The sequence below is a fragment of the Phascolarctos cinereus genome, unplaced genomic scaffold (genome assembly GCF_003287225.1).
Source record: "Phascolarctos cinereus isolate Bilbo 61053 unplaced genomic scaffold, phaCin_HiC Scaffold_4;HRSCAF=312, whole genome shotgun sequence".
Lineage (NCBI taxonomy): Eukaryota > Metazoa > Chordata > Mammalia > Diprotodontia > Phascolarctidae > Phascolarctos > Phascolarctos cinereus.
The window spans coordinates 480,847,666-480,919,754 of NW_027555847.1; the positions used below are offsets into that span (position 1 = coordinate 480,847,666).

At 35.8% G+C, this 72,089-nt stretch overlaps 1 protein-coding gene across 1 annotated transcript; it reads left to right on the forward strand.

Annotated features, from left to right (window-relative positions):
* Nucleotides 1-8,473: 8,473 nt before the first annotated feature.
* Nucleotides 8,474-39,609, forward strand: ALKAL1 (ALK and LTK ligand 1). The gene is made up of 5 exons (XM_021005927.2): nucleotides 8,474-9,125; nucleotides 29,601-29,654; nucleotides 30,946-31,026; nucleotides 34,034-34,110; nucleotides 38,640-39,609. Exons 1-4 carry the CDS (start codon nucleotides 8,756-8,758, stop codon nucleotides 34,096-34,098), a joined length of 570 nt encoding a protein of 189 aa, XP_020861586.1. The 5' UTR covers nucleotides 8,474-8,755; the 3' UTR covers nucleotides 34,099-34,110; nucleotides 38,640-39,609.
* The last annotated feature ends 32,480 nt before the right edge of the window (nucleotides 39,610-72,089 follow it).

The following is a 72,089-nucleotide window of genomic DNA, read 5'->3' on the forward strand; positions in this document are numbered from 1 at the left end:
ACAATAAAAAATTAGAAAGAAGAAATATTACACATCTTAGAACTAGAAGACCTGGATGCTGTCACTTAGTGTCCTATCCTGTGTGACTTTGAACAAGTCATTTGACCTTACTAAGCTTGTTTCCTCATGCATAAAATGAAGAGGTTGTACAAGATGACCTCTAAAGTCCTTTCTAGAACTAAATCTATGACCCTATGAGCCTTCTAATAGACACATTTTAGGCCATCTATTCATATCTATCTTATGTTATTCTTGTCTATAACATTCCACAAGTTTGCCACAGGGATCCATCCAACATCCTGGGGACCTTTCTCACTTTCTCTTGATGTTGTGAGGATACAAATGGAACAGATGGGTTATCTATCAATTATTCCTCGCACCTGTCACACAGCAAGGCCATCTTCTGGTTTTATTTATAATATGAATGTCAAGATTAATATGCATTTTACTCAATTGTATGTTTACTCATCTGTCATGAGATAAAGATTTCATATTTATAATGCCAATAGTTAAGTTAGTCTTAGTATTATTTTCCTCTCTTCCTGATATTATATTCAGTATCACTACAGAAGTGGACCAGGGCTGCGTAGTACTAGCACTATGGCTGCTAGGTGGTTCAGTGGGATAGAGTGTGGGACTTGGAATAAGGAAGACATGAGTTCAACCCTTACTAGCTGTGTGACCTGGGGCCTCAGATTCTAATTAGTTTTGTAACTATAGGCAAGTCATAACCTCTCAGTCTCAATTTCCTCATCTGTAAAATGGGGATAATAAAAGTACCTCTCTTGCAAATGAGGATCAAGTGAAATAATATATGTAGAGTTCTTTGTGAACCCTAAAGTACCATATAAATGATAGCTATTGTTATTCTTATCCTGAGGACCATTTTGCACTTGCTTATTTGTTTCAAGGACTACCAAGACCAAAGAATTCATTACAAACTAGTCATCCTACTTATATTCTTATAGTAGTATTCACCACCAGTGAAATGAACATTTCTGTACTTAGTTTAGTCAATCAATCAATAAACATTTATTAAGCAACTTCTATGTGCTAGGCAGGGCAGCTAGGTGGCACAGTGGATGGAGTGCCAAGCCTGGAGTCAGGAAGACTCATCTTATTGAGTTCAAATCTAGCCTTGGACATGTGCTAGCTGTGTGACCTGGGCAAGTCACCTAACCCTGTTTACCCCAGTTTCCTCATCTGTAAAATGAGCTGGAGAAGGAAATGGCACACTATTCCAGTATCTTTGTCAAGAAAAACCCAAATGGGATCACAAAGAGTTGGACATGATTGAAATGACTGAACAACAAATGTACCAAATATGATACTAAGCAATAGGGATACAAAAAGAGGCAAAAGACAGTCCCTGCCCTCAAGGAGCTTACAATCTACTGGGGGAGACAACATGCAAGCAGAACACAATCTGTTACTGGGGCCATACTCTAATCTTTTCTGGCAAGGCAGCACATGCCAGAGTTAATAATCATTTGACTTAGCTTTCAATAACTTGAGATGACCTCCATACCACAAGGAAGGAATGGAACAGGTCTTTGAAGAGAACTTTCTTTCTAGAACTGAATTCAATCTCTTTGCAACTTCCATCCATTACTTCCAGTTAAGAAACTTCTTGACAAATGTGTTGACATTGTCAATGAGGTGGCACTGGGGAAATAATAATACCACTTTCTAAAGCTTTCTGGTTAGTAACGTCAAATAATATGGCAGGAACTATTCATCTAGCTTGCCAAAGAAGGTACTGGAGGGAGCCTTAATAGGATTTTGCCAGAATAAAAGGATGGCAATAGATTGTAACAATAATAATAATAATATTAGTAATAATAGCTAACATTTATATAGTGCCTACTGTGTGTCAGACACCGTGATAAGCTTTTTACAATTGCTATCTCATTTGATCCTCACAAGAACCCTGGGAGGTAGGTACTATTACTATCCCCATTTTGTAGATGAAGAAACCGAGGCAAATAGGTTAAGTAACTTGCCCAGGGTCACATAGCTACTAAATGTCTGAATCCAGATTTAAACTTGGGTTTTCCTGAGTCCAGGCCCAACACTCTACTCAATGCACCCCACTGATACAAGATTTCCTTACTTTCGTGTACCTGTAAGTTACTGTTTGTTCATGATGTTTAATTTAATAAAAACTTCCCAACAGTTTTTTCTACCTCAGCTCTGCCACCTCCATTGTCTCCTGCATGCTACTGCCAAAAATATGTTCCTTACAGATAGATTTAGTCATCTATCCATCCACCTTTTTTGTCCCTCTACTCAGAAATCTTCAGGAACATGCTGCTGACTACTGAATACGGTTCAAATTTTCTTTCTTGGCACTCAAGGTTTTTTAATTTTTTTTAACTAGTTCAACTTCTGGGGTCATTTACTATATAAAACTCCCATTTTGAAGACAATTTTGTAGATTGACTTCAAATCCAGAAAAAAATAATAATAAATTATTTTCTTCAAAATCACAATTTTATAGCATTCCTTCTAGGCTCCCCTTTTAGTTGAGTACTCTGAAAACATTTTCAAGGGACAAGAAAATTACCTGAAAGCATTAAGCTTATTTTGTTGATTTTACAAGATCAATATTTTTTAGTCATTCTACTTTGATCTCTCTCCAGTGAACAAGTTTTCTTCAGTTGTCTTTTGCTTATGCCTCTCTTCCTCCCTCCAAGTTCTCTTTGGTCTGGAATGACTCCAACCTTGCAGCCAAATGAGCACAAGGGGTCTTTATATATGGTGCACTTAACACAGTGTTCCACAAAATATTTAATAAATGTTGATCGATGGACTAATGGATCAGAGGAAGTTTTGTTTAGTAGCATTTGTGTTAGGCTTGAAAGAAAATGAGGAAGCAATTAACATCCAGAGAAAGGTAATGATTTTAGGTATGAACAAAGGCAAGAAAGTGGGAGAATGCAGAGTACTTTCGTGAGGCAGAGAATACTCCAGTTTGGTCAGGTTGGGGCATGAGTGTACAAGATTGTGGAAAACCGTGAGTGCCAAGAAGGAAAATTTGAACCGTATTCAGTAGTCAGCAGCATGTTCCTGAAGATTTCTGAGTAGAGGGACAAAAAAGGTGGATGGATAGATGACTAAATCTATCTGTAAGGAACATATTTTTGGCAGTAGCATGCAGGAGACAATGGAGGTGGCAGAGCTGAGGTAGAAAAAACTGTTGGGAAGGTTTTATTAAATTAAATTTTATTTTAAGTTCTGATTTCTCTATTTGTTCCTGTCTATCCCTCCCCAACCATTGAGAAGGAAAGAAAAAAAAAACAGAAGAAAAGTTTTTTTGTGTGTGCTCTACATGCATCTCTTTTTATTCAGAGGTGGATAGCATATTTCATCATAGGTCTTTTGGGATTGTGGTTGGTCATTATGTTGATCAGTGTTCCTTTGTCTTTCAAAGTTGTTTATCTTTATAATATTGTTATTATTGTATGAATTATTTTCCTAGTTCTGCTGACTTCACTTTGCATCATGTCATACAAATCTTCTCAGGTTTTTTTTTTCTTTTTCTTTCCTGAAACCACTCCCTTCATCATTTGTTATGGCACAATAACATATCACTTTCATATACCTTAACTTGCTCATCCATTCCCTAAATGATAGACACCTCCTCAGTTTCTAATTCTTTGACACCAAGAAAATAATATGTGTGTGTGTAAGTACACACACACACACACACATACACATATATTACAGATGGGTCATTTTCCTCTTTCTTTGATCTCATTGGGATATAAAACAAGTAACAGTCTCACCGGAGCGGAGGGTATGAACAGTTTAATAGCTTTTTGGGCACAGTTCCAAATTGCTTCCCAGGTGGCTGGACCAATTCACAGCTCCATGACCAGTGCATTATTGTTCCTGTTTTCCCACAGCCTCTCCAGCATTTGTTATTTTCATTTTCATTTTTTTTTGTCAGTTGGCAATCTGATGGGTATGAGGTGGTACCTCAGTGTTGTTTTGATTTGCTTTTTGTAATCATTAGTAATTTAGAGCAATTTTCATATGGCTAGATTTCTTCCCCTTAAAATTATCTTTTTCATATCTTCCGACCATTTATCAATTGTGGAATGGTTCTTATTCTTATAAAATTTGAATCAGTTCCATAGATCTAGATTTAAAGCTCTCTCCATATATATATATGTATATAGATCATGTATATACACATATACATAGATGTAGCTATATATAATTATATCCAGGATTACAAATAAGACCTTTTGAAAAGAACCTATTTGTATAAAGCTATTTCTGGCAGCTCTTTTTGTAGTGGCTAAGAATTGGAAATTGAGGGGAAGCCCATCAATTGGAGAATGGCTGAACTAGTTGTAGTGTATTATTATAATGGGATATTATCGTGCTATAAGAAATAACAAGGAGGATCATTTCAGAAAACCTGGAAAGACCTACATGAACTGATATAGAGTGAAGTAAACAAAGCCAGAAGAACATCGTACACAGTAACAGTAATAATGGATGATGAACAACTGTGAATAACTTAGTTATTCTCAGCAATATGATGATGCAAGACAATACCAAAGGACTCATGTTGAAAACTGCTATTAGCCTCCAGTGAAAGAACTGATGGCATCTGAATACAGACTAAAGCATACTATTTTTCATTTTCTTTCTCTCTCTCTCTCTCTTTTTTGTTTTGTTTGAGTTTTCTTCCACAAAATGACTAATATGGAAATGTTTTACATAATTGTGCAATATAACCTATATCAGATTTGCTTACCACCTCAGGGAGGAGGAAGGGGAAAGAAGTAGGAATAGAATTTGGAATTCAAAATTAAAAGAAAACACCAAATAATAAAAACTGTTTTCACATGTAATTGAGGGAAATAAACTATTAAAAAATAAAACAAAAACAAAAAAAAAGACTGAAAAAAAAGAAATGAGACTTTTTTCAGAGAAATTTCTTGTAAAAATTTCCTCCCTCCCATTTCTCACTTTTCTTCTCATTTTATCTACTTGTTTATGAAAGATCTTTTGAACTTCTTTAAGTAAATAAAACTGTCCATTAAGAATTTATCATAATGTATTTGGGGAGTAATGTGGGGAGTAACGTACTAGTGTAGCTGTTGGGAGACTAGGAAGGAGTTGATGGCATAAAGGAGTTTATGAAGGTGGAATTGATAGGATATGGCAACTGACTGGAAGTGAGAGGTGAGAAAAAGGAACATTCAAAGGCAAATCAAGATTAGAAATACAGAGGATGGTGTGTATGATGGTGCCACAGACATAAATAGTGAAGTCAGAAATACAGCCAAGCTTGAAGCAAAAGATGATGTTTGGTTTTGAAAATGTTGAATTTGAGGTAATCAGTAGAGGAACATGTGGGATATATCTGGTAGAGAGTTGCTGATATGGGTGTATAATTTATAGGAGAGACTGGGACTGCAGATCTAGATTTTGGGAATTATTTATATAGAGATAGTACATGAAGTTATGGGAATGAACAAGATTGCCATTTGAGAAAAGGTAGAGAGAAAAGAGGGCCAAGAATGGAAATTTGGAGAATACCCACATTGGGAAGAAGTAAGACAAAGTGAAGGAGATAGAGAAGGGCAACAGAAAAGCAGGAGATAGTAGCAAACCAAGAGAATTCAGTGTTTTTAAAACCAAAGGAAAAGGTTGTCCAGCAGAAAGGCGGATCAACACTATCAAAAGCTGAAAAGTGTTAAAGAAAACAAAAAGTAAAAACGAACCATTGGCTTTGGTGATTAGGATGTCACTGGTGACTTTTAAGAGAGTAGTGTCAAGCCAGTATTGTTGGTAGTATCAATGATGGGGAAAACCAAATAGCAAAGTGGATGGTGAAGAAGTATAGATGTCTGGTGTTGGTAACTTTTCCCAGGAAACTTAGTAGTGGAGAAAGGGGAAAAAAAGTAGAAGGATGGAACTGAAGAGAAGTGTTTGGGTTTTTTGTTTGTTTTGTTTTTAGGGTTGGGGAGTAGAGAAATCAGAAGGAACTCATGAGGAGAAAGATATACTGAAGATGTGCTCAATGTCATCTAGTACAGTTCAATACAATACAGTATAATAAACATTTATTAAGTGACTACTATTTCTAAGGCACTGTGCTAGATGCAGGAGATACAGAAAAAAGAGTTCTAAATTTTAATTTCCTAACATAAGAGATGAGATGGCTTCTGGGATGAAATCCTATAGGATATAGTAAGAATGGGCTGAAAGTCACAAGTAGAAAGACTATTCTTAGTAAGGAGTAGGGATTGATATCAAAGTTAAGAAATTCAGGAATGCAGAAGTGGAGCTAGGGGACCTCATATTGGTTGGTTTCAGCCATCTCAGTGAAGGGAATTAGATTTTCTGTACATGCAAAGTGGGAGTGAGATGGTAGAAGAAAAGGTAGTTGCCATGTAGCATGAGATAGGAAGTCAAGATTAAATATGAAGGCAAATGAAGGCAAATTGGAGAAAATGAACTGGGAGAATTGAGATGGATCAAGGGAACAAGGATCACAATAAGGGCAAAAAATCAATTTAGTATCAATGAAGGAATAGGGTAGGTAAAAGGATAGGAGGCTATAATATGAAAGTAGTTTGGTTACCAAACCTGAAGGAGTTTTGGAGGCACATTAACACACTTGCCCAGAGTCTCAGAACTAATGAGTGTAAGAGGCTGAATTTGAATCCAGATCCTTGCTTCAAACCTACACCCACAATTGTCTCTTCAGTTAAATACAAAACTAAAAATATATACTCCACTCATAACCAATAACAAAAAATACTATAATTATCTGATACAACAATATTTACTTATAATTGTCTTTTACACTCATTTTACTTAGAACTAGAGAATTTCATCTCATTTTTTTTCTGGTAGCACTTATAAGTTTTGAATAGGGATTTTTTTGAAGTTTAAAAATACTGCCATCCTTTGAGTTTTTGGGTAAGCATTACCAATTTACAAGGAAATTAGATTTCACAAAGAGATCTGAGGCACTCTAGTCGATGACTCTTCCCCTTAGTGCAGCCCACAGAGGGGAAAAGAAAGCAATACAAGTTTGACATGAATAGCCAGGATAACTGAAGAAAAGATTACCTAAAATGTCCTCAGCATTTGCCACCCACCCAAAGCCTACTAGTGCTCAATTGAACACGCTCATATAAAACAAAGGAGTGGACGCCAGAGGGGCACTCACTCACTCTCTCCTGAGCGGGTGTGAGAGACACACTTGCTCCAATCAGAGGGAGTCCACTGCCATAAGCAAGAACTAAAGGGCAAGAGAAGACAAAGCATTTGCATTTTGCTAGTGAAGAAGGATTTATTCATCGCATAAGGTAAACTCCCCATACTACAAAAAGCATCTCAAAGAAAGGCATTCCTTCCCCTTTACTCTAACTGGGAAGTTACTCTCTTTAGTATCCAGAAGAAGGGTAGTTTCTTGGGTGGTAAAACTTTTGCCCAGGCCAAGTTGTTGCTGGTTTTAGTAACCAGGGAAAGAATGAAACAATATTATTCTTCAGAGATTAGCTCTCAGGAAGTAGAGGGAAGGAGGAGGGAATTTCCTGAAAGGATGCGAAATCATAGTCAAGGAAAGGTTTGCATTTAAAATGTTGTCTTAAGAATGAAATTATCATTTTTTTTCCTCTGAAAAGTTGTGTTCTACACATCCCCTTTATTGAGGGTGAATGAAATTTAAAACAGACCTGGCTATTTATTTATTTAGTTAGTTTCTTACTTACTTTATTTAGAAAGGAAGGGAGGGAGTTAACAAGAAAGGAAAGAAGGAAGGTAAGAATGGAACGAAGGAAAGAAGGAAGAAAGGAAGTTTCTTTGTTTGCTAAAGTAGAGATGACCCCAGTAAAAGCAGCCTGAGCATGGAGGTGGCAGGCTTTTCTATCCCCTCAGGTTTGCCAGAGGATAGAAAAGTCCTCCGAAGTCCCCTAATTCCTCTCCCCTTTTCACCACTTTCCTCTCATAGTACTTATAGGGGAATCTCTAGAGTAATTGTGCGCTAGTGACATACGAGTACCAGAAAATGTTAAGCGCGTGGCTCTCTGGCCAGTCTGGCCTATGGTTCATCTCCCACATGCCCAAATGGCACTAGGTAGAACTTCACAAATTGCCCACGAGAGGCTTCTTTTCTTGAGATTCTGAAGTTGATTTGTGTCAGATCAGACATAGCTTGCTGGGCAATCGGGATAAACCTATCTTTTCTCTCTCCTCTCCCCTCTCCCTCCCCTCCCGCCCACCTCTGGAAAAGTTCTCCATCTTCTTGAGCGCCTCTTGGGCTTCTGCCCGCTTCCCAATGCACCGCTTTTCGGGAATTTGAGCTGCAAGGACTGAGACAGGGGATGATGGACCGGGTAGGGGTACTTTTCCGGGACAGCAAAGCAGCGCCAATGCCCTCCCCTCCGGGCGGGGGGGGGGAGGGAGAGAAGAGATCCGAGAGGATAAACGAGTAGTAAGGCTCTGGGGGGCCAGAGATATATAGAAAGTTATAGAAAGACTACTTTCTAGTCCTAAACAATACCCCAACTTTTTTTTTTGTTTTGTTTTTAACCGCTCTCCCTCCGCCTTCAACATTCTTTTTCTTTGCCGAGTTTCTTTCCCAAGGCATCTGAGTCTCTTCCTTCCCAGTCAAGGTTAGGAATTCGCCTCAGACACGTGCTGGGCATAACACCGGGAGGATCTAAATGTTGCTGTTTTCTTTCTTTTTCTCCTTACTTCTTTCTCTTCAGACGCACGGAAGATGCGGGCAGTTAGCGAGTGGCCCAAGCTGCCTACCCTCTTCCTTTTCATTCTCGCTTTGGCCTCCCAGGAGAGCCAAGGAAGCCCCCGGGGCCGCAGGGAAGCAGGGGCGCAGGGAGATAAAGAGAGGCTTCTCCATCTCCTTCCAGCGCCGGTAGCTTCCAGTAGCGCCCACGTCCCGCAGCAGCTCAGCTCGGGCAGGGTGCGCTCATCTAGACAGCGGGAGCGCGTAGTGTATGCCGCCACCTCCTCTTCCCCCTCCTCCTCCTCCGAACCTCCGAGGGACCGAGACGACCGGACGCTGCGCTACTCCGCCTCCTCCTCCATTGACCCAGCCAGCTCCTGGCTCCTCGGCGTGCCAAGGAGCGCAGGTAAGAACCAATTCCAAGACCTGTTTCTTTCCTTCGCTACCTGTTCGGCGTATCTGACCTGCATCCACCTTTTGGACATTGGAACGGACTAGGGCTTGAGAGAGCCTCCTATCTCATGCCAGAAATTCCTGTCTCATTGTGAAAAGCAAAAACATAAAATTTACACCCTCTCTGAAGCTTTCCATTCTAAAGCCTGCCCTTTGCGATTTTGGTACTTTGGTCAGGGGACTTTGAGAAGAGAGGGGAGGGAAAGGGTATATTCGGGGATCCAAGGAGGAAGAAAGGGAGTAAATTATGCTAAAACGAATGGAAGTCTCAGTCACAGAAATAACCTACATTAAACTCTTCTGCACGAATTTGGGCTTTGGCTTCATTTGAGGACAGTGAGAGGTTTACATTTCTTCCCAGCTGGCCGCACACGTTGATTTCCGTTATTATTAAAGACAGAGGGGTAGAGTGCAAAGATGGCCGGATTGAGAGTAAGCACTATATAAATCTAAATTATTTAGAGCTGGATTTGGAGTCAGAGGACCTGTGTTCAAAACAGGGCTCTGCTATTTATAAGCAGTGTGATCTTGGGCAAGTCAAAAGCTCTCTGGGCCTCTAAGATCCATCCCTTCTAGCTTGAAATCTATTTTCCTATAATCTAAATTTTCATCAGCTAATTAGCTTCTTTAGGTCTTTTAAAATATAGATGGGTCTGGAAAGAGGCACAATCCCCCAAACTACTTTGGGGAGCAAGTTGCCAGGAGGTGGACGGTGGGAGGAGAGAAAAGACTGGCAATGGAGAGAATGGGTATAGAGAGAAGTTAATGAGAGAAGGCTGAAGATAAGGGCTAGAATGAAAAGGACAGAAATTAGATGGAAGGTCTATAAAATTATAGGGGAAAGAGAAGATGGTATTTGCATATATATCATAAAGCAAGTCCACATATGTTATTCCCTTGGTCCCTGGACTTTTGAGACAAGATATTGTTTTCCTCTTCCCCCACACACCTCTTCAGCCAGTGACTAAGTACTGAGGATACAGTTTTATAGTTGAAGAAGCCAAGAAGGACAAGCAAATAACTTCAAGGGGGTTGGGGAACTAGAACTAGAATTCAGATCTTCTGATTCCAAGGCCAGTGTCCTTTCCTCTGCACTATTGCTATGTTAAGTTAGCAAAATGCCCTGGAAAACTTGAAGAACTGTTTGAAGAGATGGTTGTTAATGTTTTTTTTTAATCTTTGTTCATTGGTCTCTAGTACTAGATTGTTGCTGATTTTTTTTCTATTTTTGTAGAGCCATTTGATCATAGATTTAAAGCTGGAGGGGCCTTGGAGGTTATGTAAGCTCTGCCTCTATTGTTTGCATGCCCATAGGAAGCTCACCACCTCTCTGTTTTTGTTGTTCAGTCATTTCAATCTTGTCCCACTCTTTGTGACCCCCATTTGGGGTTTTCTTGGCAAAAATACTGGAATGGTTTGCCATTTCCTTCTCCAGATCATTTTACTGATGAAGACCTGAGGAAAACAGGGTTAAGTGACTTGTCCAGGGTCACACAGCTAGAAAGTGTCTGAAGCCATATTTGAACTCAGAAAGATGAATCTTTCTGACTCCAGGCCTGGTGCTCTATCCACTTTATCTCTTAGCTGCTTCTTCATATGATCCTTGTGTGTAAAATGGAGGGATTGGACTCAAAGTCTCTTCCAGCTCTAAATCTATGATCCCTAATCTTAAATAACAGAGTAGTGATTTGAACTCAGCTCTTTGGCTGCTAGTCCAGCACATTTTGCATTGCACTACATGCAGTGTCCTATGTACATCTCAAAGCGATGATATCCCCTGTTCACCTCCTGACTTTTAGAAACCATCCCTGGAAGGCTAGGTAATGTAGTCACAAGCCCAGACTATAAGGAAACTGTACTTGTTTCCACTTGGGCCCAGTATTTCCAGGCAGACTACTTCTTCCTCAGGGCGGTTCCTTAAAGCCATCAATCTTGCTCCATAAAATAAACATAAAATGATTCCCTGTTGCTGTGTCCTATCCATAGCAGCCCTCCTGACATAATGCTCTCATGACCAGGAATTAAGCAGAAGAATGGAAACTCAAGGTTCCTGCCAGACCCTAACTTGCTGGGGCATACCACATATATTCAGGCCCCTCTACGTCATTTTTCACATTTTGCAAATAGAGAGAATCTAGGACAGTGGAATCAGAGGTCTGTCATAGGACCTTTTCCTTTTTAGTAATGACTGTTGTCCAAGTTTGAGGTAGACCAAAGTTATGATGCTGTTTCATTCATACAGACTGATTTTAATATATTTTTAGCTCAACTGTTCAACCCAAATTATAGCTAAGAAGGAAAAATTTTCTGTTTGAGATGTAAAGATGTTTAAATTTCCCCCCTTTTCCAGGCTACCTGCCACACAGTTGCTATAAATTGACATTTCTAAGACATAAATCTTAACTATGTCACTGCCCTACTAGAAAAAAAATTCAGTGGCTCCCTATTGCTTCTTTACAATCTGAGTCCCATTTCTTTCTCTGGTCTTCCTTTATGTTGCTCCCCTATGAACATTCTCTATTTCAATCACATTGGCCCATTAGCGGTTCACCACACAGAACATCCCATCCCCATGTGTCCATATGCTTTTATAGAGACATATGTATGTAATGTAATTCTTTCTCCTCTCTGCCTTATCACATTCCTAGCTTTCTTCTAAGCACAGCTCAGGTACTGTCTCCTATAAGAGACTCTCTCCCTGTTGAAATTACTTCATATTGCTTTTGTGTGTATTTTGTGTTTGCTTACCTGTGTATATGTCTTACTCCTCTCCTAGTAGCAAGTGCCTGGAAAGGTTTTTGTCTTTGTATCTCCATTGCATAGCGTGTTCCTTCAAACTTAATAAATACTTGTTGAATTGACTGTGGGATATGACCCACATGTAAGTTATCTGACCCAAATGAATGAATTTCTTTTTTGTATCGGAAAAACTGGAAAAAACTACTATCAGACGTATTTGAAAGATCAAGAAAAATTAGAGAGATACAAAAAGATTGTAGAAATGTACAGTCCTAGTTTAAAAAAAAAGGAAGAGAAGAGAGTTGGCCAAATATAGGCAAGTAATATTAACTTTGATTCCTAGGAAAATTCTAGAAAGGGAAAAGAGATTACAAAAGGGCAGCTTGGTTTCATCAAGATCAGGTCATGCCAGCCTAACCTCATTTCCTGCTTTTTTTTTTTTTGGCGAAGCTATTGGGGTTGCCCACTAACGAGTGTTATGTGTCTGAGGCTGGATTTGAATTGAAGTCCTCCTGACTCCAGGGACGATGCTCTATCCACAGTGCCACCAAGCTGCCCCCCTCAGTTACTTTTTTGACAGAGTTACTTAAGCTGGTAGATGATAAGCATGCTATAGATATAGCTTACTTAGATTTTAGCAAAGCTTTAGATAAAAATCTTATTCTGTCTTTGTGCAGGAGATGGGGAGATATAGAGTAGATGATAATGTCATCAGATGGATTTAGAACTGGGTGAATGTCCAGTTTCAAAGAGTATTTGTTAATAGTTCAACGATGTAGGATGTCTCTAGTGGAGAACCTCAGGGATACGTGATTGGTCTTGGGCTATTTAACATTTTTATCAATGACTTGGGTAAAGGCATAGACATGCTTATCAAATTTATTGAGGACACAAAGCTGAAAGAGCCAGATAGCCTATGAAATGATAAATTTAGGATCCAGACAGCTAGGTGATGCAGTGGATAGAGCACCAGCCCCGGAGTCAGGAAGAATGGAGTTCAAATCTGTCCTCAGCCACATACTAGATGTGTGACCCTGGACAAGTTACTTAACCTTGATTGCTTCCAAAATAAATAAAATAAAATACATAGAACTCTGTGTGTGTCCATAGGGATGGAACATTGTATTCTATTGTATTGTACTTAGTATCCAAAAGGGTCTTGATAGGCTGCTAGAACATTGGACTGAATTTAAAAAAAATGAAATTTAATAGGAATATGAATGTAAGTCTTAACACTTGGGTACAAAAAAAATCAGCTTCACAAGTATAAGATGGAGGAAGCCTGGTTAGAAAACACTTGCTCTGTAAAGGAAATGGGGGGGGGTATTTAATGGACAATTTCAATATGAATCAGCAGTATAATGTGGCAGCCAAAGAAACTTGGTAGCTTTAAGAAAATTATAGCTTTCAGGAAGGTAAGGGCAGAATCCCATTGTACTCTTCCCTCATCAGACCTCTTTTGGAATATTGTGTTCACTTCTGGGCACATAATTTAATAAGGACATTGATAAACTGGAGAGTATCTCTATGGAAGACAACCAAGATGATGAAGGACCTTGAGATAATGTCATATGAAAACTGGTTGAAAGAACTGAGCATGTTTAGCTTAGAGAAGAGAAAGCCCCAGGGGGACAGTCTAACTGTCTTCAAGCATCTCAAAGGCTGTCATGTGGAAAAGGGATTAAACTTGTTTTGTTTGAGGCCAGACAGTAGAAACAGGAGTAATGAATGGAAATTTCAAAGAAGTCAGGTTAGGCTTGATGTCAACTTCCCAGCAATTAGAGTTTTCCATAAGTGGCATGAGCTGCATCAAGAGATGGGTTCCCCATACTTGGAGGTCTTTAGGCAGAGACTGGACAACCACTTCTAGACATGTTATAATGGAGATTAGTCTCTTTCAGCTTTCCAATTCTGTGATTTATTAGATGAATTGAGAGGCTGCTCTTCCTCTCTCATTAGTCTGCTGTATAAACCTATATGATTTTTTTGGGGGGTCTAGACCAATGACTTTATTGTTATAAAGACTTTCAGCTGATAAAATTCCCTCCACCAATGAGTATATAAAACCGTACTACAGTTTAAAGTCTTAGAAAAATGCCTGGAACAATTAGAGGGTAAGTGACTTGCTGAGGGTCACACAGCCAGTGTATATCAGAAACAAAACCTGAATCCATGTCTTCTGAACATGTTTCTGGCTTTCTAGCCTAGACCATAAAGCCCCTTTCGTATTCATATTCTGATTTTTAATTCTATCACTAGAATAGAATTTTAGAAATAGGGATTTTTTCTTAGAGTTTTAGATCTTATAGATTTTGTGTGGGGAGGCCAAAGAGAAGGCACTGAAAATGGTTTCTTGGTTGCTATAGGAAGAGATGAAGGAGTCACAATTTATTTTTCCCCTCACAAACCTATGGTAGTTGTGAAGAGAGCTGGAAAAGTGTGAATAAGCCATATGCTAGTATATTTTGGCATATACACAGGTATTCATTGGCATTTTAGAATTCCATAAGCATTCATACACACATATATGTATACATATATACACACACATATATACATATAGATTAACAGAATATATTTTCTAAAAATTTCCTATGTTTAGTTTACATGAAAACATATCATCTTTTAAAACCTTAATCAGATACAATATATTCTCTAAATGTAATTTAATTAGAATTATTTCAATCTCTTGTATGTTTTTGAAACTATCTGGTTTTTATTGTTTCTGAAAACACTAGCCATCACCCTTGATGTAACTAAACAAAAGCCTCAGTTTCTTCATCTGTAAAATGGCCATGCTAATGCCTGTTCTATTTGTCCCTCAGAATTGTTGTGTGGACCCAATGAAATGACATATGTAAAAATGCTTTGTCAGTTATAGGGTCTTACCGTTAGTACAGACAAGAAGGTTGCTCGGCTGAACTGAGCAGGGAAAGTGGCAACAGCTACAGTCAGTAGCTCTGAGTAGTGTATCAAACCCTCCTGCTCAGTGTTCTGCTTGCAATCAATTAAAACACCACTGCAGTTGTTTGGAGGCTAGTCCCTAGAACGCTGTCTGAGCAGGTCTTAGAGGGTTTGGAGGGAGGAAAGGGAAGGAGCCTAGAAGTTTCGTAGCTTAGCTGCAAGGGTTGGGTATTCTTAGCATTTGTGTCTGAGAGTGTATTTTCCCTGTGCTGTGACCATTCTCTGGTGAGTGCCAGGTATCTTATATGCCAGCCATGCTGATAAGATTTGGGACACAAAGAATACTAAAACGATTTTGGCTGTGATGTATCTGGGTCACAAGGTCACTGAAAACACTAATTTGACTGGACCTGTTGAATCATACCATCTCCCAGACTGCATCTATGTCAGAGTCATGGGACTTTGTATAAATGTAAGGTTTAATTATTATCATTGTTTATTAAGATTTATCATGAAATCTGGTAATATAGCTAAGAGTTGCTTACTCATGGCACTACTCTATCAAGTTCTTCTATCTGTGTGAACTCTTCTCCTTTGCTGGGTCTTCATACAGGTCACCAAACTCCTCCCACACTGGGTGGGTGTCCCTTAGGACTCTGTCCTAAACCCTCTTCTCTATTCTATTTCACTTGCTGATCTCATCAGCTTCCATAGATTCAATGATGATTTCGAGGTTGATATTTCCCAGATGTATTTTTTCAGACTTAAATTCTTTTCTAACCTCCAGACTTTCATCACCAACTGCCCATAAATCATTTAAAACTGAATGTCCTATAGACATTTTAAACTCAAGACTTAAACTTCAAAACTGAATACATTATTGATTTCCCCAAATCCTTTCCACTTCCAAACTTTCCTATTATTGTTGAGGACCATCGTTTTCCCACTCTCTCAGGCTCTCCCCTTAGGTGTCATCCTGACTCCTCATTATTTCTCACTCGCACATATCCAATCTATTGCCAAGTCCTGTTGATTTTACCTTTATATCATCTCTCATGTATGTGTCCTTTCTTTTCTCACACTGCCACCACCCTGGTGCAGGCCCTTATCATCTCATGCCTGGACTATTGCAATAACCAGCTGTGGGAGATGGGAATGTCTCTCTGCCTCAAGTGTCTCCCTGCTCCAGTTTATTTTCTATTCAGCTATCAAATTAATCTTTCTAAAGTGCAGGTCTGATCTTCCCACCCATCTTCAACAATTCAATAACCTCCTATCACCTCTGTGATCAAATATAGAATCCTTTAGCATTTAAAGTCCTTCATAACTTGACCTCCTACTACTTTCCTAGTCTTATACTTTACTGCCTCCTCATATATACAGTAATTCAGTGACATTGGACTCCTCGTTGTTTCTCAAACAAGATACTCCATCTCCCAATTCTGGGCCTTTTCCCTGGCTGTCCCCCATTCCTAGTATGTTCTGCCTCCTCAGTTCTACTTTTTGGCTTTTGTGTCTTCCTTTTAGCTCAGCCAAACTCCCACCATCTCTAAAGGGGCTTTCCCATTCCACCATACTGTTAGTACCTTCCCTCTTTTGATTGTCTCCAATTTCTCCTGTATATATTTTGTTTATGTATAGTTGTTTGCCTTTTGTTACCTGCCCTCCACCTCCTCTGACTCATTAGACTACGAGATACTTGAGAGCAGGAACAGGGATTATCTTTTGCCTTATTTTGTATTCCCATTGCTTAGCACAGTACTTGGCATGTTGCAGGTGATTAATAAATGATTATTCGTTGTGGGATGGGAACAATGGCACAATCTGGATATGATAGACAGTTGTGATATTAGTCTTAAAGAGCATTCATTAAGCATTTATCATTTTGAGGGCAGTGAGAGGCATTGTAGACAACTGGCCTTAGAATACCTAGGTTTAAGTCCCATCTCTGACACTTACTGACTCTATGGCCCTGGGAAGTCCACTTAATCTCTCAGTTCTCCTGAGCAACTCTCTGAGAACTCTAAGTTGTAGAACAGTTGCTGATATGCATTAGCAGAGGAGGTTTCCTTCCTGGGAATTACGTGATTGAAACAGAAGTCTGGTGTGTGTGTGTGCGTGCATGCATATACACATACATATACATATATGTACACACCTATACATACATGCACATACATATACATACATACATACACACAAATATACACATATATGAATATTTATATATGTGTGTGTATAGTATATGTACACTGTAGTATACATATACAGCAAATATGTGTATATGTAATACATATACGTATACGTATACATATACGTATACATATACATATACATATACATATACATATACATATACATATACATATACATATACATATACATATACATATACATATACATATACATATACATATACATATACATATACATATACATATACATATACATATACATACACACATATACACATATGCCAAGGAAGATAAAACAAACCAGTTCTTGCCAGAAAGTAACTTTCATTATTTTGGAGGAGGCAACGTATTTGACCCCAGAGCACAGAAACAATGGACAGAACTTGGAAAGAGACAAATTTATACTTGATAGGAGTTCCTCAGAAACAGAGCTCTCCAAAAGGGGAATGAGCTGCCTCTGGAGGTGGTGCATTCCCCTTCATACATTGCCAAAAACAAGGTTCAATGATGACTTGTAAAGTATGTTACAGTAGGGTTTCTTTTCCTAGTATAGATTGGACTAGAGAACTGCTTAGGTTCCTTCCATCTCTGTACTCTGTGATTCTGTGACGTGTACAAATACAAGTAAATGTGTTTTCTTGAACTTTTAAGGCAATATCTAATTTAGAAGGAAGGCTTGACATTTCAAAAGATCTTTTTTTTTCCTTAGGAGTTCACATTGCTACCCTGAGTTAGATAATTAAAAAAAATGAGGAGGAAAAGAGAGCAGTGTTCATAATAATTCACATGTTTTGGACAGAAGAATTTAATTTTTCTTAATTTCTGAGGGATGCGTTCTTTTAAAGGAATTAGAGAAAAGCTAAGTTAAAAAAAATTTAATGAATCACATTAATACCCCCCCCTTTGTTTTTGTATGGGACCAGTAAATTATATGAAATACGAGCAAGGTAACAAATTGCATGTAGAAACTTCTAGGGATAGAATTTGGCTGCAGCATTTAGCACTAAAGGTATACACTTCTGGCATTTCTTAAAGGTGAGAAAATTGGGCCAGTTTTATGAAGATGATGATGAGGTCTTCAGAGCCTATATACTTAGTTATAAAACAAATTCCAATATAGAAAAGTATGGTTTTAGAAACAAAATGAATAAATAAATCAAAAAGCATTTATTAAATGTTTACTACATGCCAGACAATGTGCTAATGGGATATAAATATAAAAGCAAAACAGTTCCTGTCCTAAAGGAGCTTATATTCTGATGAGGAGAACCGTTCATTACAGTAGATAGCACAAAAAAACCTTATTAATTTAGTCTTCACTAATTTAGAATTAATTTCTGATAATTGGATTGCTCTGAATGAAGGCTTTTACCTTAGCACAATCTATGAAAGAAAGAGCTTGCTTAATATGCAGCTGCCTTTTTGGATAAGGTCAATGATGCTATTGATTAAAAACAATTAACAGGCCAGAGGGAGAGAAGGAGAAAGGGAAGCTCCCCCAAATCCTTTTTTTTAAAACAATCTATAATTAGAGAGAGTTATTTGAATGTTATGTTAAGTTTAAGAGTTCGCTAATATCCAGAGGGCTAAGCCAAGAGTAGCAAAACAGTTATCGGGACAGTCATCCAATTAAGAAGAAACGTTTTAGTAGGACATGGTGAGGTGACAATTAGCATAAAGTTATGTAATAAAAGGAATGAATGGTATCATCATAGAGTTGGATAAAATAGGTATTTGTAGAACAAATACTTTGTCATAGCTGCATATTATATTATTCATCTGGATCATTCTGTTCCTACTACATTGCAGAAGACAATTTTGGTATGTTAAAAGCTATCTGACTTAATCTTATTTTGTAGGAAAGAATGTAAAACATATGGGAAAATGATGGACAGGGCTTTGGGCTTAAGTTTCTTTGAGAGTTATAGGGCACATAATCTTCTGAAGGGAATGTATGGGGTGTGTCCAAATGTTCTTCAGATCAGATAGAGAACTGCATATTTAGAATTAGCTGTGTCACAAAATAATTAGAAAGAGTAACAACATTATTTAAAAAAAAACCCCCTGCAGCTCAACACTGATAAAATGGAGTGGTTTGTAAAATGTGAAAGGGAGTCATGGTGGGTTAGTTCTCATTTTTCAAAAGCCTTTCAAAAAGTCCAGAAGGAAACACAGAGAGGCTGATGAACTTTGAAAGTTACATGTTTTTTTTTTTGTTCTGTTTTGTTTTGTTTTGTTTTTTGGTGAGGCGATTGGGGTTAAGTGACTTGCCCAGGGTCACACAGATAGTAAGTGAAAATTACATATTGAATTGATTATACCTTTAAAAAGAAAAGCAAGCTGTACACAATAGATAGTTGGAGATTCATGTACAATAATCTTTTTTCTTTTCTACTTTATATAGGAAAATGTCCATTTTATTCAGTGTTTAAATCTAAAATTTTAAAAAGGACAAAACAAAAATAAACATCCCTTCAATAGGAAACATACTACCATTGTCAATAAACAGTTCTTACACATCTCATTTTTTAGGTTAGTTCTGAGATTCTAAGGTAATTCTAAGGTCTAAGGTGAATACTTTTGAATACTTCTGTTTACTGTGGATAATTTTTATTTGTTCAATGCTCTAGGTCCATGATGTTACAAATGCAGGGAACTCCTGGTGTAGAAAGCCAACAAACAAATGAAGATAGATAACAAGACTGTAACTTATAATTTTAAAAAGTTGCCTAAAGTGCTATGAAATTAAGTAACATAACCTTGAACTAGGGTCATAAGCTACTGTGTTATCAGAAGTAGGACTTGAATCCAAGTTTTTGAGCCTCCAAAGCCAGCCTAGTAATCACAGCATTATACAATCTCTCTATTCAAATACATACATACATATATATATATATGCATACACATACACATACACATACGTATACATATACACATACACACATACACACACATACATATTCATACGTGTATGTGTGTACATACATATATACAAATTAACTTCAAATTGTATGACTTTTTAAAGAGATCATGGCCATCCAAAGTATCTCTTAAAAAGTCTTTTAAAATGCTAAGGCAATAAGCAAAATTAATGTAAATTAAGTGTTTAATTAATGATTATCACAACTAACATTTGTTTTAGACAAGTTATGAAGCAATTGAATTTTGTTTGAGTATGTGTGTTAAGGCCCTGTGTGTTATGTATGTATGTTATGTGTGTTATGTGTGTATGAGTGTGTGTGTGTGTATACACACACACACACACACATACACACACACATTACATACGAGCAAATTTGTCCATATCTTATAGAACTTGGAGCATAATCTTACTATTTTAAATATTCTATGGTATATGTCTACAGTCATTGGGTCTATAGTCATTATTTTTTATGTCTCGTGTCATAATAATGACATTTTGGGTCCCTGTTTATGATTAATTTTATGTCAAATTCTTGGTCAGAAGTGGCTTTGTAGAATCATAAAATTAGAACCAAAAAAGTTTAGCATGACACCCGCATTTATATTATAGATGAGGAAATTGAAGCCTAGAGAGGGTAAGTGACTTACCCTTATTCGCTCAGCTAGTAAAGTGGCAGAGCTGGGCTTTGAACCTAAGTCCTTAGACTCCAAATCCAGCATTCTTTTGACCATATCACAGTCCTTGGTTCCCCAACTATAACATTGTCCCATGGGAAAATATGACACTATTTACAACTACTTGTTTTATGATATAATTTTGAGGAATGTATTTTAGCAAAAATGTAAGTACCCCTCATACTGTTGTTTCTTTTAATGTCTTATAGTCCTTAAGGAGTGGAATATATTATTGTATTAAATTGATATTGATCTATAATATTTATCAGTAAATTTGAATTTATTGAATTTAGAAATCTTTGAGGCTATGTCCCAAACTTTCCTTTTTATTAGCAAGTTGTGTCCTTAAAGGAAAGATGGTTACATCTCTCTTCAGGGTTTTAGGGGTAACACCCTGAGGCTTTGGGGATGTGTGTGTTTTTTAATGTGATAGAGCTCATAAAATCCTGCCAGCGTGGTTCCCTACATCACTTTTTAATGATATCGATTAGTCACTCGGACTTAGTTTTTAGAAAGGGGTACTTAATAAGGTAATATAGGAAGAATAGTTGATATAAATAACTGTTCTCTTAGTACAGTACTCTATATTTAATAAATATTTATTGAATTTAACTGTTAAAATGATATTTTTGTGATTAGTGTTCTGCTCCTCATTCAAAATATGGTTCTCTAATACAATTTGCAGGTATCTCATTTGTAATTTGCAATTTGTAAATTGAGTAGTCTATTTATGTATGTTAGAGTATACTCATAAGTATTGTGATAAAGATGACTATTTCTATAATGGCCTTTACCTTGCAAAAGTTATTAGTAGGCAGACATAATATTCCAAACAAATTAGAAGATCAAATTTTCAATATGATTGTAATTATTACTGATTTGTGGTTATGGCTCTGATTTTGACATATAATATAAAGCAATTACACTTCTGTCTGATTTCATTCCAAAGGTAAGACTATTACCTCCTTATAGATGACTTACAGATCTATATATCTAGGCCCTGAAAGACATCTCAGGCTTCTGTATCGCATCAACAATTACTTATTGGACATTTCAAGCTAAGTGTCCCAGAGATAGGTCAAACTCAATATGTCTAAAGCAACGAACATTAACTTTTCTTAAATCCATGCAACTTCTAAACGTCCCTATTTTTGTCACAGGCATCATCATTCTTCTGCTCTCCTATGTTTACATCTTTGGAGTGATCATTGAAACTTCACTCCCTCTCACTCCACATAGCCAATCAATTTTTGATGTTTGCTTCAACTATTTCTCACACTTCTTTCTAACATGCTTCTTTCTACACACTTCTTTCTACACATGCTGCCACAACCTTAGTTCAGGCTTTCATCAGCTCTTTCCTAGGTTATTACACCAACCTTTAAATCATTCTCTCTGCCTCATCTTTTCCCAGTCCAGTCCATCTTCCACACTGCCAAAGTAGTTTTACTTATGCTCAGATCTGGCCATGTCATTCAATAAACACCAGTAACTCTATTATTGTGTCTAGAATAAAATATAAACTCATCTTTTTAGTTTTTCAACCCCTTCAAAACATGGCCCCAGATTATCTTTCTAACCTTGTTGTATATTATCCCCCTTCACTCCATGAACTATCAGAACTAGCTTTGTCTGTGTTCTTTATATATCACAGTCCATCTACCATCTCAGTGCCTCTATACTGACTGTCCCCCAAACACTCTTTTCTCATTTTTGCCTTAAAGATTACTGATTCTCTTTTCTCTTGTGTGAGGCAATTGGGGTGAAGTGACTTGCCCAAGGTCACATAGCTAGTAAGTGTCAAGTCTCTGGTCTGAGACCAGATTTGAACTCAGTTCCTCCTGACTCCAGGGCCGGTGCTCTATCCATTGCACCACCTAGCTGCCCCCTGATTCTCTTTTAACACAAAGCTCAAACACTGACTTCTACATGAAATCTTTCCTGATCCCCACAATTTGCAGTGCTGTCTTCCAAACTACATCGTGTTTATTCTTTGTAGTCTGTAAATACACTTATATGTGTATTTATTATCTCTTCCATTAGAATGTAAATGTTATTGAGAGTACGGGTTGTTATATTGTTTATACTTGTACAATAACTGGTACATATTAGGTACTAAATAAATGCTTTTAGATAAATTTATTAATTTTTATTGATAACTACCTAGGGGGGTATTTAAACATTGAGACTCTCTTATCTATGATGTTAGCTGTGCCCTTTGTGTCAGATAATCTTTTAGTAATTTGTGCTCTCATAATCTGTCCATGCGTTTCTGATGTTATGATAAATCATTTGTCATTGTGATTTCCATAACCCTCAAAATACATGATACTAATCAGAGAATTAGAAGGTTATACTTATAGAAGTGATTTCTATTTAGTTATATTCTTATTTATTTAAGACAAACTAAATACAACATATAAATATCACAAACAAAAACGTTTATAAATGTATATATGCATGTGAGGAGAGAGAGAGAGAAAAAAAGAGGGGAGGCAGAGAGAGACAGAGAGAGACACACGCACACAGTGCTACAATGCAATGTAACTATTTAAACAATTTTTTATGTACCAGAAATTGAAAGTACTACATGCTAACTCATTATGTTACCAGAAATAATTTTTCTAGAAAAGTATTTTCCCTCAAGGTAGTCACAGTGGGAAGCTCTCTCTGTTTAGTAATGGCTATCCAATGTGGTTGTCTTTTCTTAGAAACATTTTTGGAATTCCATTTTTTTTTTTTGTAACTGCCTTCATTCCCAGCAACTAACTCTTTTGAATGTATACCCTGATGGCAAATCTCTGTGCTTTGGGCATATATTTGACTTCTGGAAACATCATTTGAAATCAATATTGATGAATAAAGGTGGGGGGGAAGCTTATCAAGCTAGTTGTTTTTACCAAGAAAATATAATTATAAATGAATGAGAATGTGGTTTTTTTGGATATTTTTTAAACTTTTGAGAGGGAGTTCCAAAATGGTTTTGAATAAGAGCTCAGTCTCCCATCACTTCTTGAAAGAGCTATTGGAATATTCTTAATTGTATTTAGTCTCAAACTTCTCTAATACATGCTTCACACAACTGCTCAGTGGATGTTCCTTAAGTGCAGGTTTGACCACTGTTGTTCCTTTCACCAGGAAACTTTAGTGGCTCCTCATTGCTTTCAGGATAAAATAAAAACTTCTCTCTTTTGGTTTGAAAGTCCATCATAACCTGATTCTTTCCAGCCTAAATCGTACCTTAGTTGCTCATTATGTACATTATGCTCAGGTAAAACTGACTTGCTTACTGTTTGTTCCCCGCGTATGCCAACAAATCTCCTACCTCAGGGCCTTTGCATAGGTTGTTATTCATGCCTTGAATTCTCTTTTTACCTCCACGTCTTGGAACCTGTACCTCCCTTAAAGGCTCAGTTCAAGTGCCACTTTGAGACACCTTTTATTTTACTAAGCTGTTAATTTTTCTCCCCTTCCTCATCACTGTACATTCATTAAGTGTATGCCCTCTATTTACTTATCTTTGAGTATCCTCTTGGTAGAACCTAACCTCTTTAAAAGTAGGGATTTTGAAAAGTCAACTTGACTACTTCCGAATGAGAATTTCTTTAGTTTTCTATGTAAGCTCATTACAAATACTCTGTTCTTTAGCGGGCATTCTTGTAGGCTTTGGGGGACATTTTGGATCTTTCTGTTTTAATGTATGTGGTGAAAAGCCAAAATGTGACTCTAAATCATTCTGAAAGTCACCAGTGCCCCGTTCTATGCAGAGTATGGTTCAACATGACTATATATGATCCAACTAAAATGATTTATAAATATTTAAATGCAGCCTTCTTAATACTTAAGTGGTTGAGTAGCACTGAAATGTTACAGATACTGTACATTCCAAATACACATTCTATAAAACCAGTGTACTCTTCTAAAAATAGTTTGGACTCTTCATGTCCTAGAAATCATACTTCATGGAGAGGATAACATCTAAATTAGCAAAATAATTCCAACAGGTGGAGATGTGAAGTGAATATAATTCTGGCATGGGAGGAGGGTTGAAGGGAGAGATGGCTTATGGTGATTAAATGTAGTTGAAAAAATTGAGGAACAGCCAGCAGTCTAGTTGTGTTATAATATGGTAAAAAAGAAGAGTGAAATAAGGACGGACAGGCAAATTGAGACCCTGTAAGAAAAGATTTTAAAAGCCAGATTAAAGAGTTTGTCTAGACAATGGAGAGTCACTCAAGATTTTTGAGCCAGTAAGTGACTTTTATATTAGAAAGATAATTTTGGCAGCTATGTAAAGGATGAATTGGAGAGGGGAAACACTGTAGACAAAATCAGTTAGTCACATCAGAGAGGCCCCAATTGGAACAATAGCTATTCAAGTGAAGAAAAAGGGAGGGATGTGACCAATAATGCCAAAACAGAATGAGCAGGTCTTGAGAAAAGTTTGGAAGGTAGAAGATAAGGAGAAAGAAGATTTATATCTTCTTAAATACCCATCTGTCTCAGACCCAAAGGAATATTTAAATAGTTGGCCTAAGATGCTGGCTATTTGGCTTCTACTGCATAGATTCATAAAATTGCTATATTAGAAGGAACCTAAGAGGTCATCTAGTTCACCCAACTTATGACTCCCCAAACAAGTGATATTCTAGCTTCTCCTTGAACTTATAATAGTAATAGAAAACTCACCAACCAACCAGAACAAACTATTCTATTATTTGAGTTCTAACTGTTATGAAGTTTTTACTCATGTTGATCCAAAATCTGTTTCCCACCATTTTAATAGTTTATATTTGGGAACAAAGCAGAAGTACAATCCATTTTACAAATTCAGTAAGTATCTGCCATGTACAAGGAACTTTGTCAAGCCCTCAGGCTACAAAACAAAGCAAAAAACATCCCCTACCCCAATGACTCCCCCACAGAGTGATATTCCAGTCTTTCACTGAAGCCTTCCTCTAGTAAGAGAAAAATCACTACTAACTAGATCAAACCATTCCATTATTAGATAGTTCTAATTGTCTAATAGGTAGGTATCTCCTAGGTTCCTTCATTTCCAGGCTAAAGCCTTCCCCTAATCTATCAAATGATATTCATTCAACACTTTTAGCTCCCTCTATACACATCCCAGCTGGTCAATGTCTCTTCTGATATACAGTGACCAAGAATCAAGCAGAGTATTTCAGAGGTAGTCTGATCAGAGTAGAATGCATCCAAAATGTTGCCTACTTTGTTTTGCTCAGTGTACTCCTATTAATTCAGCCCAAGAGGATTTTTTTAAGGGGTTGACTCATTTACATTTCCTTTGAGGTTCCTTAAGATGATTATTAAACATTAACCAGAGATTTTATTTTAATATTTTTGGGAAAATTCAACCTATAAAAATCATTTGATAACATCATCTTATCTTATCTTATATTTTCTATCCAAAAAATACTTCACAAAAGTCATGCTTTACACACTGCTTTGGCTACCAAATGGTAAATTTGTGAATTACTTAATCATTAAGTAATAGAAAATTTATTTATTATAGTACTAAAAACCTACATCTAAGCTCTCTATAGAAATTAATCACAATAACATTACTAATTATAATAAAGGTGACATAATTTATTAAAACTTATGGGGTTTTTTTTCCTTGGTGAATTTTGAGCCCACAAGTTTTAAAACATGTTTCTGTTGTTACCATTTTTAAAAACATCCTCTCATCTTCCAGTTTGTCCATATCTCCTCCCCCACTCTTTGTTTATTCCTTTTAAACAAAGAATATGGAAAGAAGAAAAAAAACTAGTCTAGTACTTAACAACATTTGACACTATAGCTGTTTTCTACACTCAAAGCTACCCACTTCTACAAAGAAGGGACATATATATATATATATATATTATATATATGTATACATACGTACATACATACATACATACACATATTTATGTAATGAACATGGGATTTCTGGGTCAAAAGCAGCACACATAATTTTTTTAAAAATCATGTTAAAAGAAAATATAATTAAATTATTGGAGGGACACATTTATTTCTATAGAATAAACAACATTTTGAAATTGCTTTTAGCCATTAAAAGTATTTATAAAATCCTCTACTGCATTCAGCTGGCTAGCTTCCCAGAAAGGATCACTCTAGTTACCTTGCCAAGTATCACATAGAATATTGATACCACAGAGACCAAATTGCTATGTATGGTAGCATAGTGTATATTTGTGAGTGCTTTCTGAAACAGTTGACATTAGTGAATAAATTCATGTTGTATGGGAGAGCACTAGCAGATTCACATAAAGAAAATGCATTTTTGTTACTAATTATTCTGACAACCTAATTCTTGCTTGCATATATTGTGAAGCTGCCAGTTGCTAGTTGGACTATTAATGGAATAGAGTTAAGGTCTGATGTTATTTCCCTTTAAGTTAAGCTTGTACCTGGTTTATGAAGGTGTGCTGGCTGGTTGATACTAAGCTGTCTACATTGGGTATGTGCCTATATTCTCCCTTATACCAAGGGTGAATATCATTCATTGGCCTCCAGAACATGCATAGCTTCTGGGTGGAAGAATTGCCTCTTCTGTGTGTGCACAAGTACAGATAGCATTGACCTTTGCAGGGGTGGGGGTGGGGTAACGGTATGCTGAATTTTGGCCCAGAATAACCTGTGGGATATGGGTAATAAATATCCCCCTCCTTATTATGTGTGTATTACGGGTGCCTTCTTTTTGTGTACCTGGAAGTAATTCTATAATAAAGTTGTAATAGTGATATATAATGTAAAGAATTCTAGATTTTAAATCAAGATAAATTTGTTATCTTTGACCTGTACTATCTAGATAACCCTGGGAAAGTCATTTAATTTCTAAGAATCTCCATTTTCTTATCTGTAAAATGGGAATAATGCTTGCATTACCTTCTACACAGTTTTGTGAAGAATGCACTTTTAATATCTTATAGTGCTATATAAATGTAAGCTATCTTCATCATCATTATAGTAGTCATTGTTGGAATAAGTCTATAAGGAGGCAATGAGAAAAAAACTACACAGCAGCCTGATTACTCTGGATCTGAGATTTTCCAGAATAGAAGATTCCCCTAAAGCCTTGGGTGTTGGTGGCAGAAGTAACTAATTAAAGCTAGCATGTACATAGCACTTTAAAGGTTGAAAAACTCCTTACAAGTGTTATCTCAGATGGATCCTCACAACAACTCCCTGATGTACGTGCTATTTCATCTTCATTTTCTGCATGAAGAAAGTGAGGAAGAGAGAGGATAAGTGACTTGCTGAGGGTCATACAGATATTGTGGATATTGTGTTTGAGGTAGGATTCAAACTCAGGTGTACCTGATTCTAAATCTAGCCCTTCATTCATGTCACTGTGCATAGCAGCCAAAGCCAGGGCTTATTGGAATAACACTGATTTGCTCTTAAGGAAGGAAAGTGCTATCTTCCCACTGACCCTAGTACACCTCCAGTTGAGCTCATTGAAGAACAGCATGGTGTGGTGTTTAAAGAGTTCAAGAGACAATTTCTGGATAATTAATAATTTTTGTTAATAATGCTTGCATTTTATTAGTAAAAGGAATAGTGAGTTGGACATCTCTCTCTTGGACCAGAGATGACTCATGATGGTGGGATAATAGTTTATGTGCCCTTGGAAGATTGATTGTTCCTGAGGATGGCAATCAACTCTGATTGGTTAACAATTAATGAGAGAGTGTATATTACAATGAGAGGTGGACACACTCCAATCCTGGGCTGGGGGAATGGAACTTTGATTATGTCATTTACTTTTAAATTGCCCAGTTTTGGGCAATCTAATCAAAGAATATGTCCCCACCCAAACCTGAGTAGAACACAATGGGCAGGAATTCACCTAGATAAGATGGTCTAGGTGGGGTAAATTTTTGGCAGAAGTCAGTAATGTCCTTCAAAGACAGGACTTTGAACAAGGAAATAGGACAGGGAAAAAGCCTAGATCTCCCCTACAATTGGTTATTAATAATAATTTCTCTCGATGGTATTGGACTAGAGGATGGGGATGGAGATAAGGATTAGAGATAGGGATGGAGATCAGACCTAGATTTTCATTGATGTAGGGAATTCCAAGGTGAGGACACTCCTCCTACCAATGTAAGTCATCACCTCTGCAATTTATAATCTTGAGAGTTGAACAAAATACTGAGAAGTTAAATCACTTTTGCAGCAGCACTCTGCCAGTATGGGTCAGAGGCAGGGCTTGAACTTAGATCTTCCTATTCTAGAAATAACCATGATTGTAATAATTTGAATTTTTACATGTCTGTGTGTACATATAGTGATTGTCTCCAAGGAGCTTAAGAATTTTATAATGTTTGCTTTTGGGATAGGCAGAAATATTATGGTACATCTGTGCAGATCCAGAAATAGAACTCCAGCTTTCTGATTTCCAGTCCAGTAAAATGATACTCTTTTTCTCCAGACCTATGATTTCATGAATTTTAAGCAACCCTGGGTACAAAGTCTCCTTCCACCAATGCTGCACATCCATAATTTATAGTTTTAGAGGGTCACTTGTGCAGTACTGAGATATGACTTCTCTATGGTCACACAGAGCTAGTGCAAGTCAGAGGCAGAACACAAACCTGACTTCACAGTCAGCACATGCTGGGTGTAAATTTTTGTGCAAATTACCATTCTCAAATTAAAACCTAAAGGATGATTGAAATTCTGTGTTACAGTTCTGTTGTTAAGATGTTTATGTTTATACAGTAAGCATATTCATAGTCTCTAAGCACAAGGTTAAGAACACAACAGTAACAGTTTCAATGAGGTTGTGTACATTTAAATTTATATTCTGCTAAGAAAGTCTTAACAATGGGAATAAAATTTTGCTCTTACGTATGCTTAGTGGATAGAAGCATTTTTGCATAAAATTCATGGTATAATAGTTTGTTTATTTCAGTATTTAAAATATTTTAAAACAACTAAAATAGCATGTATTTCCTTTGTAGAAATACTTCCAAGGGATTTGAACTTAAAGGAGAAGTTCATAAAGCATTTTACAGGTAAAAACTTTGTTTCTTGATAAGATTTCAATATGTCACAACTAAGAAAGCAAAAAGTAATACAGATTAGATATTCAATTGTCATCTATCACATATCACATATCAGATATCAACTGGGGAAAAATAATGGTAAAGCTCTTGTTTTTTTCTATCATGTCAGACTTCTCATAGAATCAAAAATTTGGAGCTAAAAGGAATTTTAGAGTTTTCTGAGTCTAGACCTCTTATTTTTAAATAAAAAGCCTGATACTCAGAGAGGAAGGACACACAGATAATAGTGACTGAGGTGGGATTTGAATGCAGTTCTTCCTAATTCCAAGACCAGAATTCTATTCACTATATCATACTCTGATTTAAGCCTTAAATGAGAATATAATTGACATCAGAGTTGTCCTTAGAGAACACATGGTTTGGATTAGCAAGACTTCTCTGACAATATTAAAAACTGTAATGCTTTGTCAATGCACTAATTCAGTTGCAGATTCAAATGTGTTATCTCCTTTTGAGTTCTTTATAAAGAAAAAGACATAGATTGCCATTTGATGATAGGTTTGGATGTGGCCTTTATTGAAAGTAGCATGTTTGAAAATCACTCGGCAGTAGTTCTCAACCTTTTTGGTCTCAGGACCTATTATCAGTCTTAAAAATTATTGAGGACCTTTCAAAGAGCTTTTGTTTATGGGGGTCTACATCTACAAACATTTACTACATTAGAAATTCAAGCACCTTAGTATTGTTATGAAAATCGTTTTGACTTCATAGACTTCCTAGAAGACTCTCACACTTTGAGAACTGCTTGTCTAGAGACACCTCAAGGTTTCTTGCTGCTTTATTATTTTTTAATATGAAAGTCTAACAGAATGGGAATGTCTAGCTTTAGACAATATAACTCTCTTCTATAAACAGAAATTCCCAAAGAAACAAACATAAAGAAAATAAAGACCCAATATATGCAGTTCTGTTTAGGACCTAGTACTGCCATAAGTCTAATGCTTGCCCCTCTTAAATATACTAAAAAGTCCCCCCCCCAGAAATAAATAAAGATTCCATTATGTGAACTATGGATAATGGATGGCAAAGTTTGAAGATTTTTTTTTAATATTTATGATAAGCCTGATTTGCTTCTTCCCACAACAGAGGGATAAGGATATGGGAGAATGGTCATGCTCTTTTAAGGGAATACAAGGTTGTGAACTATTGCAGCTACACTATCCCTGTCAATAAAGTACTAGCAAAGTAGTTTGGATAATGGCTCTCTGTTTATAATAAACATTCTTTTACCATTAAATAGGACCAGTCACATTTTCAGCTGAATGTAGCAAACACTTCCATCGACTGTATCACAATACTAGGGATTGCACTATACCAGCTTGTAAGTAAGACTGAAAGTACTTTTTTTCTTTAAATGTAATCTTTCTCCAGTAAATGCACGTGATCTTTAACCACATGCTCCTGACATTTGGAATGCAATAGACTAAACACTGTGTGATGTTATTTATACAACTGACACAATTTGAGTGCTGTATCCTATTGCAAATATATTGAGTGGTACCAGTTTCTAAATGGGAATATACCCAGATTCCATCAAGACCCAAATGGATTTTTATCATCTTTCAAAAATATCTGGCAATAAATATTTTCCATCCATGTGATGATAAAATATTATCTGAATTATAAGTTAAAAATTCTTCACAAGATAATAATTGAAAAACAAAAAGAAGTATCTTTGTAGCTCCTAGTATATAACCATACATACAAAGGTTGTAAATTCTCCTGGACAATGCAGTCTTATTTTAAAAAAATTATTGAACATATTCCTCTGGAAACCCAAATTGCAGAAAGTAATGATATTTTCAAATATAACATTAAAATGATATAATTTAAAATACAAGTCTCCTCCATCTTCCTACATATAATAGTCTCCAATAAGCATATATTCTGATGAAAATAAAACCAATGAATAGAAAAGAATGACTGCATATATTTGTGCAGATTAGCCTATTACTAGGTCCTAGCTGACAGAATTATATGAACACAGATTGACCAGCCTATGTACCAGAAAGTTACTATGTACCCAATAACTGGTTTAGTCAGCTTCATTTAGACAAGGAATATGAGACTTTCCTGATAATAACCAGTTTAGCAAACTTTAATCCAGATATCCACAGATAGCACTTTCCTAGTTACAATGGACCAATGATCAACAAAGGGTGTTCACTGTCTGTTCACTGAGTGACTTCTACAGTCTCTCTCCAGTTTGATCCCTGCGAATCTGCCCAGCAGCAACAGTAAGATATAAGAACAGAGACTCAGAGATCTGTACTCTCAGCTGGATTAGTAATCTCACCATAAGCCTACGCCACTATTCACACTTACCTGTGGGACTAAGAGCTGGGATGCTGCATGCTTGCATGCCTGTGAATAGGAAATTGTCTGACTTGTGATACTTGAGGTACTTCTCAGTACCTCACCCACAAACTTCCTGCAATATTCAATTTATTTTTGGTCCCACTTTATGATTTATATCAAGGTTCTCATAGATTTCAATATATCATAGACAGCAAGATTTCTCATAGATTGCTTAAGGAATTTGTCATGTTTTCTTTTTACTGTACAAAAGAGTCCTTCTGAGTCTTCTATAAAATAGAGGATTCATTGTGCATGTTGTGAAGGCTATGGAGCAGAGTTGGATGATTTTTGGTTCTCTGCAACCATAACTATTATATTATATTAATTATATTATATTAATTATATTATATTAATTATATTATATTATATTATATTATATTATATTATATTATATTATATTATATTATATTATATTATATTATATTATATTATATTATATTATATTATATTATATTATATTATATTATATTATATTATATTATATTGTATTATATTATATTATATTAATTATATTATATTATATTAATCATATTATATTATATTATATTATATCATATTATATTATATTATATCATGTTATATTATGTTATGTTATGTTATGTTATGTTATGTTATGTTATGTTATGTTATGTTATGTTATGTTATGTTATATTATATTATATTATGTTATATTATATTATATTATATTATATTATATTATATTATATTATATTATATTATATTATATTATATTATATTATATTATATTATATTATATTATATTATATTATATTATATTATATTATATTATATTATATTATAATCATACATGGGCAAGAACTGATTCAGCTTTACTTTCTACGAAAAATGCTTATGGATTGTAGTTGACCAAATTTCATAAGGATTGCTCTCAGGGAGGGAGTAGAGAGATGTATTGATAATATTAAAATATGTTATATAAATAAAATCTATTTTCAAATCTTTAAAATATTTCAACAAAATATGGAAACAGTGTGATGAAGCAGCCAAAAAATTCAAGGATGTCATATAGTGTTAATACAAGTATAGTGCCTAGAACATAGGAAGTAATGGTCCCAACTCTACTTAGTTCCAATCAGATCAGATACAAATTACTGTGGTCGTTTCTTTAGGAGGGACATTAAAAAAACAGAATATATCCAAAGGAAGATTTTGAGGAGGCTTAAAAATCATATGAAGAATAATGGAAGGAAACAGAAATATTGAGGCTAAAGACATAGTTGTGTTAGCAGTGTTCATATATCTAGATGACTGTATATGGAAGGCACATTAAATTTAATCCATATAGCTCCATAGGGATGAACTAGGACCATTGCATGGGAGCTATAGCAAGGTATATTTTGGCTCAATATAAGGAAAACTGTCTTAACAATAGAACTGTCCATAAATGAGAAGTACTGCCTTGTGAAGTAATGAATTTCCTTTTTCTCCAAAGTTTCAAGCATAGGTTGAATGACTACTATTAGGGATATTGTTGAGGAAATTTCTGTATGAGGTGGCAGCTGGAGTGGATGACCACGAAATTATTGAACTTGCTAGTATCTAATATAACAGGTTTATTTAAAGTCTTTTTTCCGAATTTTTAACCTTGTGTTTAAGAAAATAAAATATTGTCTTAAGGAAAAACTGTTAACAAAACTAAGCCAGCTTTAGAATATCTTGTTAGATCTAGAGATGAAGAAAATCACCTTGAAACCAAAGCAAAATTACTTAATTAAGCAAGGATTTGATGAGTGCCAACTGCATGTGAAGCAAATGTTCATTGCAACTGGGGAAACAAAAGAAATAAAAAATAAACTCTATGCCTTCAAAGATTTGTTTCATTTAGTTACATATGATGATATAACCATTAATCACAATGATAAATGATAACTTAAGCAAACAACTACTGTTGAGTTTCCTAGTTGTATAGTATCTCAAATGAAGCATTTTCTATTCATTATTTTTTATAGATTACAAAAGATGTGCAAGACTGCTAACAAGGTTAGCAGTGAGCCCGCTGTGTACACAGCCTTAGAAAATGTGGCATGTAAGTATGTACCTATTTTTGTATCATCCTTCTGCTGCATTTCCTGGCTTTATTATCAGGATGTGACTAATAAAGTAGCATGAAGCTAATTAATCCAACATGTAGTTTTCATGTAACTAAATGTTCTCATTCTATTGTCTGTTACCAGGGAGAACTAAGAGCTAAGGCAAATTGTCATTTTCCAGTAATGGAAAATTTATTTACCTGTAATGCGTGTAGTGCTATATGTCATTGTTGTCATATGCCAATATTGATAGTCATAGACCAAGTCATATGAAACTGCTAATACCTTTGTTTTTTGATAAACTATAAATGAGGGGCAGCTAGGTGGTACAGTGGATAGAACACCAGCTCTGGAGTCAGGAAGACCTGAGTTCAAATCCAGCCTCAGACACTTACTAGCTGTGAGACCTTGGGCAAGTCACTTAACTCCAATTGCCTAACCAAAAAAAAAAAGAGAGAGAAAAAGAAAGGACAAACTATTAATAATATACAAACTCTTGAATAGTACATAAGTTTTTGGCATATTTTACTTTTTCACCTCAAACCATATTTTCAACTGTACATATATATTATGTGTATGTGTATATGTGTATATTTATATGTCAGCCTTCTCTGCTTGTATTCTTGTAGTGAAGCCACAAGATATCAATATATCCATTGACTTTACTTGCATGATTTTGTCAAGCTCTTCCTAGAATTTTTCTACCTCTTCATCCTCTGCAACAGACAGGTTAATAAGGTGTGTTTTCTTCATAGTGGTTTTCCTTTTTCATATCTTCATCCTGAGCATGACAAGGTGAGATGACTACAGGCCAAGCAAAGATATTTTTGTTGCCTTTAGAGACACAATAAAATGAACTCTGCCAACTTTATTTAGATCTCCAGGGAGTCTTGCCCAGAGTCACACAGCTAGTGTGTGTCATGTGTCTGAGGCTGGATTTGAACTCAGGTCCTCCTGACTCCAGGGCTCGTGCTCTATCCACTGCAGCACCTAGCTGCCCCCACCTGTAATATTTCAATGGCTTCCTAATTTGTTTACCTCCCTCAACTCTCTCTCTCTTTTGAATTCATCCTCCACACAGCTAGATGATAATGTGAAAGACACAACTGAATAAGGGATTATTCAACTCAAAAGCTCTTGTGTCTCCCCCTATTGCTTCTTGGGGGAAAATATGGACTCTTTTCTTTGTCTTTCAAAGCCCTTTACCATCCACTTCTGTGTGTCTTTTCAAAGTGATTTCTCATTACTATTCCTCCTACAATATATGTTCTAGTCAAACCTGGCCTACTTTCTGATAATCATACACAACATTTTATCTCCTATGTCTCTGTCTTTGCACAGACTGTTGCCCCTGCTAGGAATAAACTCCAACTTCACTTCTGCCTCTTAGAATACCTAGTTCCTTCAAAGTTCAGATCAATGTCATCTCTTACATGAGGATTTTTTTTTTTACTAACACATCCCGCTCAGTTGTTAACATGTCCCAAATTATTTTCTATTTACTTACATGTGTACACTCTCCTCTTGGGTGGAATGTAAGGTCCTTGAGGGTAGGGATTTTTTTTTATTTCTATCTTTGTATTCCCAGTAAGTCAGTAAATCTTGGCACAGAATAAGTGTTTATTCAGTACCTCTAGTAGCATAGCAACTCACAGGCCACTGGAAAAGGAGTCACATACCATCAAATTATTGTTTATAGATGGAGATGACAAAGATAACTTTATAATTTATGTATCAATTTGAGTGAGACACAAAATGGGGTGATATATGATTGGTTTGGTAGAGCACAATTCAAACTAAAGAAGGATTCCCTACATATAGTACTAGTTCATATTTATCTAGCGCTTTAATATCTTGCAACATGTTTTACAAATATTGTATCATTTGACATGAGTAGTGAGGTCTTCTTCATTCTCCTAGTTTGGGATGCAATATTATTGATTGTATCAAGTCTCAGAATATTACAGAGTTTCCACCAATGAGATCCATTGTCATGAAATAAACCAGTGTAACCATCCACACATGGAGGCAAAACCCAAATAGAGGAAGAATGTTTGTTTTTCAGATTGTGACATAGAGTTTGATGAGTAGCCCATTGAAGTAGTCCACCAGTGTGGGTATTGAAGCTAAAGAATGAGCTGGGCTCAATACTCATTACAAAAGAGAGAGTTTGCTTATGTTTGGGAAATTGTATGTGTGTGAAACAATTGTGTAGTCAGCTCCAGAAAGACATCATAAAAACAGATATGTTTAATAGCACTTAATCTTCCAAATTATTAAAATGTGTTGTAAAGTTAAAGTGAAACTTAAAAAAATTTTGCTTCGTGTAACATGGGTAGCTATAATAATGAGAGGAAGGAAAAAGTAGTAGAAAAAAATTAAAATGAAATCATGTAGACCTTTTAATGTCAGCCTAAACTCAAACATGAGCAAAGTGATGAGTCGGATTTTGCCTATTTGTTTGCAATCTGGCAGGCTTAATTTATCCAAATAAAAGTATTTTAAAAGGTCCTGGCAGTACATCTTTTCTTCCTTAGTAGCTTGCATTTAGGTAGGACTCTGAATTAGCTACTGAAAATTGGTACAAACATAAATCTGTTCTATCCCAAAATAGAATATGTACACCCAAGAAAAATTACCTTCCCCCATATGAAAGTATTCCATTTGCCAAAGATCTTCTGAATTTATAGTTTTTTTTAAGTAATCAGTAAAACTTTCCTACCCTGAATTTCAGCACCATGGAGAAGTCCATTCAAGAAAACCATTAGGGTGGTGTTCAAAACAATATAATAACAAAAATTTTAAAACTCAGGCCAAATTAATTTTGTTTCTTTATCTTCTGAATATTATAAAGTTTAGATATGAATTATAGCATGATGAATTAGAATGGCTCTAAGTCATATAGTCTCGCTTTCTGACACTAACTAACTAAACCTGCCTTTATATTTCATAGCTTCCACAAGTACACTGGTATTTGACTGACATTTTCATAAACTTTCCTAAAATGTTTCAGCAGAAATGTTATAAGTTCCAAAAATATCGCAGCATGTCACCTTCTTAAAGTACAGGGTTTCTTTGAAAGCTTGGGAAATGTACATTAAAAAAATTATTGATGAATTAAAATTTCACTTTCTTTATGTACTTTCTGTACTTTGAAAACTAAGTTAAAATGATATTTTGTCTTTTTACCCCCTCCCCACAGATCATCCCAATAAAGATAACTCCAACTTTTAATAGACATTCATATTACAAATATTATATGGCCCTTATGCTGTAAGTTGTCAATTTGAAAATTGACCCACCCTAAAAACTGAATTACTATCTTCCCAAGTAAAGGGAAAAGCTTGATTAAGAAGTTAAAATACATTGAAAATTATCTTACATTAACTTTATTGTTTTGAAATCAACAAAATGTGTTTTGAAAATAAAAATTCTTGCCTAACTAGACTTGGATCAAGCTTTTTGCTGTGTTTTCTTAAGTTCTATGTTAATTCTTAAGTGGATAGGTTCATTTGCAAAAGGGCTACTTTTTGTATCTGTTTATACATGAACAAGTCTATAGGTAGAATGAAAAGACTAAAATTGCTCCTCACACAAAATGTGATATACACTGTTATCCCAGGTCTTCTAGTGGAATATACTCTCATTGTACACATTGGTCTTCATTCATCTTTGTACACTTTTACTTTGTCATGTTTTCTTATAATGCTTATGACTGAGAATGAGCAAAAAGATTATTATGATGATAATTGCTTCTCATGTGCACACAGCACAAAGTGGACAAATTATGTGATGAACTTGATAAGCTCCTCCAAATTAAGTAACAGTGAAATTATTTTATTAGCTCCATTGTTGGTTACTTAAAAAACTTCTTTAACTTAATAATATGGATCTAAGGGAAAACAAATTGTGAATAAAATAATAAAAAAAAGGAAGAAACCACAAAATCTAGATACTCTATTAGAATTTAAAATCTTATTTGAAACTATATTCTATCAAAGCTAGACATTTAGAAGAAAGAAATAGCAAATATTTGACTTTAAAATACTAGACCTTTCCTCTCTTTTTTTTTGCTAAAGGAATTTATCTTGTTTTTTATCTTCTAAATAGTTACTTAGAAATCAAATTAGATCTATTAGTGTCCTTAAGTGTTTTTATTTAACATTATTTTTTTCAAATTTTCAAGTAGTGAATTCTAACTTTTCTTTCCTTTTATCTGGATACCACGTAACATGAAAGGGTGATTTATTATTCCTATTATGTGGCTTTTAAAGTGATAAGACCTAATGCGTATTAGTCTTCATTCTTTGGATTAAAAATTTGGGTTAAAAAAGAGACAATACTCCCTTCTCTCCTACCTCTCCAACCAATGATGAATTCACAAATACTTTAAATTTAAAATATCAATAATTTTTCTGAAATGTACATGAAAAGGTAACTTATCTATGTATCAAAACATTCTAGATTATTTTTAACACAGAAAAGTAAGTTTAAAATTGAATTTTTGTCTTCTTTTCTCCTACAGATTGTCTCAGAAAAGATAATCCTAATTTGAAGAAAAAGTGCCTTGGAATTTTATGTGATGTAATGAAAATGAAAGGCCTCATTCTGTGGTTGAATTGGGTTAACACAGCAGGAAACCCCCAGGAATAGATTTATTTGACTTGTATTATAGAATGAAAAATTTTCTCTCATTTATCTTTGTATATATGCTACACTGTTGTACATTTAAAATGGACTTTACCCTCCACTTTCTAAATGAAGCCTTCTTAAAAAAAATAGACCATCATGTTTGTGTGTGTGTGTGTTTTTTTTACTATGTACATTTTATTTTCTTGTTTGTTGAACATTCCTTATTTGTCTCAATTTACAATTTAATTTTGTAAATTAAATTATATCTTAGCACTGAAGGAAATTATTTAAATGGATTGTATAACAGTATTTACAATATTATACTTGACCAGTATTATGATCATGTAAGAATTAATTTTTGTAATTTGTTGCTTTATTTCAATTTATTTAAATATTTTCTTCTCAGGCTCTTATGTTTCTTATTTGGGTTAATTTTAGATATGACATCATTACTCAAATGGAATAATGGAATAATGGAATAATATTTATATTACTAATTTATATTAGCAAAGTCTGATGAGATACTTGCATGTGGATAGAATATCCATGCATATACAAACATATGTTTCTGTGGATGTTGCTCCAGCACCCATTTGCCATGTTCCTGAACCATCCCTGCCTACTTAGACTAGCTCTCATGCTGTAGCTCTAATGCTAAAAACATATGGTAATTTTGTGGCAGGGGAAGGAAGACTTATTCGATGAGGGCAAAAATGTGTAGTGTGTGTGTGTGACTGCGTACATGTATATCTGTCTGTCTGTCTGGGCATGTTCAGTCACACAACTAAAACTAGTGTATGTTCCCCTTCCCCAAATCAGTATCAGAACACACACACACACACACACACACACACACACACACACACACACACACAGAGCAAATAGTAAATTGAATGAACAAATTAGCCCACTTAATAACTTTATAACAAAAAAAATTGCCTAATTGGCTATATTTTTCACTCTTCCACAGTTCATGTTGGTGTTATAAAGACATAGACATGCTTTTGAATTATCTGCTGTTTTCCATTTCAGTCATCGCCTCCATTAATAGATAGCTGAATGTGTCTAGTATATGTTTATGTATTTGCATAAAAAGTTCAGAAATGCATTTTGCTTTCAGGAATACTTATAAAGCTATTTTAGGTAATCATCAGTTACATTTGTACTGACATACAGATAAGAATTGCAAATGATGTATGTGATAAAGACTGGAAATTTTGTTGAAATAAAGAATAAAAAGTAGCCTGCTTTTAGAAGGTGGTTTTTGATTTTACTTTTAAAATTATTTAATATAATTTTTGATAGATTGCATGGAAGTTGGAATTAGCTTCTACTTAAAGCCAGCTGGTGGCAGAGAATTATTTCACTAATACCTTGGTGGGGAAATTGCATAATGAAGAAATGGGAAATAACTAGGAGGGAGGGAGAATTTAATTAAAAACTAGGAAATAATCAACAGGTATTTCATTATTGGTATAAATATTAACAATGAGATTAACTGTATTAATCCTTTCAAAGCATGCTATGAGGATTAAATAGTTTTCAAAATTCTTATAAAGTGTAGATAAATAGATATTACATTAAGTCACAATGTCAAAGTCCTGTGATTTTTGTCAATGTGAAAACTACATCTTCTGATGAAGATTATAACCTATTTATAGCACAATCTTAGAGAGTTACCTGCAGTCCAGAGAGATTAAATGATTTACTTATGACCATATAGCGAGCAAGTGCCAAAGTTGGAATTTGAAGTTAGGATTTTTGGAATCAAAATTTACTATTCTATACTGTTTGCTGTACTGCTTCTCATGTTCTGCATTATTATTTTGTTAATAATGGTCTTTAAAAATACTTAATTGGGATGAATGTAAATTTTTACACTTGGATTCAAAAATCAACTTCACAAGTACAAGACAGGAGAGACATGACTAAACAATAATTCTTTTGACAAAGATCTGTAGAATGTAGAAATCTACAAGTTTAACATATTCAACTGTGATATTGTAGCCAAAAAAGCTTATGTGAACTTAGATTGCATTAAGATAGATATCACTTTCAGGAATTAAAAAGAAAGATAATACTGCTATATTCTGCTCTGTTCAGATCACATCTATAGTATTGTACTCTGTTCTAGATGATACATTTAAGGAAAGCCATTGAGAAAATGGAATATGTCTAGAGGAACACAACCAGTATATTTACTATCCTGAGAACCTTGAGTTCTTTCTATATGAAGATTTATTGAAAGAACTGGGAACGTTTAGCCCAGAGAAATAGCAAGTTTGTGAGGTGGGGGTTAGGGAGATAAGATGAAGGGTTATTTCAGGGACTGGACACATATCTGAGAGTCTCATAGAAAAGGTATTAAACTTGTTCTACTTGGTCCTAGAAGGCACAATTACAAGCAAAGAGTAGAAGAGTAAAGAAAAAAAAAATTAGAGTTGATGACTAGAAAATTTTTTTTCATTAGAGCCATCCAAAAAGTGAATGACTGGCCTTGTAGTCAGTAAGTTCTACTTCGTGATAAAAGCTATGTCAATGTCAGGTATGTTGTAAAATTGGATTTATGTATGTGTAAGACAAGATGGCCACAACATAGTTTCCAACTTAGAGATTCTGTGAGTTTGTAATCAATTATCAGGACTATTTTTAAAAAAGTAATTTAGAAAATGAGGCATTTAATTCACTAAATGCCATAATATTATTAATCTCAACCATATAATGAAGAGTTTTGGGTAATAATAAAGACTATTTGTTCCCATAGATAAAATTCTTTCTCATGTGTAGATAAGTGACCAAAAGTTGAGTAAAGTATAATTTTTCACTTAACCTTAGCATATGGGTCATTTTGATTGTTAATTGAAAAAACAATCTCATAGTCTGATCAGCAATAACGGGTGAGAGCAATAATCTTTACTGTAGGGTACATAAAGTCAGATAAATCAAATTGTGTATACAACAATAGTCACTTAAATAATTTAGCTAAATAAGCTCAATTTTGCCCAAGTTATCCAGATAATTGCCAAATCTTATACTTCACCTTTTCTGGATTGCCTTGATATTTAGTTATGGTATTAGGTATCCAAATTATAGTGTCATTGATATAGAGCTTGAAAGGACCTTGAAGACCACATGGTCTAGTCTCTTAATTTTATAGATGTAGAAACTGAAATTCCCAGAGATCAAGTGGCTTGACCAAGTTCACATAGGTAGTGAGAAGCAGGACCAGAATTTAAGCCTAAATGTTTTGACTCCAAATCCAGTGGTTTTCCTATCACACCATCTCTCTCTAAAAGGGCAAGATTTTAAGCATCTGGAGCACAGTGGCTATGTCCCACTTTATCTTTGTATCCTCCAAAGTACCTAGTTAACTCTCTTGTACAAAATAGGTGTTTGAAAAATATCTGTTGATTAGTTAGAAAACCAAGGGTTGGCTGAATAATTATGCAGATACTTGAGAATAAAAATCCCATTTTACCAAAATGATTAAATCAAATAAAAATATTAATTCAACGCCAAGTAATGCTATCCTGATAGCCATTAAATCCTTCCTTCTTGCCTATTGAGACTCAGCTCTTATGTATACATAAGAAATAAGATTATCTGTCATGCTGAGAATGTTACACTTTGGCTCAGTACCAAATTCCCCAGGCCCAATCTTTGAAGCTTGGCAAGAAACCAAATGAGATTTTTCTAGCCAATCAAAGAGCACTTGGGGGACATTATCCAAACAATCCCTTTAATATAGCTGAGCAGCTATCTATACAGGCAGCTGAATATGAGACATTACAACAGTTAGCCTAACCCCCAATTGCTCTGACTGAGAGCAATGGGAATTTAGGTGTCTGGTGGATGGCAAAGCACTGTGTAAACCTTTAAATGCTATGTAGATGGAGCTTATTATGATCATCATCATTATTATCATTACCTTAGTGCTAGCAAGTCCCAGTTGGATGCTAAGACAGTGACTGAAAGATTTCTTCTTTGTATTTAAGGACTGTTTATCCTTAGATAACTATTTAACAGAGATGGTAGGACCAACGACTGAAGGGTTGGAGTCAGGAAGACCTGAGCTCTAATCTCATCTCTGAGGCTCACCAGACAATCAGTCAATAAACATTTATTAAATTCTTACTCTATGCCAGGCTCCATACTAAGCACTGGTGATACAAACAAAAGCAAAAAGGCCCACACCATTATTTTCCCCAAGGAGCTCACATTCTAATGAGGAAGACAATTTGCAAATACTTATATACATGCAAGATACATATGATGAAAATTCATGTTGATTTTAGAGGGCAGAAACTGGAGGAGGTGGGATGAGGTGGATAGGAAAGGCCTTCCAAATAAGGTGGAATTTGAGCTGTCTTGAGGGAAACCAGAAAAGCCAGGAGTCATCAGTGAGGTGGGAAAGTGTTCCAGGTATGAGGGGCAGCCAGTGCACATACATGCACTGGAGTGTGGTGATTGTATGCTATGTAATGAAAAACAAGTAGGGGAGTATAGTTGGCTTATAGAGTGTGTGAGGAAGAGTAAAGTATTAGAAGACTGGAAAGGTAGGAAGAAGTTAGATTGTGAAGGACTTAAAGACAAATAGGATTTTATATTTAATACTGGAGGTAATAAAGGAAAAGTCACTTAGTCTCTATGGGCCCCATTCAACTCACAAAGATGAATCAATCAACAAATATTTATAAAGCCTACTTTGTACTCAGCACTATGCCAGGTGCTGGGGACACAAATACAAAAGTGAGCAAGTCCCTGTCCTCATAGGGGTTTATGTTTAACTAGGATTTACCTATGGACTAAGTCAAAGGCTTAATATAGTCTGAATTGGTAAAGGGGAATGAGTTCCTATCTTGGATACCCTTGATTCTGATGACATCAAAGATGTACACCACTGATGAAATCAGAGGATTATCTGGTTAATGCCCAGTGAGTAATTTGCTGAAAAAAAGTCTAATGTAATTAATGGTACTTTTAAATCGATAATAAGATCTAAACAATGAGTCAGTGAAGCAGTTCAGAAAAACTGACATTTTACTTTGGGAAAATAAATAATACCATTCATCCCAAAATGTTTGTTGAGGCCTAAAAGATTATTTGGAAAACACCAGTTGCATTTTACAGACTATGCCCGTCAGCAGAGACATGACTTCACTGGTCAATGTTGTAACCATTGCTGAGTCAGATCAGCTTAAAACAATAGAGAAACAAACGTTTCAGCCAAGAAACACAAAATAAAATAGATTCGAAGGAATTCTGAGTCCATCTCCCCCCACCCCAAACTGGAGAATCTTCTACAGAAGGTTGTATGGTTCTGGTTTCAAACCAAGATATCTTTTGAGAATGTAATCATTCCCTTTCTCTATCTCAGATCATTCAATATTCAGATCCCAGGAGGTATAGGAGGCCCCAGTGGAGAATGCTGTATAGGAAACACTTCTCCCAAATGTCCTATCAGCATTGCCCTTTTCCCCACTTGGTTGAATGCTGAGATCTCCCTCCCTTTACCTCCACAATCCCCATCCCCACCTTCCTGAGAGGGAAAGAGAACCTCTGCTCCACTCCCACCCCTGGGCTTATTCTTCCCTTCTTAACTGTTAGAGACTCAGTCCCTCTAGCTCACACTGAAAATGGACTCTAACATCCCTTGAATGAATAGGAAGTCACCAAGTACAATATTTTCTGTAATATGGAAGACCACTACCTCTCCCAGAGAGCTTTCCCAGATAACAAATAGTACTTTTTGTGACAAAAGAAAGAGAAGAGAAAAACTCAGCATAAATGGTCAATGCTTTGAAAAAGTCTGAAAATATGTGTAATGTGCAACACTTGTGAACTTCCCACATCTAAAAATGGTGGAATGGGAGGGCCTTCTCATATTTCTTCTTTTAAGCCATGCTCGTTCTTTAAAATTTAGCCATATTCCCTTTTGATTTCTTTCTGCATGTATATGGTTGTTCTTTCAGTTGACATTGTAGCTATTATGTATATTAGTTTCTTGCCTTTGCTTAATTCCTTCATATAGATTTTCCACATTTCTCTATATTCATTGCACATATAATTTCTCATAGCACAGTAATATTTAATTATATCTGTGCACCATAAATTATTTAGTCATTCCCCAAATGATGGGTATCTATTTTGTATGCAATTGTTTGCTATCACAAAAAGTGCTGCTATAAAGACTTTCTTCTTATTATTGGCCATCTTGGGGTATAAACTCAGTACTGAAATCTCTGGGTCAAAGTATATGGACATTTTAGTAATTTTATTTGCATAATTCCAAATTGCTTTCTAAAATAGTTACACTGATTCATAACTATACCATCAATGGAGGGAACTTATCTTCCCACAAGCCCTCGAAAATTGAGTATTACAATTTTTCATTATTTTTGTCAATTTGCAAAGCATGAAGTAAAACTTCAGGCTTGTTTTGCTTTTCATTTATCATATTACTAGTGATTTGGAGCACTCCTTCATGTGGTGATTAATACTTTGTAGTTTTTCTTTTAAGAACTCTATTCATATCCTTTGATCACTTACACATCAAGCAATAGGTTTTGGTCTTATACATATCTCTTCATTGTTTGTATGTCTTGGACACCAAACCCTTGTAACAGAAATTTGAAACAAAGATTTATTCTTATTTCACTGTTTCTTGTCCTAGGTACATTAATTTTGTTTGTGAAGAAACTTTTCAGTTTCATGTCATCAAAGTTATCTTTTTAATCTCTTATAATTTCCTTTTTCCACTATAGTTAGGAATAAATCTCTTAGAGGGCAGAGCCCAGATGATAGAGTAGCAGAAAGCAGTTCACTGAGCTCTCATGACTAAAACTCCTTCAATCAGCTCTAGAAAATGTGCCAGAGAAAATCCTAGTGGAGAAACCCAAGAAAACAAACACAGTGAATCATTTTTCCAGCACAGGTTGGCATAGGAAGAAAGATAGAGGTCTGCAGACACTGGGGACAGATTTGGCCAGGAGCATGCTGCTCAGAGAGTACTCCAGCCCTGGGAGGGGCTATATACCAGGGCAAGAATAGGTGAAAGATGCATACTGGGACATCATGATGAGAACAAGTGACATCTGATAGCTTTGTCACCCATTAGCCTAAAAGGAGTATTGGATTTTAAGCGAGGGGACCTGGGTTCAAAATTGGATTCTGTTACTACCTGTGTAACCTTGGACAAGTTACTTAATCTCTGTGGCCCACAGTTTATATATCTGTCGTTCTGAGGAATTTGATTAGACAACCCTGACATCTCATCCAACTCTACATCTATGATTCTGTTATCAATTCAATTCACCAAACATGTATTAAGCACCTATTATTTGCAAGGTACTATGTGCCAAAGGCTAGATATACAATGACAAAAACAAAATGGGCCAAGCCCACATTTGGAGGATACAATATATACACAGAAAAGTAAATATAAAATATATACAAAGTAATTTCAAAAGGAATTCGAATATTATTTACAGATATGATATGATGAATATTTATTAAGCATTTACTATGCGCTAGGCATGGTGCTGAGCATTGGGATACAAATAAGAAAAAGAAAGACAGTTCTTGCCTTCAAGCAGCTTATAATCTAATGTGGCAAGATGATACACAAAGGAAGCTTGAAAGGGAGAGAGGACTACTAAGGGAGATCAGGAACTGCTTCTTGTAGGAGGTGGTACCTACTCTATCTTTTGAGGAAAGTTAGGGCTTCCACAAGGCACAGGTAAGGAGGTACAGACAGGCAAGTGCACTTATGTAGAAGCATGGAAGTGGGAGGTGGAATGTTGAGTATGGGGAGTGGCTAGGAGGCTAACCTGACTACGAAAGATAATATGTGAAGAGGAGAAATGCAAAATAAGAAGGGTAGTGGGATCAGAAATTGTTGAGGGCTTCCTAGCTTGAGGATTTTGCAAGTTATCCCAAAGGGAATAGGGAGCCACTGAAGATTTTTGAGTAGAGGGAGTGGTGACATGATCAAATGTAGGTTTTAGGAAAATCAGTTTGGCAACTGAATAGAGGATAGTTTGGAAAGGAAAGATATTGGAGGCAAGAACTCTATTGAGAGGCTATTGCTGAGTCCTACCAAATTTCTTCTATGACACAAATATCATTTTGATACTTAAACTGGGGAGAGCAAAAACTGAGAGAGAAAGCTATAGACCAGTTTCCCTAATGAATACTGATACAAAAGTTTTAATTAAAATACTATTATGGAGGCTACAACAATATATTACAAAGATCATAGACTATGAGCTGGTGGGTTTTATATCAGGAATATAGGGCTTAATCAATATTGGAGAAATTAAAAGCATAATTGATCATATCAATAACAAAAACAACAAAGATCTTGTGACTGTCAATAGACGCAGAAAAGGTTTTTTTAAAATAAAAATATAATGCCCATTTCTATTAAAAATGCCAGAAAGCATAGAAATAAATGGAGCTTTTCTTAAAATAACAAGTAGTATCTATCTAAAATCAAGAGCAAACATTATCTGTAATGGGGGTAAACTAGAAGCCTTCCCAATAAGATCTGGGGTGCAACAAGGATGTACATTATCACCTCTGTTAGTCAATATTTTACTAGAAATGCTAGCTATAGAAATAAGACAACAAAAATAAATTGAAGGAATAAAAATAGGTGATGAAGGAACAAAACTATCATTCTTTGCAGATGATATGATGGTATACATGGAGAGCCCAAGAGAATTTTCAAAAAAAAACCCAAAACCTAGTTGAAACAATTACAACTTTAGCAAAGATAAAGAATATAAAATAAATCATATAAACCATTAGCCTTTCTATATATTACCAACAATACTAGCAGGAAGAGATAAAGAAATTCCATTTAAAATAACTGCAGATAGTATAAAATACTTGGGGATCTACTTGCGAAGATGTACACAGGAAATACATGAACCCAAATAAAGAATCAGAGAAATATTAACAGTCCATGAGTAGTCTGAGCCAATATAATCAAAATGACAAAACTACCTTAATATCCTTAATCAATATCATAACAATCAAACCACCAAACAATTATTTTATAAAGCTAGGAAAAAAAAACCTACATAATTAATCTGAAAAAACAAAAGGTCAAGAAAAAAAGTGAAAGAATGCAGCTTAGCAATACCAGATTTCAAACTATATTACAATGTGGTAATCATCAAAACAATCTGGTACTGGATAAGAAACAGAATGGTTGACCAGTAGAATAGATTAGGTATACAATACACAGAAATAAATGACTGCAGTAATCAAATATATCATAAACACAAAGATCCAAGATTTGGAGGCAAGAATTCACTGCTGAGAAAACTGCAAAGTAGTCTGGCAGAAACTAGACATAGACCAACATTGCACGCTGTATAGAAAGATAACATTGAAATGAGTACATTATTTAGAAATAAAGTATAAAATCATAAGCAAAATATGGGATCATGGAAAAAATTACCTGTCACATACATGGATAAAAGAAGAATTTATGACCAAACAAAAAATAATGAAGATAATAGAAAGTAAAATGATCATTATGATCACATGAAAACAAAACAAAACAAAAAAACCACAATGCAAGCAAAATTAGAAGGAAAGCAGGAAACTGGGGGAAAAATATTTCATTTCTCCAATAAAAGTCTTATTTCTCAAATATATGGGGAACTGAGCCAAATTTCTAAACATAAGAAAAATAAGAACCGTTCTCCAATTGATAACTGACTGAAGAATATGAACAGGCAGTTTTTCAGAAGAAGAAATCAAGCTATCAATAGTCATATTTTCTAAATCACTAATAATTAGAGAAATGCAAATTAAAATAACTTTGAAGTATCACCTCACACCTATTTTGGTTGACATGACATAAAAATAGAATGACAAATGCTGAAGGGGATGCGGAGAAATAAGGACATTAAGGCACTGTTGGTGGAGTTGTGAATTGGTCCAACCATTCTGGAGAATAATTTGGAACTATGCTCAAAAAGCACCTCAAGTCTCTCCTCACTCTGGTCCATTCTCTATTTAGCTGTCAAATTTGTCTTCCTAAAGAACTGACTATGTTACCTTCATATTCAACAAATTCCAGTAGCTCCCTATCATCTCTAGGATCAGATATAAAATCTTTTTTTCTGGCATCTATGCCCATTCATATCCTAGCAGTATTCTAGTTTTCCAATTTTCTCCTACCTTATTCCTTCTCTCCCTCTCCCCCATGTTATACAACCCAGTGGCACTAATCTCCTCACTACTCCTCGAGCAAGACAATCTCTTTCAATGCTGGACATTTTCACTGACTGTTCCTCAATCCCATCTTCTGGTTTCCCTGGCTTCCTTCATATCATAGCTAAAATCTCACCTTCTACAAGAAGATTTTCCAAATCATTCTTAATTCTAGTGCTTTACCTCTATTGATTGACTCCAATTGATTTCCTATATATCTTGTTTTTACATAATTTTCATATTATTTCTCCCATTAGATTGTAAACTCCTTGAGGGCAAGGACTGTCTTTTGCCTCTTTTTGTATCCCTCATTGTATTTAGCATATTGCCTGGCACTGAATAAGAGCTTAATAGATGCTAATTTACCAACTAACTGACAGACTGCTGTCCAGTAAAGACATCAATGAATTCCTGGATGAAGATGGAAGTCTGTGACTGCAAGGGAATGGGATTTGAGACATTGTGGAGATAGGATCAACAATACTTGGTAGTGGATTGCATGAAGTTTAGAGGAGAGGAAGAGTCAATTATGATTCCAAGGCTGTAAAGTTGGTGAGTGGAATAATGTGCTTTAAGAGCAGTGGGAAAGTTTAGACAAAGTATGCATTTTGGGGGAAATGGAATTAGTTCTGTTTTAAACACATTACATTGGAAGGGCCTATGGGAGATTCAGATGACAGTCTCAAAGGCAGTTAGTTGCCAGTTCAAGGCTGGAGTTCAGGGAGAGATAAGGATTAGACGTATTTACTTTCAGGTCATTTGTATGGGGATTATGATGGAACCTAAAAGGAGCTGATAAGATCAAGGGAGAGAGTTAGAAGAGAACACCAAAGGTAGCTTTGGGAGATGTCCACACAATGGACAAGAGAAAGTTGATGATCCAGCACAGAGATAGAAAGGAGCAGTCATATAGAGAAGTGAGCTAAATATATGTAGGGAACTGCATCAAATTTGTAAGAATAAGAGTAATTTCTTAATTGATAAATGGTCAAAAGATGTGAAGACAGTTTTCAGAGGGAGAAGTCAAAGTTATCAATGGTCATATGAAAAAATGCTCTAAATCACTAATAATTATAGAAATGCAAATTAAACAACTTTGAAGTACCACCTCATACCCATCAGATTGGCTAAGATGGCAGAAAAGGAAAATGGCAAATTCTAGGGATGATGTGGGAAAACAAGTACACTAATGCACTGCTGGTGGAACTGTGAATGAATCCAAACATTCTGAAGAACAATTTGGAACTATATCCAAAGGGCAATTAAACTGTGCATACCCTTTGACCCAGCAATACCATTATCAGGGATATACCCAAAAGAGATCAAAGAAAAAGGAAAAAGAACCTACATGTACAAAAATATTTATAGCAGCTCTTTTTGTGATGGCAAAGAATTGGGAATTGAAAGGCTGTCTATCAATTGAGGAATGGTTGAAGAAGTTATGATATGTGAACATAGTGGGATAATGTTGTGCTGTAAGAAATGATGAAATGGATGGTTTCAGAAAAATGTGAGGAAACATATTGACTGATGCAAAATGAAGTGAGCAGAACCAGGAGAACAATTGATGTAATAATAGCAATCTTGTAAAGATAATCAACTGTGAAAGACAATAATTCTGATCAGTACAATAAGCCACTCTAATTCCAAAATACTCATGATGAGAAATGTTACCCATCTCCATGTACAGAACAGATAGACTCAGATTGAAGATCGAAATATATTCTCTCTCCCCCTCCACCCCCAGAACATGGCTAATGTGGAAATATTTCATATGACTTGACATATGTAATGACTATCAAATTTTTTTCCCCTTCTCAATGGTTGGAGGAAGGAGAGAATTTGGAACCAAAAATAAAATATTTTTTAAAAGGATCAGTCAGATAGGAGTAAAATCAGAAGACAGTAGTGTCACAGAAGCCTTCAATTAATGTCTGTGTGGCTATATTCTATTGAAATAATTGTAAGCAGATAAGAGTATTTACATCTATTTGCCAACTTTTAAAAGGCCCCTTTAACACAATAAAACTAAAAATCATTTTACCTGAACGACCTTCACATTCTTCTTGATAGGTTGGGAAGGAAACACAGAGAATTTTGTTACTGCCTTTTTAACTTTAATATGTAGGTATGCGCTTCTTGAAAAACAAACTGTACAACACTAGAGAAGTTCACAGTTTCTTATTCAAATCTCCTACTTGCATAGTGAAATGTTTGTGCTTGTTGACTGTTAAGTTTGTAATAAAGGAAAAAAACCAGACACCAAATAGTCCTTTTTAAATGTTAGCTCTTACCATCATATCACCATATTCATTGTCATCACCATCCTCATTACAGAATGCAACCATAATGATGCTAACATTGGTAGGTTCTATATGAGATGAGGAAAATTCAATTAAAACTTTGCTGACCTCTAGTGGATTTTATTGATAAATTAGATGATACTGTACTTTCCCTATGCAACGTACTGTTCATTTATTTACCCCACAAGTAGACAGTTGTCTAAAGGTGAGGTTTTCTGAAATTTCTGTGAAAGGAACACTGAATGTTTTTATATTCAACAATGGAAATTCCTGGTATGATTCTGGGCCAGATCCCTGAGGTAATGGAATTTACCATGTTTGCTTAGTTTGAGTATCAGTCTCAGTTTGAAGCGACTGAGAGTGAGCTCTTACAGATGTCTTCTAGCGTTTCAGAGTTCCACAGGATCTGTATCATGGTTCTAAAATATTGTCTTAATCTGGGATGAACTTTTTTTTTTTGGTCTGGGTCTATGATTTCCTCTCTGTAGGGAACTTTCCTTGCACATCCTGCAGCACTCAGTTAAGTGCCATTAAGTGACATGCAGTGTTCACACAGGTAAAATGTGTTAAAGGCAGGACATGATCCCAGGTCTTCTTGATTTCAAAGTTGACTTTCTATCCACTGTACCATGCTGCTTCAATATATATATATATATTTTTTTGTAAATTGGCAAGTTAGTTCCACTTGACAAATTATAGTTCAAGGACTTAGAACTGGAAGAGACCTTAAAGGCTATCTAAACCCACTCCCTCATTTTGAAATGGAGGAAACCGGGGCTTTCAGAAGTTGTGACTTACTCAAGGTCACACATTAGTAATTAGGAATTGAACCCAAGTACTCTTATTCCAAATCTGACTCTTTCCACTGAATTGTAATGCCTTCCTGAAGTAGTATGGTAGTAAAGAGAGTCAATGTGGTGAATTTTAATTTAAATTGTATTCTTCAAATTTAACTATTAATAGTCAGCTTTCATTCCCTCTCACCATTCCCTCCACCTGCCCCCTACAAACATTAAGAAAAAAACAACCTTGTAATTAATATGCATAGGTAAATAAGTATTCTTGCCTTGGATATGTCCAAAAAATGTATGTCTCATTGCACACCATGAGTCCATCACCTCTCTGTCAGGAGGTGAGTAGCATATTTCATCATTAATCTTCTACAATCATAATTGGTCATTTTGTTGATTAGTGTTCTGATCATTTCATTTTGTATCAGCTCAGACATACGTTTTTAGACTTCCAGTGTGTTGAATTAGGAAGAGTAGGGAATGGATTATCAGGATAAGTATTATAATCCTTGACTGATATTAACTAGATGTGTGATTTTGCCATAATCTCTATTTGGTTCTCAATTCCCCCATCTATCATATGAGGGGTTTGTACAAGAGAACAGGTTAGCAATCTCATAAGTTAAGAGATCTATTTTTTGCATTTTTGTTAGAATATAATACTAGAAGAGATGAAATATATAGTGTGTCTCAAAAGTATTAGTGCAGTTTTAAGCTTTAATAATATATCTGCATGTATTACACATATACATATATAATTATAATAAATAAATATAATCACATATGTATATGTGATAAATTTAAGTTGAAATGAGGCTGGAGATATTTTTTACCAACCTTACCTGCACAGCTTTATACATTTTATTTAATTTAACTTATATAGTTTATCAGTTCAACAGTGAGACCAAGCAGTAATTATTTATTGTCCCCAGATGGCCCTTGTTATAATGTGCATGTGTGGCCTAGGAACTGGAAGAATTGCCCAGAGGAGCTTCTATAGCTTTCCACCATTGGCACATTAATATAATTATCCTAACAAATTAGCTAATTAACACTTTGGAAGGCTAGAAATGTCTGGCTCTGAGGAGATGAGGCATGAGACTGAAGGGATTGGAAATAGGAGGAGGAGGGAGAGTGAAACATGACCTTAGCAAGCCCTAAGAGAATAGCTTTCAAAAAAGGGCAATGACTAAGGAGAACAGACCCAACTAAGGCATGAAGCCAGCAAAGGAGGAAGGAGTAGGTGCTCAATGTTTCAGGTAGTCTTTGTGTGCCTAGTAGGAACATGAGTAGGGTTCCTAGTAGGAACCCTAACATTAAGGGCTAGCATTTATATAGCACTTTAGGCCTTGCAACATGCTATATTATCTTATTTAATCCTCATAACAACCCTGGGAAGTAGATGCCATTTTTATCCCTATTTTGCAGATGAGGAAACTGAGGTGAGGTAGATGGCTAAGTGATTCTTTGATGTTCTGTGCTGCACTGGCCTCTGTCTTCTTATAAACCTTCACAAAGGAAGCATGGATTTCGAAAATGTCCAGGTTTTAAGTGACACATTGTTCCATATAATACTTTGAAAAGGCAATCATAGGATCACAAGATTTGAGAGGTGGAAGGAATCCCAGAGGCCCTCTAGTACAACCCTTACATGAAAGTAAACCCTAGGATAACACACAAGTTTCTAGCCTTTCTTAAAGATCTCTAAAAAAAGGACACTCAGCCTTTTTACTTTTGGACTGCTCTAGTTCTTAAGAAAAATTTTCTTACATCAACTCTAAATTTGCTATAAAGAAGTCAGTTCTATCAAGCATTCAACACTGGCTCTCTAAAGATATTTTCTGGATCTGTTATAGACAAGGGCTATGTTTACCATCTATTTGGTGATGTAAGAAGCATGTACCCATGTGTTTTCACATGGATTGTCTAAATATATAGATTCTGTTCTATGGCATATATCTTTTTTATGGCATGTATCTTTGAGGATTTGGCCCACCTTTATATAAATACACACACACACACACACACATATATATACATATATATGTAAGTTTTCAACTTTCAACTTTTGAGTTCTAAATTTTTCCCCATCCTTCCCCTCCCCCCTCGCCAAGATGGTATGCAATCTAAGTTATATATGTATGATTATATTAAACATATTTCCACATTGGTCATGTTGTGAAAGAATGAGAGCAAAAGGAAAAAAAAACAAGAAAAAAAGAGAAAATAGTATTCTTCAATCTGCATTCAGACTCCATAGTTCTTTCTCTGGATGTGGATGGCATTTTCAGTCACCAGTCTTTTGGAATTGTCTTAAATCATTGCATTGCTTGGAGGAGCTAAGTCTAACAAAATTGGTCATTGCACAATGTTGCTATTACTGTATACAATGTTCTATTGGTTCTGCTCACTTCACTCAGCATCAGTTCATGCAAGTCTTTCCAGGTTTTTCTGAAATCCATCTGCTCACCATTTCTTATGGAACAATAGTATTCCATTATATGCATATACCACTTGTTCAGCCATTCCCTAATTCTTCAAGAGAGGCTGCAATTTCTGCCTTGAGGGTAACAGGGTAACAGCTATAGCTAACCACTTGCTTGTTGTCTTGCCTGACTTCAAGAGAGGATGTTGGAATAGATTTATACTTATCTATTCCCTCTAAATTATTTCTAGTTTAGGGGTATGATTTTTTGGACTTCAGAACAAGATCCACTTCTTGAGTAGCCCTCAGCTTATACTTACCAGCTTTCCACTAAATGCCAGTTATGCAAAAGATCTTCACAAATGGTCAGTAGTGAGTAAACCTATTTATCCAGGCAAAACAACAAAGAGGAACTGGATAAATCCTACAGATTAGAATATTCCAGAAAATACTTAAGAGTGAATGAGCTTTCTGTTGGGAGTGGGATATTTCAGCTCAAGCCAGGAAAGAGATACCAGTCTCATCCAAGGGGAAAGTCTCTGAAGTCTCAAGGGAGATAAAATGATAATTAGGGACATGTTGAGGTAAAAGCTTTCCCTACATTATTTTCACATACAAAATGGATTTTTAACGTGTCTTCTTACTTCTAAGTGCTTAGAACAGCTCTTTTTCCTAAGAAGCTCTCTACTAACTTTGCTCCTTAGCCTTTCATGCAGATTCATGGTATTCTCTTCACCAATTAGCATTCACATCTCCCTCCACAAATGCAGCAGTATGCCAAATGTCCCACACTTCGTTGGAAGCTTAGTTACACTGACATCCCCAGGTCCCCTAGGGAACTCTATACTTACTGTTGTCTAACTCAAATATGGGTACTCCTGTCAATTCATAGAGGCTTAGTCTCTGCATAGTCTATAAGCTACAAACGCCCTTTTAAAAACAAAACCAAACCTATTATTGAGCTTTTTTCTTGAAATATACCATGCAGTGCAGAAAAAAAAAACACTAGATGTTCAGTCATCATTGCTATTTTTTCATGGGCTTCTATGAGTCAGTTAAAAAGGACCCAGGAAAGCGGGTGGGGCAGACCATGGGTATTACTTCTTCATAGCCTGAGTACAAAGCCACAAGGAACTGGAAGAACTCACAGATGCTTGCTTGGTGGATTATAAAAGGAGCTTCACTCAGCTGAATCAATTCAAATATCCTTCTCCTGCTCTGACTAAGTAAATTCGTTTGTTGAATGACCTATCAGGATCTCATTCTGTTCCATGTTCAGCCTAAACTATCTAAGAGCCAGCCTGAGTCCAGCCCAGAAAAACGGTAGTGGAAGGCATGATTAGGTAGCAGTTTGTATCCTTCGTCTCCAGCCCTGATCCTATCTTTGTTTCTTGGTGCTGGTCCCTTAGAACCCAGCTTCTGACATACCTCCTCCTCATTCATCTTGGGGAAGGTTTAGAAGTGAGCAGGTCTAGCTTTATTTGTTTCTAGTCTCTCTTCTCTCTCTCTCTCTCTCTCTCTCTCTCTCTCTCTCTCTCTCTCTCTCACTGTTTCTCTCTTTCTTTTCTTCTGGTTCTCTTCTTCTGCCTCTCTATCTCATCATCATCATCATCTTCTCTCTCTTCACCCTCTTTGCCCCCCCTTTTTTGCCATTTAATCAAATCTAAACAGTCTAGAGGCTGTCCTTGTTCTTTCCCCAGTAATAGGTGTACCCACAAAGATTGATCATATACCAACCACTTTTAGATTTTGTTCAGGCTCACATCATCCATCTGCTCAACTGGCACACACAGTTCCTTTAATTACTACTCTCTGGGAGCAATCTTTCCAAATGTAACAGAGTCAAATATCTTGTCTCTCATATGTTGAAGGTTACTGAAGAGCTAGACATAGAGGTCCTATGCATTTTCTACATTATCAGATTTTCCATCTAGCCTCTGACAGTACCAAAGCACCATTTCAAGGAATGTGTCATGTCAAAAGTGGCTTCTTTTATGCTCCTTGTTAGCCTATTACATTTTTTAAAAAAAATCTAACCTAGCCTTATCACTCCTGCATTACTATTCTGGTACATCCTAGCCAGGATTCAAAGGACTCCTCTCCTGGAAGGTAGTGATGCCCCACTGACAAAGATCATTACTTTCAATGTTGAGTTCCTTGTACCAAAGCTGGCTACCTGCCCTCTAGGACCAACTACTGCTGTAGGATTACTGGTTACTAGAAAGGTGTGGATGCTGTGTCACTGACTTTTGATGATGGTGTTTTCCCTGAAACCCAAATTCTCTCACCAAAACATAAGTTTTGTACATAAGTTCAGAATGTTTCTTGTATTTCCCTTAGCCAATCCTTTCATCACCAGGAGGGTTTTAATCTTTCTTACCATTAGCAATAGGGAAATAGGGAGTTTAATAACATGATCTCCAAAAGTTCTGTTGGTAGTTATCTCTTTGGCATTGCTGCAATATACCAATCTTTGGACTAGCTCACATAATACAGCTACTGCTTCAACAACCTTCCTGAAACATGAAGTAGTATCTGATATTCTTCCAAATTGTCAAAAGCATGATGTAGCGTCATTTAAACACCACCACCATCATCATCATCATCATCATCATCATCATCATCATCATCATCATCGTCCACAGACTTTGCCAGGTCAAATAACCCTTAATAAGGACTAAATACATTTTGATAGAATGTCATCTCCTTGAGACCAGGGATTTTCATATTTTCCTTTGTAACTTCAGTATCTAGCATAGTACTTGGCACGTATTAGGCACTTAGTAAACTTTTGTTGCGTGTTGCTTACCACAGTGCTTGCACATAGTAAGTACTTGATAACTGCTTTGTTAACTCAACTGATGTTGTGTTCCAGTTTTCCAGTAATTGAAGAGCCATGGTAACTAAATATGCAATGTACAAGATGAATTCACAATGTCATTTTGGCAATACGTGACAAAACCTCAATGACCCTTTGACACACAACAGCTGTAACAGTCACTTAAATCTCCTGGTTTGGGTCTATAAAAGTTACATCTGAAAACTTTTACTATCAAATTATACATAGAAAGAGAAAAATTAAAAAGAGGGAAAAGATCTTTGTTGGATATTTAGCCTTATCTAATACTCAAACAGCTTTACTCAAAAATTCATAAAAAAGATTTTTAAAAGCCCCCACAAATGTAGCCCTGGGGCTGCATAGTGTATTTGGTAACTTCGCTACACCCAGGTTCATGGTACTATGGAGGTAATTGTCTACTCCAATACACATTTCTGAGGCCCCCATTATGTGGTGTATCTCTTTATAAATGAACAGGCCATGTGACACATGGATTTAAAGCAAAAGGTATTAAATGGAACAGGATAGAAAGTAGATAAAAAGGAATTGAATCTAGTATTTAACATTCTTGGCACCTATTCACTAATGGCTTTGATACCCATATATGTCTTAGAACATTAGTCAATTCCCAGCTAGCCACCTCCTGTTTCTCCACTAGAGTAAGAGAGGGACATTTCAGTTTACTCACAGAAGATTGCTAGGTAAACTCATTTCAGAGACAATCTTGGGAGTGCTGAGACCTTGGCATGGCAAATGGAGAATATTGTAGAGATAATTGTTGATTCCTTTTAGCACCACAGCAGTATATGTTAACCTCTGTCAATGCTACAGTTGCTTCTTTCTGTCACACCACCCACAGCATAATCTAAACTCAGCTGCCATTTTTCTTCATTCTTTCATCTCTGTACCTTCTACCTTACATCTCTCTACCTGCATTTAAAAATGTATCCACATTCACCTATTCAGTTAGAGTCCATGTTGAAAATAGCACTTGCCAATATCTCTACCTCCTGTTAGAAGGCAATATTCTGGGATTATCCTGCCTAGGAAAGCTTCTGTCCCTAGATAGGTCATATTCTGGAACTTTCCAACTAGATTGCTAGAGGGGCATTATCAAGCAGGTAAATAATATTGAGGAATAAAAAGGACCACTAGATTTGGTAATTCAGAGATTGTTGGTAACTTTAGAGAGATTAGTTTCAGTTGAGTGCTGAGGTCAGAAGCTGATTGCAAAGGGCTGAGAAGTGAGAAGAAAAGGAAGTGAAGGTGGAGAATATAGATCACATTTTCAAGGAGTTTGACTGCAAAAAGAAGAAAAGATATAAAACAACAGCTGAAGAGTATGGTAGGGCCTATTGATTTTTTTTTTTTTAGAGCTAGAGAAGCATGGACATATTTTAAGGCAACAGAGAAGAAACCGGTAGATAGATATTTGTGGTTTTCCTGAGGCACGGGCCAAGAGTATCTCCTCCTCCTACATCATAATGTTGTCTAGTGCTATCATACTTTCCAGCTCAACCTTTGATTGCCATTTTTTCAAATGAGATTACACAACCAAGGGATATATATGGCCCAGAAAACCCACAAGAGGAATATCTAAGCACTAAGAAGTCCCATCCATTTATACCTTTCACACAAAGCTGTGGAAATCATAATTTGATGGATTTATAACACTGTTCTTTCCCACTGTGTAAGATAAATTCTTTCTTCCCTCCTATTTCAAGTTCCTTTTCTTTACCCTTTTAGAACTCACTAACTCTGACACCCCTTTCTATCCTTGCTCCGTATTCCCTTAACACTGCTAAGCTAGAAAGATTTACACATGATTCAGCCCTAATAACACTTAGAGGGTACCAAATTTCCAAGAAACACTTTTTGGGCAGTTTTCTGTAAGAGAAACCATTTATGACTCAACATGAATGCAGACAGACTAGTGTGATTAATAGTGACCTTTAGACTCTACTTGAGAAAAATAGATTAAATGTCTGAGCCAGATTTTTCAATAAAATGATAACAAGATATGTTCAAGAGGTTAATAAAGACTCATCATCAATTTTTAAAGACTAGTACCATTTAAATACATTTTGTTTTGAGACTTATATGAAAGGATAGGTTGTTTTTAAAGGAAATAAATAACTAAAGAAAAAAGTTGGTTCAACCTATAAGAAATACAAAGTTATCTTTACCCAGATTCACTTTTGTGATTTGTTATAATGAATAATGATGATAAATGCCTTGTAGCATCACTTTGATTTCCATGGCAGTTAAATGTATGCTATCTCCAATTAGTTTCAAAGTTTTTTTAAATAAACAAACATGTAAGTAGAGGTAGCTAGATGATGTTATACAATGGTATAGTGTATTGAACTTAAGAATCAGGAAGACCTCCGATTGAATCTTGATTCAGACTTGCTGACTGTCTGACTTTGGGTAAGTCATTAAACCTCCCAGAATCAGAGAGAGATTTCATCTACAAAATGGGAATAATAGCCCCACTTCACAAGTTGTTGTGAGTAAATGCTATGTAAATACTATTGTTTTAAGTAAATAAATCATTCTTCAAGATGGCTAAATATAGAAAAAGTCTCTTTATGTATTAATCATCTTGATGTTTTAACTAGCAGCACCTTTAATTTTTGATAAGCATAAGGTAATTAGATGCCATAATTTGTCCCCTTCTTTAATTTCCCCATGCTCCATTTCTCTATTCTCTCCTTTTAACAGTATAAGAATACTAATGACAACTGACTTTTACATGGCTCTTTATATCCTCACAACAATTCTGAGAAGTAGGTACTATGGATAGTATTTTCTGTACTTGACTATTAAGGAAACTGAGGCTCAGAGAGTTTATCATTTCATATCCTCAGTAATTACAGAATTCCTTTCAAGTGTTCATCCTTTTACTAAAACATTTATATTTTTTTACTGCCTCCAAAAAGGCCCAAAATACAAATATGTTAATTTTATGTAATTTTGTGTTTATTTGAGTCCTAACTCAAGGTTTTACTCTATATTCTTGTAGCTAGTTCTAGAATAATATGAAACAGGGATAACAATAGCGTCACCTCACAATCTGAGGGATTACAGCTAGTGGGAAATGAAGAAAAGTTTGGCTTGAGAGTCCTGCTTAAATGGAGGCTTTGGGGGGAGGTCTTTACCAATCACAGGTCAGAGGGTACTAAAGGTATAAATGAGGTATGAATACCAAAGCTGCTGCAATATTGCAGTATGATGAGCCGGGAGACATGGGGACATGATGGAGTCCAGTCCAAAGGAGGTGCAGATATTGGGAAATGAAGAGAAAACTGCTATTTCCTACATTCTTGGATGGTGTGGGCAGGCCTTGCTTAGTCCTTGATGTAGTGATTAACACTAAGCTTCCACAGGAATTACTGGATTTAGTCCCAGTCTCTTGGTATCTTAAGTTAGAGTTTGGCTTTGGCTCTGCCTCTGTCCCCGTCTCTTTGCACAGTGCTTAACCTAGAATTGGCTCTGTCCCTTGCTATGACCCCGACAGACTTTAGATGTTGTTAATTGTGCTGACGGGGGGGCTTCCTACAAGACCATCAGTGCTTTGCTTCCTAAGTGCTGCTTTGGCCTTTTATCCCACTATGGTTCTGTCACAGGCTTCCCTGGCACTGGTCTGTCATTTTTTTTTTCTGCTCTGGTTCAGGTGCAAGCCACAAGGGCTCAGTGTTGAACACTCACTGCCTGGATTTTGGGTCCAGTACAGTCTGCCTAGCTCAGATCTGGCCTTGTCTCCTCAAGTCTTTGGGAGAGGCCCTGCACCAAATGCTGGTCTGGGCTTATCTTCTGCTATGGACCATACTGTTATGCATTATTTTCATCTACCCTGGCTTGTTTCTGCTCAAAGCTTCTACTAGTACTCTAATAGTCTTTTTCTGTGGTACTGGACTGTATAAAAGGGCTCATATCTGTTTCTCTTTTGTTTTTGTTATAATTGTTCCTTATGTTGCATTTTTAAAAAATCTTTACTGAAGTGTTTGTGAGGGACCTCTGCTCTTCTATGTCCTAATATGCTACCATCTTCTCACAATGCCCTCCCATTCTATTTTTGGACATCCTTCATAGTAACCCCCCCCCCCAATGTCAAACCAAATTTGCCTCTCTGCAGCTGCTATAGAAATAGAGGAAAAATTGAGAAGAGAAATCAGAGTGATGCAAAAAAACCCATGAAAAACAAGTCAACAGCTTGCTAAAGCAGACCCCCAAAATACTGAAGAAAATAACACCTTAAAAAATAGGCTAACCCAAATAGCAAAAGAGCTCCAAAAAGCCAATGAGGAGAAAAATGCCTTGAAAAGCAGAATTGGCAAGATAGAAAAGGAAGTCCAAAAGCCCACTGAAGAAAATACTTCCTTAAAAATTAGAATGGAGCAAATGGAAGCTCTATGACTCTATGAGAAACCAAGACATTGTAAAACAAAACCAAAAGAATGAAAAAATAGAAGACAATGTGAAATATCTCATTGAAAAAACAACTGACCTGGAAAACAGATCCAGGAGAGATAATTTAAAAATTATTGGACTATCTGAAAGCCATGATCAAAAAAAGACCTAGACATCATCTTTCAAGAAATTATCGAGGAAAACTGCCCTGATATTCTAGAACCAGAGGGTAAAATAGAAATGGAAAGAATCCACCAACCACCTTCTGAAAGAGATCCCCAAAGGAAAACTCCTAGGAATATTGTAGCCAAATCCCAGAGTTCCCAGGTCAAGGAGAAAATATTGCAAGCAACCAGAAAGAAACAATTCAAGTATTGTGGAAACACAATCAGGATAACACAGTTTAGCAGATTCTATATTAAGGCACCATAGGACTTGGAATATGATATTCAGAGGGCAAAGGAGATGGGATTACAGCCAAGAATCACCTACCCAGCAAAACTGAGTATAATCCTTCGGGGAAAATGGACATTCATGAAATAGAGGACTTTCAAGCATTCTTGATGAAAAGACCAGAGCTGAATGAAAATTTGACTTTCAAATACAGACTCAAGAGAAGCATGAAGAGGTAAACAGAAAGAGAAATCATAAGAGACTTATTAAAGTTGAACTGTTACATTCCTGCATGGAAAGATGATATTATAACTCAAGACCTTTTCAGTATTAGGGTAGTTGGAGGGAAAAAATATAGATAGATAGATAGATAGATAGATAGATAGATAGATAGATAGATAGATAGAGTATACAGGGTAAGTTGAAGATGAAGGGATGATATCTGGAGAATAAAATTAAGGAGTGAGAGAGGATTGTACTAGAAAAAGAGAAAGGGAGAGGTAGAATGGGGTAAATTATCTCACATAAAACGAAAAGAAAAGACTTTTACAATGGAGGGGAAGTGGGGGAAGGTGAGAGAGAATGAGTGAATCTTATTCTCATCAGATTGGGCTTATGGAGGGAATAACATACACACTCATTTGGGCATGGAAATCTATTTTACCACACAGGAAAATAGGGAGGAAGGGGATAAGAGAGGGGAAATGATAGAAAGGAGGGCAGATTGTGGGAGGGGGTAATCAGAAGCAAACACTTCTGAGGAGGGACAGGGTTAAAAGAGAGAATAGAATAAACAGGGTGTGGGATAGGATGAAGGTGAATATAGTTAGTTTTTCACAACATGACTACTGTGGAAGTGTTTTACATGACTACATATGTATAACCTGTATCAAGTTGCTTTCCTTCTCAATGAGTGTGGGTAGGAAGGGAGGAAGATAAGAGAATTTGGAACCCAAAGTTTTAAAAGCAAATGTTAAAAATTGTTTTCACATGCAACTGGGAAATAAGATATACAGGCAATGGGGTATAGAAATCTACCCTGTCCTATAGTAAAATACAAGAGGAAAGGGCTCAGAGAAGCAGGGGGTGGGGGAGATAGAAAGGAGGTCAGATTAGGGGAAGGGGTATTCAGAATGAATGCCATCTTAGGGTGGGGAGAGGGGTGGAATGGGGAGAAAATTTGGAACTCAAAATCTTGTGGAAGTGAAATGTTGAAAACTAAAAATAAATAAATTAATAAATAAAATTTTAAAAACAAAAAAAAACCCCCTAAGATTTCAGTGAGCTAAAAGTACAGTCGGCCAAATTTTTTAAGGGAGAGTAACTGGATCTGTGAATTTGGGAACACCAGATGAGGAAACTTTCTACCAATGCAGGTCAGCACCTTCTGTATAAGTTATCGTCTTAGAGAGTGGATCAAAGCTCTGAGAGATTAAGTGATTTGGTCACAGCCAGTGTGTGTCAGAAGCAGGACTTGAACCCAGGGTTTCTGGGGTCTAAGACCAGTTTTCTATACACTATGCCTTTCTGCCTCTATTATGACAAAATTTCACAGTGGGAGATATGAAGTCCTGCATTTGAGTCAAATGTTAATGACTGATCATGGCTTACTATAGGCTCCCTCCTAAAGGTACAGGCTCTTTAAAAGTCAAAATCTTGGAACTTAAAATAAAACAAAAAAATTAAATTAAGTTTTAACAAAAGTGAAAAGAAATAAATGTTTTATTGTAGTTCAAGATCACATCAGGTGTCTTGGCTGTCATATTATACTGTTGAGTGTGTTGTCCACTAAAACCTCCGGATTTTTTTCAGATCACTTGATGTCTAACCATGCCTCTGCCATTCTGAACTTGTAGATTTCTTCAGCCCAAGTGTATGGTTTTACCTATATATCTGTTACAGGAGCTGAACCTGGAGTCAGGAAGACCTGGGTTCAAATCCAGCCTCAAACACTTACTAGCTGTGTAACCGTAAGCAACTCACTCAACCTCTCCCCTGTCTCAGTTTCCTCACCTATAAAATGGAGATGATAAAGTACCTACTTCCCAAAATTGAGGTGAGGATCAAATAAAATATTTGTAAAATGCTACATAAATGCTAAACATTATTATTGTTGTTATCCTTTTTAAAGAAATTCGCAAACATCTCTTTAATTTATTCTAGGAATTTTTAGGAATTGAAGTCAAGCTAATTGACATATAGACCTATAGGATCTCTTCTCTTTTTTCCAGAAAATCAGGACAACATTATTAACCCTTCTCCAGTCCTGTAGTAACTCTCTTATTTTCTATAGTCTTTCACAGATTAATAACAGTGGTTCAGCATCACATCACCATCACAAGCTCTTTCAGACTAAAAATATTCCATGTGGGCCAAGAAACCTGAATTCACCAAAGGCAATTCTATTTGCTCTTCCACTATCTCCTTATTTCAATGGAGTATCAGCTTCCTATTAGTGATTTATTTTCTGACCTTTCCATACCCAAAGCCATTCTCTTTAGAAACAAGGGAATTGAAACAAAAAGTTGAGAATCACTGCCATTTCTTAATTGGTATTTATGGTGTTTTCATTCCAGGGTTTTTGTGAAGGTTAAATAAGACAATGTTTGTGAGGTGCTTTATAAACTGCACATTATTACCTAAATGTCAGCTCCATATATTTATATTTTTATATTCTATATTTTATACATTTGTTGTTGTTCAGTCATTTCAGTCATGCCCAATTCTTCATGACCCATTTGGAGTTTACTTGGCAAAGATACTAGAGGGGTTTGCCATTTCCTTCTCTAGCTCATTTTGCAGGTAAGGAAACTGAGTCAAACAGGGTTAAGTGACTTGTCTAGGGTCACTAAGCTAGTAAGTGTCTAAGGCCAGATTTAAAGTCAGGAAGATGAGTCTTCCTAACTCCAGGCCTGGCTCTATCCACTGCATTACTTACACACTTGTATACCTATACACCTGTGTTCATTTTAAACATTACACATGCCATTAATCATTTCAATACTTTCTAATACTCCACTGAATTTGCAATCTCATCAATATTAATATCCTTTCAAACAACGTAGATTCCAATCCATCCTGCTTACCACATCCTCCCACACATTTGATACAAGGGGTGCACCCAAAGGGTTGAAGGTCTTCTTCACATTCCCTTGACACTGAAGAAATACCAATGATATGAATGTTACCCATTGCTTTTGAAAGATGGTCCCTAATACAAGACCTCAAGTCAGGGAGATGGACTGGAAGTGAACTACCAAATCTGAGGGGACAGTCCCCCATAGCAACAGCACAACCCTTTGGAAAACATATCTTTCTATTTTATGCCTTACTTGTAATTTGTATGACAGGATCATTGAACAGTTACTTCATTGTTTTGCCTATCAAGGAATCTTACTAACACATGAATATAAATATCTTATTGGAAGAGATTCCTAGTAATTTTTTCACCCCAGCTCTGTACCATTCCCTTCCCTTCTTTCTGCCATTAAAACTTATCTGGCTGGGTGCCCTAACATCTGAGCAGTGAGGGCTACTCCATGGCAGTGTGCATCGATGGGTTTGTGAAATAAATTAAGGTTTGTGTGTCAGTACCATCTTGCATGGCTTGGTCTGGTAGACTTTATTAGCTGAGGAACTTTTAAAATGTTAAAATAATTTAAGGAGTTATAATTGTTTGAAATTGTCAACAATGAAATTAAATTTTCTTGTCTTTAATTTTAAAAAGTGAAATAATATGGCTTCATGATAGACAATTACATAGATAACTTAAAGAGAAATACCATTAGAGCAGCTGAAATTCCAATTCCAATCTGACCTAAATTTTTTTTTTTTGGTGAGGCAATCAGGATTAAGTGACACAGCTAGTAAGTTTCAAGTGTCTGAGGCCAGATTTGAACTCAGGGCCTCCTAACTCCAAGGCCGGTACTCTGTCAACTGAGCCATCTAGCGCCTAAGAAGAAAGCTTTAAAGGCTACCTTTAGCTTTACAGAAGGAAATGCTTTTTAGAAAAGGAATATACCTTTAAAATATTATGATAGGCAGAGTGGACAGATTATGGTACTTGAGTCAGAAGACCTAGGTTTGAGTTCCAGCTCTATCGCTTACCAGTTGTGTGAGTTTGTGTATGTCACCTGGCCTCTCAGCCTCACTCAGTCATGTCATCTACAAAATGGGAACAGTCATTTTTGTACTACCTGCCTCATAGAGTTATAGCAAACAGGTTATTCTGTAAGTGGAAAGCACTATGTTCTTATTACTTGTGTCTTGACAAGGCTTATGGCTACTCAAATGGCTCCTCCATAAACATGCATATGAGACACACAATATACACATGATATTATATTTATATACCAAAACATCATGAACTGGGATACTCAATTCAAAATTCAAAAATCAGCCTGCACTGTTTTTTCATTTTTGCATTATCTATGAAAAAAGAACCTGAAGTTATCAATGAAGAGCAATATAAGCAAGATTGCAAATGGAATTTTAAAATTTATTCCATAGAACAAACTGTTTTCAAAGCTTTATAAACATCCATTTATAAACAAACTGGTAGGCTAATTGCAAATCATTACCAATTAATTATAGCACATTTCTTTGGAATCACACCTGAACAAAGATTCTAAGCTTTAAGTTACTGCATAAACCCAAAGAGAACAAAATTATGTTTAAAAAAATGTTCAGTGCCCCAGACCTTTTTCCACCTAAGATAGTCACTAATTAGTCTTAATTAGGTTTCATTGTACATATGAATATGAATACCTTCTTTTTATTTTCTACTACCCTATTCTGTTCCTCTTAATATATGTACTTGCCATGCATATGTGTGTTTATTTTAAATTTACCTCTTAAATGCCACTGTCAGTACAAATTAATTTAGGCATAAAATACCTTTTGTGAAATTTAATAAATTGTCTGTTCCTTTCCCCACAGGCTCATTCACTTACTAACCTTGTAGTCATGTAATCAAATCTGAGATCTGAGAGTCAGATTCAGAGTTTCAGAAAAGAACACAGAAGTTAAAATCAGATTCCTTGAATAAACCCAAACGCTCACCTAGAATTTTCTGGATATTTTCTGAGAAGCCTGGATCCAAAAGACATTTTGAGAAACTGCTAATGAGGGTAGGGAAAAAACCATCTGCATTCATGATGAAAATCATAAAAATGAGGACTTAAAATAAAATTAGAGGAAGCATAATATAGTTGAGAGAGCTCTGAGTTTGAATTTAGGAAGAACTCTGTGCAAATCCTGCCTGGGTCAATTATTAACCATGTGAACCTGGGAAAGATCATTGAATCTTTATGTGCTTTGACAACTCTAGGATTTGTCTACTAAGTCATAGATGACTGCATCTGTACTGGTGGAGAAAGTTTCCCGCACTGACAAAACTACCCATCTTTCGTATATCACCTTAAAACAGTGCCAAGTGTCTGAATGAGAAAACAACACAATGCAATTGTTCTCTTTACCACTACATTTAGAAAGTCCAGCCTTGCCCAAGTCCTAATGAGCTCTAATAGTTAATTCAGGGATTAGTGCTATGTTGGTTTAGAACAGATGCCTTCAGTTTCCCACTGTTGACTTACACATTCTAATATTTACTATTTAAGAAGAGATGTAAGAGGCCATATGCTGAATACCAAATAGAACAGCTAAGATGCAGACCTTGGGGGAAGGGGAGGAGATGCCTAACAGTGTGATGTAATGTAGAAAATTTTGTACTTGAAGTCAAGAAAGTCTTGGTTCTAATACTTAACTAGTTTTGTGATTGTGATCAAGTTACTTCAACTCTATAAGCCTCAGTTTCCCCATCTGCAAAACTGGCATAATAATATGTAATAATAATAATAATAATAATACAACTATGAGTTATAGTCAATTAACCTCTCTGAGTCTCTGTATTCTCATTCATAAAAGTGGGATAACGAACCTGCCTCAAATGCATGATTGCAAGAATTAAATGAAAATGCATATAAAGGACCATATGTAAATGATAAGAATCAATGAAGAGAAACTATCAGCTAGCTTGCTTCCTTTTACCCTTGCCTTCCTCACTTGGACCTTTTAGAATGCTTAGTTTCCTTTATGACAACTTATGTGCCACATTCTACACGAAGCTTCTCCCTTTAGAAGCAGCTGATGGCTCAAGGGTTAGAGCACTGAGCCTAGAGTCAGAAGTATAACTCAGTTCCAATCTGACCTAAAATGTTTACTAGCTGTGTGACCTTGGGCAAATCATGTAACTTCTGTTAAGATCAGTTTCCTTATCTATAAAATAGGGATATTAATTGCACATACTAAATGAGATATTTATATTTAAAAAAGGGTCTGGCACATAGTAGGTACTTTATAAATGTTTATTCTCTTTCAGATTCTCAGTAGTTGTTAATGTTAACTTCCCCCTTTCACAAATTAGCACGTATAAACTTTTTTTGTTTCCCCATTGCTGTCTAAAAATAGATGGTAAGCTCCTAGGATAAAAGACTTTTGTTTTGTCTGTTTCTCCAGTGCCTTAAGGTGCCTAATAGGCCCTTGAGAAATGTTTGTGAAATTATATTGTTCCAAAAACCAAGATGAAGCAGTCAGACCCGTAGTGAATTGTGAATCAGGCAAAGTTGGTTCCATCTTCTATTCACTTAGGCTTTCTGAGTGTCTTCTCCCATTTTTACTACATTCTTCCTAGGTATACTTGCTCCCTGGTAGCCAGAAAGTCCCCACTGCTCTCATACTGTTCCTTTACTACCTAAAAATCCCTACAGGGCAACCCCTGGCCTAGGGTTTGGGCAGCACCCCAGCTCTGTAACCATTCCCTTCCCTTCTTTCTGCCATTAAAACTTACCTGGCTGGGTGCCCTAGCATCTGAATAGTGAGGGCTACTCCATGGCAGTGTGCATTGATGGGTTTGTGAAATAAATTAAGGTTTATGTGTTAGTGCCATCTTGCATGGCTTGGTCTGGTAGACTTTATTAGCTGAGAAACTTTTAAAACATTAAAATAATTTGAGAAGTTATAATTGTTTGAAATTGTCAACAATGAAATTAAATTTTTTGTTGTCTTTAATTTTAAAAAGTGAAATAATATGGCTTCATGATAGATAATTACATAGATAACTTAAAGAGAAATACCATTAGAGCAGCTGAAAGTAATGTAAGGAACTGTAACAGAAAGTCTAAGTAGCAAAAGTACAGAAACACAAAATGTATATACAGGATACATTGGCAAGATGATATTTTTTCCATGGAAAATTAGATGCTTATATTATGTGTGTACATATGTGATATATGTGTGTGTGTGTGTGTGTGTGTGTGTATATATATATATATATATATATATAGAGAGAGAGAGAGAGAGAGAGAGAGAGAGAGAGAGAGAGAGAGAGAGAGGGATGTCTATGAAATCACAAATTATAACATGATTTGTGCTTTTTTATTAAATGAAATAAAAGTCTTACTTTTATTTGAATAAAATATAAGCTAATAGAATTATGTTCTGTGAAAAGTAGGTGTGTATGACTTTTCTTTTCTTTTTGGTAAAAAAAAATGAGAACATTGTTCTATAGAATTTGGAGACCACTAATCTAAAGGGTAGAAAAAACTGAACTTTGCATTTGCTGGAGACAATACTTACGTTGGTGACATCATGAGTCCTTGAGGTATTGAAGTACTAGATTAGCTAAGTTAACATGTAAATAGTCTCTCTAACAATTCAATTTAACAAACTTAACTCAAATACAGATGTCTTGGCATAGTGGAAAAAGCAGTCAAATTAGAGAAAGAGAATATGGGTTTGAATCCTGCCTTTCTTTTTACTCAGCTGTGTGACCTGATGAGAATCTCTAATTCACTCTTTCATAGGTTCTAAGAGTTACATCTGGAAAGAATCTCTCAAAGCAGCTACTGGGACTACTCTCATTCATGCACATTACCCCGTTCTGTTTTGTTTCATAACTGTTTGAGTATTATCTTGCTGCGTTGTGAGCATAAAGGGAACATTGAGACTTATTCTGTACCTTGGGTCTTAGCCCAGTGTTTCATCACTGTTTGTAAAATTGTTGTGTTGAGTACAGATTTCCTTTGCTGTAGGCAATAGATTTCCTTTGCTATAGGCAATAGAGTTCAAAGAAATATGAAAAATGAATTTTTGTAACAAGTTATACTTGACAAACATGAAGCCTTGTTTTAAAGCAACTATAGTTCCCACACTGTCAAGTTTTTCCATGATAATTTTGTTTTCTGAAAGTAAAATTTTATTGATAACTTCTGTTTTTACATCACCTATATTTCTCAACCTCTCTAAACCTTTTAAGAAAGAATTAAAAAAATAGTTTAGCAAAACTACTCAACACATCTAAAAAGTCTGATATTTTATGCTTTGATCTTCACTTATAGTCATCCCCACCTTTGCAAAGAAGGGAGGAGATGCCTTCTCGTATCTTTTCTTTGGGGTCAAACTTGGACATTACAATTTTGCAGCACTCAATTTTTATTTTGTTTTTGTTTCTATTTATATTGTTGTTGTTTCTCTGGTTCTTCTTTGCTTAGCATTAGCTCATGTTAAAATCTTCTCAAGCTTCTCTGTATTCATAATTTTCATTAGTAATAGTACAATAACATTCCATTTCATTACTAATCCACCAGGTGATTAGCCATTTTTGAATTGATTGACACCATGATAAGTTTCAAACAAGCTCATTTTGACAACTTTGGTTCGCCATGATTGTTCAATTCAATTTAATTCAATAAGAATTTATTAATATAATTAGCATAATGTATTATTTCAATAACATTATTGAAACATGATTATATTACATATAACTACTATATGTGATTGGAGCAGCTAGATGGCACAGTAGATAGAATGCTGGGCCTAGAGTCAGGAAGACTGAGGTTCAAATCTGCTCTCAGACACTAGTTGTGTGATGGGCAAATCACTTAACCAGTTTTCCCATCTGTAAAATTGGGATAATAATAGCACCTACTTCTTAGGGTTGTTGTGAGGATCAAATGAAATAATAGGTGTAAAATGCTCAGCATTTTAGCTTGGCGCTTAGTAAGTGCTGTGCAAATGTTATTATCATTATCATTATTATTATTAATATATGACTAGAACCTACTACAGTGCCTTCCACACGACAGGCTACTATGCTAGGCACTAGTTATATAAAAGAAAAAAAAAGAATAGTCCCTGCCTTCATGGAGCTGAAGTTCAACTGGGGTAGTCATGATGGTGATGAGAAGAAACTCTGTAATGAAAAGAACAGTGGATTAGGAAGCAGACATCTTGGACAACTACTATAGTAGAGCACCACCTACATGACTTTGGGCATGTCATTTCTCCTGGGCCTCAGTTTCATAACATGTAAAATGAGTTGGAAGAAGATAAACTTTGGTCCCTTGGAGTTCTGAACCTTTTTTGTGTCTTGTACTCCTTTAGCAGTTCATTGAAACCCACAGACCCTTTCTCAGACTAATGTACTTAAATGTAAAAAATAAAATACATAAGATCATAAAGGAAATGCATTTACTGAAATACAGTTATCCAAGTACTTTTTTAAAAAGGTTTTTAAAGTAAATTTTTAAAAGTTTATAGACCCTAGGTTAAGAACCCCTGTGCTATGAAATAAATATAATATAAAGTATGTACAAAATAAACATGAAGTACTTTGGGTTGGTGCATAGAGAAGAAAATGCTAATAACTGATGGATAAGAAAAAGTGTGATGGCCTTTGAACTGAGCCTTGATGGGAACTAGGGATTCTAAGAGGTGAGAAGGGAGAGCACTGCAGACATGAGGTGTGTAGGAGGTACATGGAATGCCATGTATATGGGACTAGCAAGTGGGTCCTTTTGACCTCCACATAGAATATGATATAAAGACATCTTAAGTTTGATGTCTGATTTAATCTAGCATCTTAAAACCAAGTGGCTATTAACGGTGTCCA

Coding starts and splice junctions, on each gene's coding strand:
- ALKAL1 (XM_021005927.2), top strand. CDS start 8,756: ATGCGGGCAGTTAGCGAGTGGCCCAAGCTGCCTACCCTCTTCCTTTTC. Junction 9,126..29,600: donor CGGCGTGCCAAGGAGCGCAG/GTAAGAACCAAT, acceptor TTTCCTTTGTAG/AAATACTTCCAAGGGATTTG. Junction 29,655..30,945: donor GTTCATAAAGCATTTTACAG/GTAAAAACTTTG, acceptor ACCATTAAATAG/GACCAGTCACATTTTCAGCT.